At 39.9% G+C, this 72,089-nt stretch overlaps 2 protein-coding genes across 2 annotated transcripts in view; both read left to right on the top strand.

Moving 5' to 3' along the window:
* The window catches only part of IL23R (interleukin 23 receptor), a 44,793-nt gene extending 36,757 nt beyond the window's left edge, over window positions 1-8,036 (top strand). Inside the window, exons 12-15 of the mRNA XM_034780060.1 lie at window positions 2,229-2,303; window positions 3,565-3,661; window positions 6,547-6,637; window positions 7,364-8,036. Coding sequence (XP_034635951.1) covers window positions 2,229-2,303; window positions 3,565-3,661; window positions 6,547-6,637; window positions 7,364-8,005 — 905 coding nt within the window. The 3' untranslated portion in view covers window positions 8,006-8,036. The remainder of the gene's footprint in view (window positions 1-2,228; window positions 2,304-3,564; window positions 3,662-6,546; window positions 6,638-7,363) is intronic.
* A 25,939-nt stretch (window positions 8,037-33,975) lies between these two features.
* IL12RB2 (interleukin 12 receptor subunit beta 2) lies at window positions 33,976-61,452 on the top strand. Its single transcript, XM_034780429.1, has 15 exons — window positions 33,976-34,061; window positions 35,829-36,044; window positions 37,074-37,188; window positions 37,691-37,866; window positions 38,154-38,296; window positions 39,311-39,455; window positions 43,958-44,037; window positions 48,035-48,254; window positions 49,415-49,603; window positions 50,637-50,738; window positions 50,824-50,979; window positions 55,382-55,519; window positions 57,513-57,600; window positions 59,838-59,937; window positions 60,249-61,452. The coding sequence occupies exons 1-15, from the start codon at window positions 34,004-34,006 to the stop codon at window positions 60,792-60,794; spliced, it is 2,472 nt and encodes an 823-aa protein (XP_034636320.1). The 5' UTR covers window positions 33,976-34,003; the 3' UTR covers window positions 60,795-61,452.
* Window positions 61,453-72,089: the final 10,637 nt, after the last annotated feature.

Genomic DNA, 72,089 nt, shown 5'->3' with positions numbered 1-72,089 from the left:
AAAATTCATTCCAGACTGCATTATTTGCTATTCCTATAATTCATTCATTATTCCCAAGTTTAACAGTATTTAGTCATCCAATCAGGGAACAAAAACAATGCCATATGCCTTTGGTGACCAATCATACATACCATAAATCACAAGTAGACAAAGACATAGTTGAAAGAAATGCTTTGTGGAAATCAGTTTGCATAAGCTCTTTGATGAATGCTTGCAAAAACCAAATATATTCTTAGAAATCAGGACTGGGTCATGAACAGAACAAAGGGCCAAAGTGACCAGATAGCTAGTTGAATCTGTTATTGCAAATAGTTTAAGTAACATCCATGGTTATAATTTGCAATTACCACCTGAGCCACATGATGGCAGCATTCAATGTAGAATACAGTAATTATGTGTCAACCCACTAATATTGGCTAAATATATTTTAATATATAGATCAATACATTTCTCATTTCACACCCACAACTTCCTCCCTCCCCATAATTCTTCAGTGTTAACAAATGATATATTGTGAAAATCATACAACAGCAAGTCATCCTGACAAAATTTAACTTCATATAATGGGCGTTTCACATAGGCCAACAAATTACATCAGCTGAAGGTCATGTCCTTAACCCAAATAGAGCACAGATCTAAAGATAAAATAATTATGGTTAAGTCGTGCTCAATGACATGGCAAAAGTGATTTTGTGCTAGATACGGCCATTATTATTATTACTAACTGTATTGTAGTAGTGCCTAGAACAACAGGGGAACCAAAGAACCGAGTAAAATATACAGTGCATGGACTGAATTGTCCACAGTGATGACTCATTTGTATTCAATCAGTATTCAAAATGGTATTTCATATCCTGAGAATCAAACATATGTTCGGAATTCAATATATCTTGTAATTATGTTTATCATTAGCAGGATTAGCAGTTCTCGAAATCTAGTACATGTTCATGTGTAAACCTACAATATATTTTTCCTTTATAAAAAGTATTGCATTACTCTACAGCAATGGCTCAAAGCTCAGTGTCATTCAACTCTACTTCTTACAACAATGTTTTATTATAAGACTTAGTGTAATGATATTGTCCTGTTATAAGATATAGAGTTCTGAACCTTTACTGTATTTTTTTTAAAAAACGGATAAATTGCATCTGTAAACTCTTCTTTGTTAGCTTTAAAAAGTCCTTCAAAATAAAGTTGGACTTGCTTGCCTGAACTGCCAGGTCTAGGGGCACAGAGTTTGAATGTAACTTTAAAAACAAAGTGAGAAGCATAGATTGGAACTTCGAAAATTAAAGGAAGAGATTTTCCGTGGAATCAAAGACGCCTCCTATTGGCTGAGGGAAATGGAGATACCAAGGGAATTGCAACAATGAAACAAGAAACCAGGCTAGTGACTTTGTTCAGTATAAATGTGCTTCCCTTCATGGAAGCTACTCACAATCACTGGCCATCGCTCTGCATCCAGCCAGTCAAAATGAATGATATCAAAAGGAATTCAAAAGGAATTCAGGCAAGGCTGCAGCATTCTTCTCTGCAAACATTTAGGTTGCAGGGAGAAATGATTGAGTGGGTGGACAGTTCTCCATCTCCTGGGAGTCCAGATTATAGAGGCCTAAAATAGATATATAGATATGGGTCTCCATGGCTGTAAATAGGGTTATTTTTAAATAAAGACAAGTTGTATGTTACAGTTTGTCATACTGGTCTGTGGTCTTGGCCATCAAAATCCACACTCTTTGGGGAAAAGCTAATGAAATATCTCTGATGGTATCCACTCACAGCAGAGTGGCGTAGGGATTTCTCTTTTACCATTTAAAAATTATACAAAGAGGCTCATTAGACAAGGATGTTTGGTACTGGCAGTCAGCATTGGTAAGAGAAATCTCAAGCATCCACCCAGTTAGGAGCGGGAGAGCTGAAAAGGGTAAGTATGAGCATTCTGCACTTGTGTCTAAATTCCAGACAGGTCTACAAAAATCCATATTGAATTGCTTGGACACCAAGGCAAACAGGTGCCAACAGCTGCTTTGGGGCTTGAGTGAAACAGCTCTATTTTTTTCCCCTCAGTAAGGTCATGGGTAAAATGTTCAAAAAGCACCTAAGCGTCTTGGGTGCCTAAATGCCATTTGGAACAGATTTAGGCGCTTCGTACCCAATTTTTAAAGGAAACATATTCTGTAAGGTTGTCACCACAACACTGTTTTCTCTCCCTCATTAAATTATTTCAGTAAAAAGGCTCCCAAACACAAGCATTGATACTGATCCTGTAATCATCGCCACAGCTACAGGGGAGATTTCCTATGGTAAGAAGATAGTATTTCAGACTTGGTAAGCAAGAGTTTCTACTTGACCAGAAGTGGGTGGTTTCTGCTGTACTATGGGCTACCAATAGTATCTCAGAGACTGCGAGAGGGGAGGGCAGTTTAGTGATGTGATAACAGAGAAGTGAAAAGTTAATAACACTTGGTTTGTTATTAGAGACATGGCCCAGCCAAAAACACACCCTTTCACAAGTACAAGAATGCTGCAGCCCCATAAAGCAAACACCACATGTTAGTTAGTCTAGGGCATAGTACTAATAGGTTGTATAAACTGTGCTATTGCAACAATTATGCTTTAGGTCTTTTTGTTTTGTTAAGGCACCTAAAATTAAATGTATGGGACAACAGCTAGGATATGAGAAATTGAGACAAAAAATAAGATAGCATTTCCTGATCATACAGATAGGCTACGCTATTTTGACTCCACAATTTGAGCCAAAGGCTTGTTTATTTCTCATGTAACAGTAACCTCAGTTATTTTTCTGGTTTGTTGTAACCAGTAAAGGTACTTCTGTGTTGCTTGTTCAGAGTCAGGCAGCCAAAACCAAACAAAAGATCAATTTAAAAGCAGCGTACACATTTGTTCTTATGTGTAGCTAATGGTTAAACACACTGGCCATATTTCTCAGAAGTGCTTGCCTGGAAACTCCCTTCCACAGCTAGATTCTCACAGCCAGATCACAGTAGCAAATGTACATTAGTATGCAGTGTAAAGTGTGCTGCTCCTCTAGCCCCTGGTCCTGCACTCACTGAAGACAGTGAGAGCTTGGAGTGCACAGGGAATGCACAATTAAGACAACAGTGCACATTCATCTCCCTTGCTTTGTCATTTTTAAACAAACAGGCTGAATCAAGCACTAAATACTCTGTTTTGTGTATTTCATCCCAGATTTTCAACTGGTGTAAATCAGCATCGCTCCACTGACTTTAGTAGAGCTATGTTGATATATGTCAGCTGAGCAACGGGCCCCACAGCATTTCTTAAAGTAAGAAAGATTTCTTCAGCCTTTCTGAGCTTCATTTTTGGAAAAATGTTTGTCCTCTCGCTGGTTTACAAACTAATGCCCCAATCCTGCAAACCCTAATGCATATTAATAACTTTATGCGTGTTAATAATCCCATTGAACTCAATGGGACTACTCACACACGTGTATACATGTTTTCAGGTTTGGGGCCTTGAAAAAAATCTTCCCTAAGATATAAGCAATTTGATTAATTCTCTTTTTTTCCCCTCCCTTTTCAGATAACGATGGAGACGTTTTTTGGGGAATAGGCACTGGTGCGATCATACTATCAATTGTTTTCTTAACTTTGATATTTAAAAAATCACTTAGAAAAAGGTACCGCTTTCTTTTCATCCCTCCCCCCCCCTTAGTCTCCAGAATATGCCTCTCTCTCAGAAAACCCTAGAATTATAGAAATTGATCCAGTTTTGTACAGCCCCCTGTTACCCAGGGCAACTTTTCCCATTCATAATCCTATGTTGCCAAAAGATGTCCGAGATTTTTGTTTTTTGGTTTTTTTACCATAAGGTGGATAATCACAACACAAAATAATATGACCATTCCTCTGTAAAGCCCATATTTAGAGAACAAGGGGTATTTCATAATATAGACATACGAGAAAAAAGAATGGAAAAAAAACCCCAAATTAAGTTTAGTCTATGTTGGCATATATTTGATCTTTTAAAACTTTATTGCTAAGGTATAAATGGAAATAACATAAGAACAGCCATACTGGGTCAGACCAAAGGTCCATCAAGCCCAGTATCCTGTCCTCTGACAGTGGCCAATGCCAGGTGCCCCAAAGGGAATGAACAGACAGGTTATCATCAAGTGATCTATGCCCTGTCACCCAATCCCAGCTTCTGGAAAACAGAGGCTAGGGACACCATTCCTGCCCGTCCTGGCTAATAGCCATTGATGGACCTATCTTCCATGAATCTATCTAGCTCCCTTTTGAATCCCGTTATAGTATTGGCCTTCACAACACCCTCTGGCAAGGAGTTCCAGAGGTTGACAGTGCATTGCATGAAAAAATACTTTCTTATGTTTGTTTTAAACCTGCTACCTATTGATTTCTTTTGGTGGCTCCTTTTTCTTGTATTATGAGAAGGAGTAAATAACACTTCCTTATTTAGTTTCTCTATACCACTCATGATTTTATAGACCTCTATCATATCCCCCGTTAGTTGCCTCTTTTCCAAACTTAAAAGTCCCTGACTTATTAATCTCTCTTCATACAGAAGCTGTTCCATACCCCTAATTATTTTTGTTGCCCTTTTCTGAATCTTTTCCAATTCCAATATATCTTTTCTGAGATGGGGCGACTACGTCTGCACACAGTATTCAAGGTGTGGGCGTACCATGGATTTATATAGAGGCAATATGATATTTTCTGTCTTATCTATCCCTTTCTTGAAGATTCCCAACAGTCTGTTCTATTTAAATTACTGCTTAAATAGAACTTACCTATCAAAATCCCACATTAGGATATTTAGAAACAGGAAGAGATCATAGGAGAGGGGCAGCAGAAAGAAAAATCAGTCAGAACAATTAAAATATTTTACAAAGACTTCCTGACATCCATTTCACCAGTGATACAGTATCAAATGTATTGTATCCCCTGCTCCTTCCCTCTGAACCATGGACTTCACAGAACAATGGGCATGTTATTTGTGAATTACCTCAACATTTGAATCTTGTGCTTCACTAAGATATTGATACCTAGGAATTCATCCACTGCTGCATCAAACACACCTGTACAGGAAACTTGAATGAAATGCTGTGGTTCTTGGGCAAGCAGACTCCTGTGGCATAGACACCAAAATGGCTGATTGAAGATTTTCCTAATGTGGATTAACCTGCATATGGAGTTAACCTGCATGATCCAAAGGATGGCACTAACACAAAGTAGGCTTAAGAGAAATATGTGGACAGATGGTGTTAAGGGGTTCATAGAATCATAGAATATCAGGGTTGGAAGGGACCTCAGGAGGTCATCTAGTCCAATCCCCTGTTCAAAGCAGGACCAATCCCCAACTAAATCTGGTTCTCTGAACCAGACACAGAATCAGAATCAGGTTTCATCTATTCTGCTGTTGATGCACCTATTAAATAAAAGCATTTAATTGAAACCAGAGACTCCCTATTCCCACAGGAACACTGTACCACACAGTGAAATCAATGGAAGTTTGGCTCACTTAAAGTTTCTTATACGTAATTTTCTTTTGTGTAGGTTACAGAGCAGCTTTGATTGTAAGAAAGTCAAGTTTCAATACCACAGTTTTTCTGACCATGTGCCTGAGCCAATCTCAACAGATCAGGAAATATAGGCATCCTCTTCTTCTTTACATGTTGTTTTTTCCAGTTTGACAGCTGGCAACAGTGTAAATTTAAACCTATACATTTTGCACAAGAGCTTGGGCCAGACTAAAATGGCTTCCATAGCTTCTGATTCATGGGAGCACCATAGGCCTTGGAGGCTACACAGCTGCAAAGGTTGAATCTGAGAGGATACGGCCTCCTCAGTAGCAGCCACCTAGCATAAGACCAGAGTAAGCAATTTTCAGAGCCTGTCCCCTTCCCAGGGGTGAAGCCAGACTCAACCTACCCCATTCCCTCAGGCTCAGTCAGTCTGTTAGCATCGAACTGATTCACAGTATTAGTAAATGTGTGGAATTCAAACTATATACTCTGGGCTCAATCCCACAAGTAAACTTCAAATGGAGCTCTCCATGGTTTCCTTAGGAATTCTACATATGGAAGGCTTTCAGGATCAAGCCCTGACTCACTTGTGTGCATCTACCAAGCTACTTTCATGTTCCCAAAGAGCCCTGTTCAGCGTTTACCTTTTTCTGACTTCTATGGGAACTCTGTCTGAGAAAGGGATGCTCAATTGGGCACTTCAATTGAAATCAAGGGAAATTTGCCAGGAGGTTTCAACACTATTTTTACAATAAAAATGGGATTCAATTTTCAAAGAAATTCTGAGAATTCACAGCACGCCATTATTTATATCACATTACTGTAAGTAAATGGGCCTTTAATACTCCTAGGGTAAATGTCAACCTTGGGCAGAGGGCAAATGCAAGGCCTATATGCCACTGCAGTAAGACATAAGTTGTGCATAAGTCTCATATTACCACTCTGTCCAAGGGCAATTTTACCCTGCTAAGTCACTAATACAATATACTAACTTTTTACTTAATTTTATTTTATGTAAGAGTTAGCACAGCACTTGCATCATTGACACCAAAATGGCTGACTGAAGATTTTCCTAATGTGGAAAACAGCAGTGTGGTAAAGTCACTCCAGGTAACTACTCAAAACAACATCCCAGTTGTTTTCATTTTTCTATACAGATCAACTTTAACTCCACATGCAAAAAGTCATAACAAATAAATACAGCCCAAAGTGAGAGAAATCTTCTCTCTCGGCTAGATATGCTCTGGTTCAACCAGGAATTAATTCAGGGAAGTACTATGGTCTGCGTTAATAGGAGGTCAGATTAGCTTATAACAATGATCCCTTCTGGCTTTGGAATCCATGAATCTATCTGAAACAGGTTATGCTGTGGTTATGGGTCGTGGCTCACCGTGATTCCACAGCAAGCACTGTGACATTCTGGAGCGGCTCTGGAAATCAGATTGCAAGCTCTTGGGGGCAGGAACTGTCGTCATCTGTGTGTGCATGTACAGTGCCTAGCACCATCGGGCCCAACCTGGTTGAGATCTGGAGACTCTACTGCAACCTAAATATTAAATAATAGCACTACAATCAGGACTGGCCTTGAAGTGTGCTGAAAAATATTCAGGCACACTCACGTGTTCCCTTTCCTCTTCCCCTTTAGTTCCCTTTGCAGAGGTGGTTAAATGATGGTGTAACATGCTAACAAAGAGACTGAAAGGGAGAACAGTAAGGATAGGTGAAATGAGTAGGATTTTGAATCTGCGCTCCTGTCTCTTTCTTAGGAAACAGCAGTGACATTTCTACCATTTACAAAATATTGTCTATTTGTTAATTTTATTTTATTTTTTTCAGGAAAAAAGTGAGTTAATGAGTAGCAATTCCACCCAGTTGTTCTTGGATAATGATGATCCAGTCATTACGGAAGTACTAGAGACATCACTGCAGGAGGAGTGCAAGACCACAGACACCAAAAAGGGAAACAGAAAAGTGGCCACTGAGCATATGGCCATCTCCCAAAACTCACTGATTGTCAGCGCTCTAGTCCCTGAGCAGAACAATGGATATAAGCCCCAGGTTTCCAACAGAAGCCCACTGGGAAATGTATTTAGTAATACTTACGAAACACAGTCCCAAGCACTGGATCCAAACACGTATCTCTCAAGCCAAGATACACATGTTTTGTTAAAAGATTATACAAGTCCTATTACTTTCTTGTGGAATGCTGAAGGAACTGGGAGCAATACATTTTTACTTGAGAAGTTTAACCTCATTTTAAACAACAACAGAAGTGGACAGAGCAACATTTTCAGTACAACAGATGAGGAATCTAATACACTTTTGGAAAACCAGTGGAAAAGTCCACCGTCCACTGAAAATGTTCAAGAGCAGACGTTAGTTCCAGATGAGTTGGTCTCTTGCTTAGGAGCTGTGACTGAAGAATCCATAGGTATAAAGTCCTATTTTCCACAAACTGTTGGAAAACTATTTCAATAGAAATAATTGTAATAAAGAAATAATACTATTTTATGGCCATGATACATCTCTCTCTCTGAATTTCCAAGCATCAGAACTGAAAACCTAATTCAAAATCTGAAGTTCATTTTCTTAAATTGAATCAAAAGACTTTCGGATGAGATAAAACACTTTGGGTCCTTAAATCACTAATCATTTGTAGTCATTAAATTCCCGTGGCTTTTCAGAAGAGTAAGTATATAAATCAGGTGCCCTAGAGGAATTCAAATTTAGGGTATTTTATCCTGCCCGCTTCTATACTCCTTGCCGTTCTAACTGGATACAGAATTCTTCTCCTATCCTAAATCTTAAGTCATTCTCTAGTTAAATAGTTGCAATAGATATGTTTCACTCCAGAGCTGGTTGCATTTTAGTGAAGGATAAAATTATCCCTATATCTATTAGCTGAAGTTTGTAAAATATCTTGGGATCATTAGGGATGTAAAGGCACTACATTTAAGATTATTTTTATATATTGTACAATACAGGCCTGGAGGCTGAAATCACAAAATCTTTTCCATACAACTGAAAATCGATCTTTAATTGTCACTTCCATCCTGTAATAAGAACAGAAGAACTAGCCTTCAGCACACCTTGCCCTGCCCAGTTGACTTAAAACATCTTTCTAGACTTGCCACAAAACAACTTCTTCATACTAAATTAATGGGAACAATGTTACCAATTTACCACAATCACCTCCCCTCCACCAACTTCTCACTTCCTCATCAATTATTTTCTTTTAGTCCAGCGTCAGTGTTCTGAGTGACCTGCAACGTGGCAATGAGAACGTGCATTAGGTATGTTGCAGGGAATACAGATTTGTTGAAATCAAGATAATGAAAAGCCAGGCCTCTCTTTTCTGATATGTACCTATGAGGATGGCCTGGACTGCTATCATGGAAAATTCAGCCTGTGCTTTTAGAGATATCACATAGCATTCCCTAGGCATTCTAAAACTTACTTTAAATGAGACGGGGTTGTGTCATTGTGTTTAATATTTTTATTTCACATGGTGAGTCAAAACTTAAAAAAAACAAAAAACAAATTGGCATGTGTTTTAGAGACTTAAATATGACAGTAAAGGGAGTTTAAATAAATTCTTTAAAGGAGTAATTCCACAGAATTTCAAATAATTTTGTAATTAATAGAAAGTGTCAAATTTTTATATCAAACTTCCAGCAGCCCATTCAAAAACTGACTTGGAAACGTTTGTTTTCCTAATCGTTACTTTCACAGTCAGCTCTTTGGCACAGGGACCTTCATTTGGTTCTGTGTTTCTACAGCACCTCGCACAGTGGGGTTCTGCTCCATGACTAGGGCTCCTAGGTGCTACTGCACTACAAATAATAAAATAAGAATATTTTAATACCTGTAATTAAAATAAAAAAGTCTTTGTTAAGCGCGAGGTATGGACCTACAAACATCATCCAGTATTTAAATACACTGCTGGCTTATCATTGTTATATTAAGGTTTTTAGCCATCCAGCTACTCATATCCTAAACCATCCTGCTATAAACAGCATGTTACTTGTGAGATGTCTAGCTCCACCTATGGGGTTGTTTTAAAACACTATCCTGAGGCCTGGTCTACACTACAAAGTTAGGTTGATGACAGCAGCCTTGCATCAACCAATTCATGCATGTGTCTACACTCAAATTTGTCTCCCACTGATGTAAATGCCCCATTCTGGTGATGCAGTAACAGGACCTCCCTGGACAACCTCGAGTCCTGGTAGATGTACTGAGGTTGATGCAGCGTGAGTGTAGACCTTGCATGACCTACGTCAACCCTACTAATCCTCTAGCAGTGTTTTTCAACCTCTTTGCAGTGGTGCTGGAAAATAATTTTTAATAGTGGGGGTGCTGAAAGCCAGCCCCCTTGCCTCTGTCCACACCCCTCCCCCCAGAGCTGGGGCTGGGAGCAGGGCTGTGTCTCTGGGAAGGGGAGACCCAGACAAGGGTAAGGGGGTCAAGGCTGGGGCCACAGCTAGGGGTAGGCCAGGGTCGGCAGCCAGGACCCTGTGTAAAACCTGGGGGTGCTGCAGCACCCCCTGCACCTCTACTTCCCATGTCTATGCCTTTTTGATACTAGGAACCAGCTTGCTGCCTTCCTAAACTGTGTCAGGGAGATCTCAGGGATGGCACCAGTCCTCAGATCGGTCGTTGAGAAACACTGCTCTAGTGCATGCCTGACACTGACTGCTCTGGTCACAACTGTGGACTTCATTGCCCAGGGGTCTTGGAGACCAGAAACCACTCCCCACCTTTGGAAAACACTGCATATTTTTGAAATGCTTTTCCCTGATTGTCCAGCATGGTGAGTGCCCCAGCAACTTTCCCGTGCTAGGTACAACTGCCCACCCAACCATGCCGGTCACATCTTCTAGACATGCTCCTGCCTGTAGTAGACAGGAGGTATTGGATCTCCTGGGCCCCTGGGGAGAAGGGACTGTTCAGACATAACTAAGGAGTAGTCATAGAAATGTGGACATCTACAAAAAGTGAAGAAACTGTGGCAGGCATACGATGAGGTCAGGGAGACCAAGAGTTGATCTAGTGCTGAGCCACAGACCTGTTACTGTTACAATGAGTATGGCAGAGTCTCCACCACCACCCCTTAGACCACTACAGATACCTCCGAGGAGCCCAAGACATAGACCCTGGCCATGAATAGTGCCAAGGAGGAAAATATGGGCTATGCAGGGAGCCAGAACCTGTTTGAGACTCTACCACATTCTTGCCAGTCCCACCAGCCAATCACAGATGAGCCCGATGCAGGGAAAGGAAACTTGGGTAACAGTGTGTATGTATTTTCCCATTACAATGTTTAAATGGAAAGATGGTGCCTGGACCATCCCAGGTTCCCAAAGACACATGCATCAACTTTTCATCAATTTACTTGTGTGAGAAAAGGTTGCAGTGCAACAAACTGAGGTAGAGTTGTTTTCATTCCCCTGTAGGATTAGGTGGGGGTGAGTAGGGAGGGCATGCAGAGCAGTTTGTTGATATACATAAGGATGTCCCTGGTATCCTCCTAAGAGATCTCGATGAAACTTTCATGGAGATACTCTGAGGTTTCTAGGGATGGTTGCCTTATTTCTTCCTCTATAGGAGGACACTTTCCCATGCTACTCCACGATGAGTTCAGCTGACACCGCTGTCAGGCACTCTCAGAGGTCCGGGCCACTTCCAGTTTTTGAGGCCCCAAGCCATAATAAAAATAAAAAATGACGACACATGAAAACAAAATAAGGCACCAAAATAAAAAAAGAGACATAATTTGAATATTTTTTTAATTAGCAAATGCTTTTCTAGTCTTTCTGTGCAAATGCACTAATTATTGAGGAAAAATCTAGCTTTCATGCAATGTCACAGTTGATATTAAGCATGGCAAGCCCATTCAAACGCTCTTGTCCCATAGTTGAACGGTGATAGTTCTTTACCTTTTTCAACATGTTGAAGGTGCGTTCACCTGAAGCCACTGATGCAGGCAAACTGACAAAAATACACAATGCAATTGTGATATTAGGAAACAGTCCAGGGAGTCCAAGTTTGAGTATTTCTTGAAGCAATTCCTTTGGCTTGCAATCCAATTTAAAGTTTATGGAATATATTTGTTTGAGGAAGATGACCTCATCACAGAGATCTTTTGAGATTTCTTTGTTGCTGAAATTGTTCAGCTTCAGAAAGTAGATCTTCATTACTCAGTCTGTTGAACTGCCAAAGAAACCCCAAAAGGGTACAAAGTAGTCGCAGTGACTCAAATCGACATGTAAGACCTGATTGAATCAAATCAATGATAACAAGGAAGATATTGACCCTATAATGCTGCTTGGCATCGGATTCAGTAGGTAAGTTGTGATTGGTGGAGAACTCAGATGAAATGCCAATATTCTGTGCTACTAATCTGGACTCAGTCAGGATCGCATTCCATTGTTCATGAATCTATTGAATATCATCGATAAGACTTTCAATGTTTTCCCTCTCAACATCAAGTGTAACATTGCATGCTTCAATTACCAGATTAGTTTGGTGGATTGTTGTAAGTAGCTTCATCCACAAAGATGACATCAGAATGCATTCAAATTTGGACATGTGTTTCTGAATAGACTGAAGTTCAGTTCAAGCCTATGCAGTGAGCTTGAGAGATTCAAGCTCATTTAAAGCCTTTCTCACTGAATTCAAATGCTGTGCAACTGGTTGAACACCATCAATCCGTGCAGGTCATCTAGTTTTGGACATCCCATGCAGTGAAACAGGAAGATATTGCTTCAGAATTTCCCACCTTTGTGGACTGCTACCGAAGAGATTGTACATTTGCTGAATAGTTCCAAAGTAAGTAATTGCTTCCGTACATGATTCAGCACAGTCAACACCTACAAAGTTTAGTGTGTGGTTTCCACAGCTGGAGAAAATAGAGTTTGAATTATGCTCAAGCAGAACTGCTTGTACAGCTTTGTACTTCCCAGCCGAATTAGATCCGTTGTCATAGGCTTGACCAATGCAGTCTTGAAAAATTTAACTTAAAACCTTCTAGAATTGCTAGTACTCAAGCAGCAATTTCTTTTCCAGTTTTTCTTGTGAAATTATCAAAACAAAATAAACCTTTCTTCAATTGAAAATTTTGAGCAGTCTACAATCTTAACATATCGAATAACCATAGTAGTCTGTTCCTGGTGAGGACAATCTGGAGTGGCATCAGCAATGATTGAAAAATACTTGGCATTTCGAATCTCATCAAGAATTGTTGTTTGTACGGATGACCCACATAGCTCAATAAACTCATTTTGTATGGTGTGGAGAGATAATTGACTTGCATGCGCTTTTGACTCTCTTGCGATTCTCGAATGCATTTAACATGCTCTGATAAAAGTGGGTCATATTTGCTGAGGAGCTCAACTATACCTAGAAAGTTTCCATTTGCACAATCACCAATACATTGACTGGAACCAAAGAAAGCCAATCCCTGCTCAGAAAGAAAGGATGACATTCAGGATGCGCTCAAGAAGTTTTTTCCAGTTATTAGTTTCTGTAGAGCGTTCAGCCAAGAGTAAATTCTCAACTGAACGTTCAGCTGATGCTGCCCTACTGGCTGATTTCCATGCAACATCGTTTTCTTTGTGTGACATTGAACTCTCATGTGATGGTATTCGGTCTTTCAACTTCCTCCAACCTCTGTGGATGCTCCATCCTGATTGATTAGAGAGAACTGATGCATTTGCAGCACTTTTGTTCAAAATGAAGCAGGGTGCACAGTACAGAGATTGTTTTTCCGTACTCCAGCATAACCAGTCTCTTGTGCAGGTCTCACTATTTGGAAGAGTTTTTGTCAGCAGACGAGTAGGGAAAGCATGATTATCAGCATCTCGTGGAATGTTACTTGGAATTTCAAAACAACTAATTTGAAGAAAAGATTGCATTTGGGCAGCATTGCTCTTGTCAATAATTCCAGTCAAACCTGTAGTACTCATGAATTGCTCTTGCTGTGTAAGATCTACATCTTCCTGTTGCTGTTGAGTTTCTTGATCGTATACAGGATCTTCTGCTGCATCTGTTACTGTTGGCACATCTCCTTCTTGACTACTGTCCTCATGTTCAGGTATTGGCATTGAAATATCACCTGTTGCAGTTGCGGAGTTTTCATTATCTGTAGCATTGTTTGTTGGGTAAGGTGCGTTTTCCAGTGGTTTGAGAAATGAAGTTACTGGCTTTGAGCTCTTAGCTGCTGCTTCACTCAGTTGTTTTCTCCGTCTCTTGCTTGCACCACTTTCAAATCTCCTCTTCAAAGTGATCAATCTGGTCAGTATGTCGCCTATCCACACTTGAAATATTCTGCTGTAAATAAGTAGCTTATCTACACTTGAAATCTTCTACTGTATGTACACAAATGCTGAATGATACACAAATGCTGAAAAGACCTAAAATGAAGGAATACTAATTAAGAACACAAAAGGAAACAGTCAGACAGGTTATTATCCTTATCACTGAATCAAAACTCAAGCACGCAAGGTATAATATAACAGGCTGAGCTGAAGACAAAGGGATGACATATATATAGTAACACAGACACAGATACAGACAGAGGGATAATGTGCAAAAATTTCAAATGTGTGTCCTCACGAAACTCACTGTACAAGATTGTCCTCACAAATTTTCACCTTGAATCTGGACCTATAGACTACAAAAGCCTATGATAATGGCCTAGCTACCAAGCTTGGCCAACCAACCAATCACCACTGTTAGCTACAATATGGAGATAATAATGAGGAATTCTCACACAAATAATTTATTCATCAACTAGATGTAAAACTATAAAGACACTAAAATGTGACAATTCTCTACCTTTCAACACGCACTTGATCCAGCACCAGCCACTACTAGTAGTTTGTTTATATAATCAGCTGATCGGAGAGGACACGTTCATCACGGTCTAATCTTGTGCGATCAGAACCGATATCTTTTTATTAATATTTATGAACATTTTAAACTTTTTAATATGACAAAATCTATATCAGTTAACAAAAAAAAAAAAATAAGTCTTTTACCAAATCACATCTCTTATTTGCTTAAATTTGCTGCTCTAAGCTGAGAGTGTGTGTCACATTTTGGCCCAATAGGGATGCGCATAAAAACAAGTTGCAAAACTTATCAAATGCCAAAAAACTAACAAGTGCCTAAATTTGAGGCCACCTTTGAGCTTGAGGCCCAGGCCAAATGGCCCTCCTGTGCCCCCCTCTGATTGGCCCTGGCCCTAGGCACCTCGGGTAACAGCTCCACATTAAGCTTTTCTAATGGCCTTTTTGTTTGGCTTGTCAAACTCAGCAGAGAGCCACTCCCCCACCTCCTGGCACCAACTTTTCCTCCTTGGCCTCACAGATATTACATAGGACACAACAGGCAGCTATAGCCACTGGGATATTTTTCTCACGAGAACCAATCCATAAGTACATTCAACAGTCATTTTGCACCTGCTGAGCATGTAATTGAATCTTTTCTTCGTGCTGTTGAGGTGGCCGATGTACAGCTTCATGTGCCAGGGAAGCAACGGGTCGGCTGGGTCTCCCAGGATCACTATTGGCATTTCAACATCACTAATGGTAATTGGCCAGTCAGGAAAGAATGTCCCTGGTTGCAGCTTTCTGAACAGTCCTGTATTCTTAAAGGTGCAAGAATCATGTACCTTTCCAGACCAGTGTCACGGCTTACATAGAACAATAGCCCATGCTGCTGATGTATTCTGTTAAAAGGTTTGTCTGGTGCCAAAGTAAGGATGTGCATGCCATTTGTCACCTCACTGCAGTTTGGGAACCCCATTGTTGCAAATCCATCCACTGTAACTTGCACATTGCCAAGAGCCCTGGTTTTGCATGGCAGAACACAATTAATGACCCAAGAAACATGAAAACGGCCCCAGCCATGGATTTTCCAAATCCAAAATTATTTCAGACTGACCAATAGCAATCCAGAGTGTTGCAAGTTTCCAGAGTGTGATCACCACTTGCATCTCAACTGTCAACACAGCTATCATTCTGGTGTCCATGCGCTGGAGGACTGGCCAGTGCACACAGATCCAGGAATATGGCTTTGTGTATCTGAAAATTCTGCAGCTACTGCTCGTCATGATGCAATCCCACAAATCGGTGCTTTTTTCTCTCCCAGAAGCAGCGCTCCACCATCTGAAGCTTTTCTGTGAATGACACCAACATCCTTGAATTATATTTTGCTATGTCACTCAGAAATCTGTTCTTGAAGAAATCGTCAGGTCCCCTGTTGTTTCGCTTCTTCCTGTAGCTCTGATAATACTGGAGACTTGTATGTCCTGTATTTGCGACAGTCACGACAATAGTACAGAGCTGTGTGGGCTCCATGCTTCTGTCAGAGATGGCCGACACTGAATAGTGCCACATGGCTTTGTGGGATATTAAAAAAGGCATAAAAATTATAGGATATGAATGGTAGTATGGGATGGCGAAAGTTGCATGCTGGGAACTTGACCCCTAGCTCCCAGTCACCATTGTGCTGCTTTGTTTCCACTCTACTATGCATTGCCCGAATTTCAGTGCACAGGACAATGGTGACTTGCACAATGAAACATCTATCCATGCACCTCACTGTGAATTGACACAAGGACACCTCATGAGTGCCGCTGCAAGGACCTAAGTATGCACATGCATGAGCAATATACTAACTGTGTCTGCTTTATGCCAATGTAACCTGTGTCAGCCTACTTTTGTAGTGAAGACATGGCCTGAATTTAAGTTTTTTCCTCAAGATCCAGATTCTTGATATCCTTACTTGGGTTGAATAGTACCTACCCCATGAATAGTTGGATTGTCTTCAAATGTGCAGTTCAGCTTGAGTAATATTATCAGAATCTGAACCCAAGTGATTCTATGTAAACACAAATTTTGCATGTCCTTTCTAGTACAGCTACTGCAGTGGCTTTATAATTATTACCATAAAGCAATGAGACAAAGACTTACAGAGCTGGATTCTTCTCTTGTTTACACCAGTGCAACCTCAGTGGGGTTAATCCCAATTTACCCCAGTGGAAGTGAAAACATAATTAAGCCTAATGGAGAAGTCAGTGGAGTTATAAAGTGAGTGTGTTGAGAATCAGGCCCATTGCCTTCATTGCAAGCTTTACAATTAAGGTCTGAATAAGGGCTATAGGCTTTGGCTTGCTGCCATTACACAATCTCGGGGGGAGATCTTTAGGCTCTCTCAAATTCTAAGATATTTTCAGCTCTGATGATATTTTAGTATCTAGTTTACATTGTTTGCAAATACATGCTCAGTCCTGCTCCATTTGAAGAGCATGGCAAGACACCCATTGATTTCAATGGAGCTGGCTTGGGTTCTGAGGTACTTAGATTACTTCCATGTGATACCCAAAAGACACTGAGAGTCACATTAGCAGCTTGTCAGGAGCCCAGGGCCCAATCTTATTTGCATATGGACTTAATTTTTATTACAAATAAATGGTCAGAGCCAAAATCTTTGGTTGTACACCAATTTTTATGAGTACATTCATACCATTTGTTGGTTGCTTTAGTTGACTAGAAATAAAATTCTGCAGAAGACCAAGCATTGTCCTTAACCTGCATAGAAGGGAAAAGGTGGGGGTAACCATAAAATGCATTTGTTCCTTTTCGTTGTATTTTGGACATGCTTATTTTATTCATAGGAAGTACAAGCCTGTTAGGCTAGTTCTACTTAAATAGTAACCTTAGGCACATTCTTTTTACTATGTGACAAAGAAGCTTATACAAGTGTCTCTGACATGCTTGGAATCATAGAGGATACTGTATATAAATGGCTTAATTGGATACACAAATTGTAGGGCTATCCCTCTCTCGCTGTGTAATGATGAAGCTAATAATAATATTAAAAGGAAGTGTTACCTCTGAATGCTTGCAACCAAACTGAAATGTAAAATATTAAAAGGAAACAAATACTGATTTTGTATGAGTGTATTAATAATCTTAAAGCTCAGATAAATTATAATACCCATACCAAGCTATCTAGGAACATGGCACTTAAATATTAATTATTACTACTACTATTTATTTTTTATTGTGGTGACACCTAAGAGCCCCAGTCATGGACAACGAACCCAATTGTGCTAGTACTCTACAGGCTTTTCTTGAATGGAGAGGCTCTGTACGCTCTTCTCAAATAACTGATGACGGAATGACTGATCTTTCTAATTGCTTGTCCTTGGCTTTTGAGCTGAGATAGTCGTGGACTATTTGTGGCTGCTTCCTAGTAATATGAGGTGTGCTAGTCAGATCTATGAAATCTGTCACCTTTCTACTTAATTTACAGAGTACTCTATTACCAGGTAAGTTTTTTAACCCGGAGGTTGTGGTGGTATTTTAGAAGCTGCAAACTGTCTCTAAGTGCAAGTGTTTTCCTAGCATGCAAGTTGGTCTAAAAGTAGTGATCGTTACTTGTGCAGGAAGGAAATTGTCAGAGCAGCCACACCACCCAAAATGCGAGATGTGGAAGTTAATAAACCTTTTTCTTGTCCACATCCTGACATTTCAGTTCAAGACACTACATGAGCAAGAAATGCACAGAAGTCATCACAACCTGGAAATGTCTCTTTGACAAACCAGAAGGGTCTGATCCTGCATTCCTTTTGTACTCCAAATCCCTGGGATGAAATCCTGGCCCCACTGAAGTCAATGACAAAACTCCCACTGGCTTCAGTGGGTTCAGGATTTCACTCCCAGTCATGCAGAACAGGGTCCCTACAATTGAACCCAGATCTTCTTTCCTCGTAGTTGAATGGGTGCAACTCAAACATGGTGTTGGTTACAAACAGGCACTGGGTGCAGTTTTGTCCTGCGTTTGACTAAGAAATTGCTCCATCTCCAAGGCTGCAATGGATGGTCTGTGTTTTGACAGGTATATGAAGAAAGTAAATATTTCAAATACAACATGTCACAAACCTCATTCATTCATAGTGGAAATCACCAGCAACAGGATAACTTAAGCACAACTCCATACAACTTTGTTGTATGTAAAAAGATAAGATGGATGGGGAAATATCTTTATTAGAGCAACTTCTATTGGTGAAAGAGAGAAACTTTCCAGCTTACAGAGTTCTTCTTCAGATCTGGGAAATATATTCCGTATGCATGTCTTTTTCCTTATCTCTCTGTTTTGCCCTTTCTGAGCTCTTTGGCCCAGGAATCGTGCCTTCTTTTGATTATGCACAGCACCTAGCCATCTAATCCAGTATGCTGACTAACAGTAACCATACCAGATGCGTCAGAGCAGTAGTGTGGTCTAGGTTAAACATGTGTAAACTGAGTTTACTCACTTCTCGTTTGGGGAATATGGAATTTTGGTTATGTTAGCTTAGCTTATCCACTTCCACATCACTAATTCAGACAATTATGGAATAAGTGAGAAGTATCAATAGCCTGATACAATGTGGAATAACAAGCTGATGATGTTTCTTTTTAACCCCCACACCAGTTAGTGGATGGCTCATGCCCTGAAAGATGAGAGTTTATATCCCTTCTAAAAATATTTTATGCTATCTAGTGTGACAATGGATGTTCTCATTTCCCATCTGTCTGTCTAATCTTTTTGGAATTCTGCTATGCTCGGATATCTTGTGGTAACGTTACTTATGAGTGTGGCAAGAGTTCTACAGATTATTATGAATGGTCTAAAACTATTTCCATTTAGCAGTTCTAAACTGGTTGCTTTTCAATTTCATTGAGTGTTTCCTTATTCTTCTTATTGGGAGAAAGAATAAATAGGAAGGCTTGATTCATCTTCTGTATATCAGTCATTAGTTTACATTCCTCTGTCATGTCCCCTTTCACTAATCTTCTCTCTAAATTAAACCAACTTAATCTTTTCAGCCTTTCCTCATGTAGAAGTCTTCCCATGCTGCCTCTTTTCATCCTGTCTCAGTCCTTTCAAAGTCTGCTGGATCTTTTTGTGATGGAATGATCAGAATTACATTTCAAATGTGCATTATATTTTAGGTTTTAGAGGACCCTGAAAACCAGCTTGGATTCTGAGTCAGAGAAATGTCTAATCTTCTTAAATTATATATAAGCCATTTGTCTCAAATTTATCTTGCAGCAGCCTGTTCCATGGGTTACTTATAACTTGGATGTTGGTGAATTTCCTTTTATTTTTTCTAAACGCATTGCCTTTCAGTTTCATAGTGTCCTCTACTCATTTTTGTATCACAGTACAGGGCAAAATTAATTGCTTTCTATCCCTTCCATGCATTCATAGGATGTTGCAGGGATAGATATTGTGTTAGAATGACAGCAACTATATATACACGGGTGTATAGTTAGAATGAGACCAAATATACCACGGCGTGAGTTAAGTCTCTGAGTGTTCCCAATGTGACAGAGCTATTTCCATCAACTTGTGCACACTTTGCTTGAACTGAGAACTCATGTAGTTATAATTGAAGTGTCCTGCCAAACGTGATTCCTTACTAAATAGTACAGATACTGACTTCCCTAACAGAAACTACAACAAACACAAAAGCGCAGAAGTTAGTGATCTTGTAGATAGTTTGATCATTAAAAAAATTGTTTAAATCTTGAAGTTATTACTCATGAGAGATCCCAGATCAACAGCCCAGGGGACTAAAATTCTAGATTTAGTCAAAAAACAGGTAAAACACAGCTATTGTTACGGTCTTAATTCCCCAGCAATTAAACTCAACTCTGACATGAAGTGACCTGTAGGGGCAAGAGGATAGTTCAGTGTCCATACTCCTCCAGTCCCGGACTTCCCTGCTGAGACGCTCATTAAGTCTTCTGATCATTGCCCATTGTGAGGGTGATATTAATGTATGAAAATTTGTTAATGGATGAAGAACATTTGCTAACTTCGTGCAGGCCATCACATTGCTATTAGTTGAAAGTCATTACAATCTATAACCAACATATGTTAGAATTCATCCTGTGACTTTATGGGCATGACTATATTTGTAATCAAAAATAATATGAAGTGAGCACTGTTCACTTTGTATTGTGTTGTAATAGAAATTAATATATTTGAAAATGTAGAAAAACATCCAAAAATATTTAATACATTTCAATTGGTATTCTTTTGTTTAACAGTGCGATTAATCACAATTAATTTTTTAATCGCAGTTAATTTTTTTTTAGTTAATCGCGGGAGTTAACTGCGATTAATTGACAGCCCTAGTAGAAATGTCTCTGTGTTGCTGCATGCATCCTACCACTGAGCAAAATCTTTACCTGCTGTCTCATGACAGCCAGACATCCTCTTTCTGTGCATAGTGCAGAGGAACTGGCTGGTGTCAGAATATGGTGTGGGAGAGCTTCTCATGCTGATGTTGGCTTTTATGATGCACAAAAGCTGTGGCCTCACATCCTCCGCTGTTGGTGTCAGTGCAGACGCAAGCGAGGTAACAGGCCCACTCAAAATTCATACTTATCACCTTGTGGAGGAACTCCTGAACAACAGACCTACTGGTGCATGAAAATATCATGCCAGTACATGACATTGTTATGACTTTCAATCTAAATATAATATAATGGCTTAACTTAGCAACATATTCTACACAATAAAGAACTTAGATAGTCCCGTTATTATTGTTTCTCACAGCTCTAATGCAATCTCAAATGGGAGGGACCTATCAGTGGATAAAGAGAGGAAAATAATAATAAAAAAAAAAGAAAATACAAGAAACTGTACAGTAATCCATTAAGAGCCTGGATTTTGGATTTTACCCACAAGAACAAAAACATTCAAGCTCAAGGCTTTGATATCATCCTTAACTCAGCCCCGACAGACCTTTATATGACATATCAGAAATTCTCCTGAGACAAATACAAACTTTAGGCTCAGAGGGATCGATAGAACAGTAATGATTATGGAATCTGTTATTTTGCTTCAGTTGTTGTGTTGGTCTCTTATTTTAAGTGCATTTTAAAATTATATGTTATTCCATGAAATTAAACATGCATTGTTATTACACTGTAGATGCTATGTAGAGGAGGCAGTACAAGCGTGAACTAGTGTATAGGGCACTAGACCAGTGTCAGGAGATTTAAGTTCTGTTTCCAGATCTGCAACTAACCTGCACTGTGGCCTTCAGCCAATCACTGTGCCTCAATTTCACATCTATAAAATTAGGATAATGATAATTACCTTCCTTTGTAAAACACTTTAGGCTCTACAGATGACAAGTGCTATGTAGGAACCAAGTAGTAGTGTTATAAAACACTAAACAGAATAGAATAATTCTTCTAATAATCTGGTATTGCTTAGTTTTACCGTGCATGTATTTTTGACATACATCACACTAAAAAGGTGTCAAAATATTATTCTGTAACTCATTAGTCACAGAGAATAAAGCTTTCGGCAGGTAAGTATGTTGAAGTGACTAAAAATTGGATTAAAAGACTAAACTAAAGTTTTACAATGTTAAGTAGCTATGCTGAAGCACTAACCCATAGCATTTTTGGCTTTCAGAGTGCAAGGAAAAAAGGTTAAAGTTCAGGCAGACACATAAAAGCAAAACAGTAAATAAACTGCAGTTGGTATATCAAAATCACCCTGACAACAAAGCAACAGAAAACGTCAGAGTTTCAAGTGCTTACACAAGCAGAGCATGAATGTTTATTAGAATGATATGATTCAGTATGGTCTCTAGTATTTTTTGTTAGCACTATTAAGGATTAAGTACTTACAGGGCTAGGAGGACTGAATGCAACAGCAGAGAATGAAACTAAATATGTAGTTTCCAGAAGAGGATGTGAGAAGTCATGGCTGTGGTTTTATACATTTACCTGCTTCATTGAATGTTAGCTTTACAAATGTATTATTATGAAAACATCACTTGTAATGTCTAGTAAAAGAATGGAACAAATATTAGGACAAACAAACACTAAACATAAGGGATTAAAAGAACCATGAACAATTAGCATCATCTATCGTGGGGGTTTTCTGGACTGCTCCCTCCCCAACATAATCCACATATCTAAGAAGTAATAAAGAATCAATCTTACCACAAAGGGGGCGGGGGGAGAGGAGTAGCAGATTCAACAGCTGTTAGCTATTTGGATTTTAGTAGATTATTGTTACAATGTCTCACAAAATCATACTCTCAAAGTTAATTCAACTTGGCTTCAGTACTGAGGTGGATGGGAGAGCAGTTGAGGGGAAACTATATTTGATACAGATAAATAATTTTTTTCTACTGCTGGATAACTAACTTGCACTGAACAAAATTGTTGAGATAAACAATAGACACACCAGCAAAGAGCTAACAGTCAGAGTAGAGTTCATTTGTATGGCATTGTGAAGCAAACCAAGTGAGCAATACAGTAGCCCCAAATCATTCAACTCAGAGTTAAATAGAATGGTTGCAAAGAAGGGAGAAGAAGTGAGGAGATGTAGCTTGAGTCTTGGAAGCTGGTTGTGTGTGCAGGAAGCAGTAGGAAGAAAATTTAACCACCTCAAAACTGGACTACAAAGGACCTGGACAACTGAATCACTAGCATGGGGCTCTGGAGGCCTGTCTCCATGGATACCATGGTTAGTCAGGTTACTAGGGGAAAAAAAGGAAAGGGGAGTGAGAGTAGAAGCATGAGAGCTGGCAGCTGAGTGATACTAGCTCATATGGTCAAATGGGGACACGAATGGCCTGAGGATTCAAGATTCTTTGATTTCCACTTCATTTAAGCTGTAACATAAAGAGCCTTTCCAGCTACTCCATGAGGCCTGTGATAACTCTCAACAGCAATATGGAGGGGAGCAGTTTATTTGCCTTTATTCTATATTTTCAACATTAAATAAACTTTGTATTATGTAAGCTACTCAGTGTTACTGCTGCAAGCTGTTTTAATGACCTTCGCTCAACTTGTGTTCTTGATCAACCAATGGTCTTGGCCTTAAGGAGTTATTGTTATTCTGGCTACCATCAAACCAAAGCATGGGAAAGGCCCATAGAGTAAGAACAGGTGCAGAATTTGGAGGGATACGAAGAAGAACGACACATGGCGCAAAACTGACTGAATTACTGAAGGCAAAGGGTAATAGTAAATGGGAATGCATTGAACTGGGGAATGGGTGTCTATGGGGGTAGCACACTGTCAGTTCATGAGGATGTTAAATATGGCAGGAGCTATCTGAAAGAGGAAGACAGCAGCATGTTAGTGAAATTTGCATAGCTTCTAAATTGTAAGGGGTTGCAATCATCAGACAGAACAGAAAAATAACACAAAAGGGGCAAGAGAAGTTAAAGGTATGGACAAAGATAGCAAAATGAAAGCTTGGGGGGGGAAAGGTATGCTAATATGTTAGAATGAATCTCTGCAAGTTATGTGGAGAAAAATAATCTAAACTACATAGCCAATAGGAGGGAGAATACTGGAAAGTAGTGATGACAAGAGTATCCTTGGCATAATAGTGAATGCGAAATTAAACTTGAATTTGTAATGCAACATGATGGCACTTGGCAATATGGCCAATGCATTTTTGGGTTGCTTGAGTGGAGACACTATGTAATTGTGACAAAGTCAGGCTGGAGAGCTGCAAGAGGGTGGTCTTCTCAATATACAGAATTGCTTGTATGTTTTTGTGAAGGTTTCATGTTCCACAATGAAACACAGTCAGTCCAGTTATACATTTCATAAAATGAACTTCAGGTTCAAATAATCCATGGGAAGATCAGTCAGACACTCTACTTTGCTGGCAGCCCAAGTCTATAATTCCACAGGAGCCCTGATCCTTCACTTCCTTATTGCTTTATGTTCCACTTCTCATTCGATAATAGACTCCTGTATTTTTTACAGGATACTTCTGTTCTCTGCTTGGCATTGGAAGGCAGGTATATTAGCCCTAGAATGATCAAGATTATTTTCCGTATAAATTGTAAAGGGATTACCTCAGGTCAATTAGGGATCCCTACATCCATATAAAGGCCGCCTGAGACCTTTAAAAACTCCTCCTCCAGTGAGAGAGAGGGGGAGAGACAAGCTTCTGCAGCCAGGGCTAGTGGCAGCAGAAAGAAAAGGTGCTCCCGGGTGGATGGCTGCTCTCCTCTCTACAGAGGAAGCTACAAAACAGATTGCCTGTTTAGTTTAGAGGAAGGAGGGGCACCCCCAGGGCCAATAACAAGGCCACCCACTCTCAGGAGTGAGGGTAGGGAAAGGTATTCCCCTCAGTTTTGTGTTGAAATTGGTTTCTTTTTGGTTTTGTTTGGTGGAGGGGCACTCTTTGGGCTTGCCCTGAGGCCTGCCTGGAAAATATTGGGAAATAAACCCCCAAGTGGGAGAGTAAACACTGTCCAGAATGATTTACTCTAGGCCCCCACCACCAGAGGGGGAAGTGCTGAGCCAGTGGAGGAGGTGCGTTGCCACAGTAATGCAATAGTGAAGTATGTCTTTCTCTATATGGCCCAGCGTGTTATCACTCCTAGAATAGAACATTCAGTTCTGGTAATGAGGTACCAGAATAATATTGACTAATAGGGGAATATTCAGAGAAGAAAAATGATTGGAAGGAGTGACTTCAAAGAGAAGTATAAATAGCTTAGGTAAGTGATGGCAATATGGTAAGTCTAGAAATATTTGAATGTTTCATGGAGGGAGAGGAATTATTTATGGTGATACAAGAAAACATAGCTAGGGACAGTGTGGCAATATTATACAAAATTAAAAAAGAAAATGTAGGTTGACTGAGGTCAAACTTGCAAGCAGAGTGTGGGGAGTGGAGATGGAAGCATGGTCGCTTGGGACTTTTCTACATTGGATTGGACAATGTGGTAATACAAAGAACAATGGTTTGTATGGCAGGGGAATAGAGTTGATGATGTATTGTGTCTTTTCTCAGATTTGTGGGAGACATAGCAAGAAATGTTCATTCTTTCAGGGTTCAGTTCTGCAAGGTGCAGAACACTCTGGCCTCAGTCTAGAAAAGTGTTTAAGAATGTGCTTAATTTTGAACACAAGTAAGCCCAGATGATTATGATTAGCTGGATTGGGGGCCAGAAAACTCATCATATTGCAGGATTGAGCCCTTAACCCCATTGGAAGGAGTGGCTACTCAAGTTGTTCTCCAGCTTTGAACTGTCCTGTGAATAGTATCTCCCAGTTCTGCACCTGTTTTAAATTGCTAAATGATGTACTGATCTTTGTAAAACTGGCCTGCATAATCCTTTGTAGAGAAACAAAATGATGCTCAGAGACTACGGTGATGAACACAGCAGAAATGCTTATAAACAAACAACTATTTACTGATTTAATTCCCTGGGAAGAGTTTTGCTTTAATCTTTCATGACTGTCTAGTGCCTCCCCTTTTTGACAAGCTCAGTATATTGTCAGATTATATCCTATATATGCATATAGGATATAATAAAAATAATTTCAATTATAATAAAGCCTTGAAAAGAGCAGTGGGGTTTGTACAGTGACCAGCACAATGGGGTACTAGTCCACAGCACTACCACAATACACAAACAAAAATAAGAGATCTAATTACTCGACAAGTGTTTTTTTTTTTTAAAGGCTAAAGAGATTGCATCTTAATTTCTAGTTTGACTTTTTGTTTTGTTTCCTTTCTTGTCAGACTCCATAACACTAAGCTGGATTCTGATACCCTTGCTCACAATGAGGTGCTCCTTACTTCAATGGCACCACTTGTATAGTAATGTGCTACGCATTTGCTTAAATGATTATTCTGAGAAGTGAGCGCTGTTCTGATTTGGAAGCATTTTGCACCCACTTTCCACTGATACAAAGGACTACACACAGTGCCCTGTTGATGAACTGAGCCCCAACATGAGCAAGGGAGTCAGAATCGGGTCTTTTAGGAATAGTAGGAATCTTTGTTTTACAAAGGGTAGAAAGACTATGTTGGAACCAACTATAATGTAAAGAACTCTGCAAATAAGAGAGAAAAATTAAGTGTTCAGTATAAGAACATGTAGAAGGGTGTGGGGGGGAATTCACACCTAAAATGAAACTGGGGAAATTTGTGTTTTCATAATGTATGTGGTCCAAAACTGCACCGTTCACAGAAGCCAGCGCTGTGAATTGTCAGCAGTTTTTTTTTTTAAACCAACGCTACTTTGGGGTTTGGTAAACGGAGGTGCTGAGGAAGCTAAAGTTCACAGATTAATCTTTTGGAGTCTGCAGACTTTATATGCATCTTTCTCTGGGCATTCATTTGGATGGCTGTCCTGAGAATACCTGTGTTCTGAAATTCAAGCTAGTCAAGGGGATGTCATTATCAACAGTGCCCTCTTGTTGTCAGATCCTGAAAAGAGAAGCGGCAAGGACAAATATACAAGTAAATTTTTTTTTAAAGCTAAAATTAGGTAGAAATTGACTATATTTTCCTTAATGTTCTGTAGTCTGTCCTATCAGATATTACTGAGCATGTGATTATAGAAAATTAACTCTTAAAAAGCTCTTTGGAACACATAGTTTGAGGGAGGAGAAACTATAAGGCAAAGAGTTTCCAGCACATGGAAAGAAAAAGTCACATGGGATTAAGCACAGAACAAAAACTACTCTTCAAGTTTTCCTGTTATAGGAAAATATAATGACGATAGCTTTGTCTTTGTGTCACTGCTCAGAGAAAGGAAAATATTAGGTGGGAGTGAATGTTTGAGCAAAATCCTTTCAGCAATTCTTTTTCTTTCTCTCCAAATTTCTAGATTGTTACAATAGGCATCCATCCTATGCTCTGGTCACCTAGCCCATCAATATTAAAAAAAAAAAAAGAGGGGGCAAAAGACTGCCACCCTCAGCTCATCATCTCCTTGAGAGCGCTTTGTGTTTTTTAAACACAATTAATATTTGAAGAGTGGGCCTACACAGTACATTTTGTGTTAGGTTAGAAGTTGCATTACAGCTGTTTAAGTGGGTATGTCATGGTCAGCCTGAAGTTGGGGAATACACAGTTTTCAAAAGTTGGTTAAGAAGCAGAATTGTTGTTTCTTAACCTGTCCTTTTCCATCTTGCTGCCAATGCTCCAGCCTCTTTGCTGTCCCCAGAAGCATTCTGGGTTTTTTGGGAATATTTTTGAAGATTAAAAATAGAATGTGTCCTTCAAGTGATTTAAGCAGCTTCAGTTGATTTCAAGCTTTTAGACTGTAAGCTTTTTAGCGCAGTGACTGTATATGTACAGCACCTACCACAATAGGGTCCTTGTCCGTGGCTGGGGCTCCAAGGCACTACCACACTACAAATCATATAATCATTCCGAGGGGCATGATCCAACACCCACTGAAGTCAAGGGAAAGTCTCTCATTGGAGCAGAACCTGTAGATTCAATGAAGCTACTGCAGAGATTTTAAACAACAATCCCCCCACCCGCAATCATGGGGGGACGGACGGAAGGTATGAGTCAAAGGGCTAGCAGGACACTCCCGAGCCATATAGCTGGCCCTGCATGGGCAGATTGCCGGTAAGGGTGGTTAAAGATTGCATTAATAAATACAAGCACCCAGGGGTGCTGGAACAATTTGTATAGTGTGTGTGGGGGTGAGGTGGGGGGAGAGGGTGCTGAGAGCCACTGAACCAAACCCTAAACCATGAATATGAGGCAAATCGCTTCAAACCTGGGGGTGCAGCCGCACCCCTAGTTCCAGCACCTGCACCCCTGAGCTCGGCACAGTCGCTCCGTTAGTTAACAGGGGGCTCAGCCGGGTACCCAACGCCTCTTACCAGCTTCAGCCGCTCCGAGTAGTTTTAAGGCGGTCCCCTCCCCCGCCCTGCGGCCAGCCCTGCCCACAGCTGGTGCCTACAGGGGCAGACAGGCGCCAGGTCAGGTGCGGGTTTCCGCAGCACCGAGCTCCCCTGCGGCGCGCTTTGCCCAGGACCCGGGCAGGCAGCAGAGGAGCCCGGCACTTCCCCCAGCGCTCGAGGGATGCGCGCCCGCGGAGCCGCCGCCAGCAGCGTAGCTCGGCCCCTAGGGGCCAGGCCGGGCGCCGGAAAGGCCGGCGGGGCGGGGCGGGGCGGGGCGGGCGCCGGGGGAGGGCAAGGAGCGCTGTCCTAGGTCGGCTGGTGCTGCGCGGCGCACGCGTGTGCGCGGCTCCCTGCGCGCAGAGCTGGAGGAGCGCAGCGGGGCGGCGCAAGCAAGGAGCCCGGCCGGCGATGCTGCGGGGTGAGTGGCCCCCGGGCTGTGGGGGGAGAGCTGGGGAGGGGGCCGTGCGGTCTGCGAAGGGTGGGGGGAGTTTCCAGCCTCTTCCCTGGGCAAGGGTCCCCTCCTGGAGGGAGTGGTCCTGTGCCCCTCACCTGAACTCAGCTCGCTGCAACCGGGGCACAGGGGGGTCCTTGTCCTGGGCGCCTGGTGGGGGTGGGGGGGAGCAGCTCTGCACCAGGCCCCAGAGGCTGGGCTTTGAGGGATTCTCCTGCAGGGTCAGACTTTGCCCCCTCTCTCCTTTCCAAATTTCCTCTGAACAGGAAAGCTGCGCGGTGAAGGGACACCCTCGAAGGGACGTGTCATGTTGGGTCAATGGTGGAGATGGAGCTGGCCTTTCTTGGTACCTCAGGAGCTCTCCCCTGGTGACTGGAGTCACATCAGTGAAACCAGGCAAGTCGATTCTGTGATCAGAATAAAAGGACAGAGAGAGAGAGGAGTGTCTTGCCCACAGAAGTTAGAAATGGAAAAGGCCCTGCTGGATCAGCACCTTGTTTTCAATTTGGCTGAGACAAGGTTTCAGGAGGGAGGAACGACTGTCCTTAATGATAAACTGCAGAGCATGGGTTCAAATATATTTATCCCATAGAAAGTGCTCACAAACCTTTTTGAGACATTGTACTCCAGGCTGAGAATGTCTGATCTCCTTATGTCTTTTGGGAGACAGTGCAGGAGTATTAATAAGTACTGACACTACACCATTGCTAAACGCGATTATTAGCGATTCAATAGTTATTTCTGTTACTAAGGCAGGACACCCTGCCTTTTTATGTTACAATTATGTTTATTGTTATTATACCAGTGCATATTGGATGCTTCCGCAATTCAAATATGCATTTTTTTAAATAAATTTTTGCAAGCCATTTATGCATAGGAAATTAAGATATTTCTTATGCGTCTGACGAAGTGGGTATTCACCCACGAAAGCTTATGCTCCAATACATCTGTTAGTCTTAAAGGTGCCACTGGACTCTCTGTTGCTTTTAAAGATATTTCTATTATCTAATGGGTCCAATCCAGCTCCCATTGAAGCCAATAGGAGCTGTGCTGTTGACTTCAGTAGGATGATCAAGCCCAAAGTAACCATATTAATGGTTAAAAAACATTTTATACATTTATTATTTGTATTACCATTGCACCTAGGAACTGTAGGCATAGACCAAGACCCTAATGTGCTAGGTACTGTACGGAGAACAACGAGACCATCCCTGCCCCAAAGAGCTTTTGCATAACTATTGCTAAATATAAAAAATCCATATTACCATGGAATCGTTTCTCATTATTGGATTCACACTATACCCTGTAATGGGTTCTGTTGTCAATAATCCAAATGAAAACTATAAAATGTAATATTTTGAATGAAAGCTCCACCTTCAAAAAAAAGTTGGAGGTTGTTTTTTTCCCCAAGACCATATGATTGTATTAAGTAAGTTACAGGTATTTTAAAACAAATTATTTAAGATATGTTTACCCAACAGCAGAATGGTTAGGCTGCCATATAAACGCTCTAGTTCCAATCATTCTGACATCTGCATACGGCTATATTCACACCTTTCTTTGCTCAATATCAACGTCTGTCAACCCACAAAAGCGAGGATATTCCATAAGTGCTGCAACTCTATCCGTAACTCCTCGTGGTCTTGTCTAGAAAATATCTTCAGCAAAAGTGCAGCTGCAGTGTTGCTACCAGCAGTGTAAGCACTACCATAGACAAGGAGCAGGCAATTTTTTCAGACTATCTAGGAGGCTAGATGATACAATAGTAAACACTCCTATTCTTGGTGTCCATTAGATTTTATACTATCAGTACCAGTGTTAGTGGTGCTGAAAAAACAGATATTAGGTTTATTAGTATAGTATTCATGATCCCTAAATACACCTCTACCCCGATATAATGCTGTCCTCAGGAGCCAAAAAAATCTTACCGCGTTATAGGTGAAACTGCGTTATATCGAACTTGCTTTGATCCGCCGGAGTGTGCAGCCCTGCCCCCCCGGAGCACTGCTTCACCGCGTTATATCCGAATTTGTGTTATATCGGGTCGTGTTATATCGGGGTAGAGGTGTAGTATGTGATCTGTCATACTGCATATGCTGTAATGCATGTAATGTAATGCACTGTCAGAAATCATGCTATCATTAGAAAGACATCTCAATGTTCCTATCAATGGCAGTATGTCCTGCTTAGAATGAAGTTTCTGCCTGAACTCTGAATTTCTTTGCTCTTGGAATGAGAACATCAGACTTAAAGGTGAACTGCAAAGCCTTTGGGAAGGATAAACTTCACAAACTATTTAAGAAGTAAAAATTAGTTGATCACATCAGTTACTTTAAGACAATTGTAATACTTTCATGGACACACAGAATTCACTGTCATCAGCATTTCTACATATCATGTAGACTTCATAGTTGTAAACATGCATAAGTACGGGGGAGCTTTCACTTTTTCTTCATAGGTCTGCTACCTCACAAGCTTAAAGAGAACCTCAGTTATCTTTTATTCAGTCAGTGTACAGGTAGCAAAATTTTCCCTTCCTGATATAGAATCTTAAAGGTTTTTTTTGTTTGTTTTTAAAGAAAGTTTGACGTTTATCTCTGATCTCCTTTGATATTTGCTCTTACATTTTATGCTGTATGAATTTTGCGTATGTAACTTGGTCAGTTCATTTTTATAGTGCTGTCATTGTCTAGAACTTAAGCAATAAGCAACTATCCAAAAAAGGATATGAATAGATGTGTTGTTGGCACATTGACTCAGGCAGTACTATGGCTATGGTTTTGCTGTCATAAAGCAAGCAGTCTGAAGGATGTTTACAGTTACTGGGCAATTTCAGTTTATTGGAAAACACACCATTTACTTGAATCACATTAGTGCTGTGATTGCTCATCAGTATGGTAGCTGAGGATTTCAGTGACTGCTGTAAGTAAAGTTTATGCAGAGGCTGAGGAATTTTACAGTGAGACTTAAGATTTCAATTTGAAGGACTTATAATTACAGTCTTTATGAAAGATACAGTCTTTATGAAATATATAAGATTTTCAAAAATTACAAGCCACCACATATCAATTCCCCTGTCTTTCATCCTCAGATACCTCTCAAAAAAGGAAGAGTTCACATTTCCTTGCCTCCCCCCGCCTTCCTCCCCCCAAAAGCCTGGAAAGTAAACTTCATATTAATGTAAAAATAAATTAGCAAAGACTGGATTTTCCAGAACAATGTCTCCAGCTTGTCCCCCAAAATGTCATGCAAAGGGGTCAGGATTTACAGAGCTTCTAACAGCACAAATACTTTGTTGGAAATAAAGAATTAAATCATAAAAACATTGCAATAGAAGTATTTTCATTACAAAAGGTCAAACGATAAGAGTCATAATAGATTCACTCTGCTGTAACATACCTGATATGCCTTCACTCCTCCAATATATATGTGCAGCATTACAGGATAAAGATCAATGATCAATTACTAATGGCACTTTTAGATGTTAAAATAGGATGGAAAATAGTCCTACCTGAACTTGAAATATTTAAGGCCCCTTCTGGGAATTTTCTGGCCAAAGTTCAAACACTTCAACATCATCTATATTTTAAAGTTGTTTATTATGACCAGAACTAGTATAGGTTTGCAGTTGAAGAGACAGATATTTATAATTTTTAAAAATGTATCAATCCTTTGGAAGCTTGAAACTTAAATCTTTTAGTTTAAAAAAAAAAAGTGTTTGCCTCCATTACATCTGCCTGGGCATTTGTTTATTGTAGGGTAGACTTTAACTAACAGTTTGAAAGTCAGCAGTGTTTTTATCATCTGTGCTGCCTTTCATTTTGTGGAAGTGGATGGATCAAAGAATTGCGGTATTGCCAACTTCCACAATTTTATTACTAGTCTTGCATTATTTGGTGTTTTTCGTAAAATTCTAGATCCTTGTATCTCAGGATTTTGTGAGAGTCTCAGGTTTCATTAAAAAAAAATTGTTTATGGCCCTCATGTAGGGTTGCCAACCCTCCAGGATTGGCCTGTCTCCAGGAATTCAAGATTAATCTTTAATTAAAGATTATGTCATGTGACGAAATCTCCAGAAATACATCCAACCAATATTGGCAACCCTAAAGGCTCAAAAGCCAGAAGGCAAAGAAGAACCACCCCACTTTAGTGTTTAAAAAAAAAATCATGGATCAGGCCCTACACAATCATGATTTTCTTGGAGTCAGCGAGACTGATTCCTAGGAGAATATAGAGCCTTTGACTTATAACCTCTCTTTTGAATTTGGCATGGTTGAACTAATTTCCTCATGCTGGAATAGCACTTCCCATAGTGGCCTTCTCAGTAGCAAGGCTGGACTATGCCCTAATCCCTAGAGGAGTTTGGAGTTAATTAACAGGGAAGCTTTCACTGCCCCTGCTACCTGTTCTGTGTATAGAGGACAGCATTCTGGTCCTTTCCACAAGCATCACTCACTTTAGGGCAATATCTTGGGTCACCCAAGAAAAGTCTGAACACAGATTTTGAAGAGTGACGGCAGACACTATGTCCCTCCCAGTCCCTCCCACCCTCACCCATGGGCTTTCTAACCAGTGGATCATCCAGTTCGCAAGACCACTTACTGTTCTCTTCTCACCATTCACCTGTCCTGTCCATTAACTCCTTCTCCCCTGGGCTCCTACAGAGGAAAATTGCGGAGTTTAATTCTGTAGCACACAAGAGTTGCAGAGTGCCCCTACTTGGTAGGTCTTCTTCCTTGTAGCTGTGCAAGGACTAAAATATGGCAGAACTCCAGGGAGCTGGGGAATGTCACCCTTAAAAAGTACTGGATGACTAATCCTGCTCAGATATACAAAGTAGTGGAAGAAAGGGGAAGAGAGTAAGATGTGAACAGGGACCCTTACACCTACTTTGCACAGAGGCTAGTCACAGTCTGTCCTTGTGGTTCCTAACCATAAACACTACAATGGCTAGCACTTACTAGTGGTGCTAACCTCCACATAGCCTTTTCAGACTGTTGGGCTGGTAAAGGAGGACTAGTGGAAAAGCATATGCTATAACCTTTTGCTATGTGCTATGGAAGGAGAAACATTTAGTCCATATGTTCCCATGGATACAGTGCCTGCCAGAAGCAGTCAATAAGCTCTCTAGCCAATGCCTCCAGTAAGCCCCAATTTATCCCTGTGTGTGAAAGGATTATTTTTTTTATTAAATATTGCAACAAGCATCTTTGGATGTTCTAAGTTGCAGATGTTGTAACATCAGGAGTATTTTAATATATTGTTTTTTATTTTTAAAAACAGGGCATTCATTTCACTTTAGAGAGCAAAATGTTCTCCACATGGCTTGTGCACATGACAATTTGGTGTTGGGTACAAGCAGTAACAGGTTAGTGTTTGATTTCTAAACAGAAACTTTGCTTAGAAAATCTTGAACACTTTAATTTGTTTCTCCTTCAGTCTTTGAGTGCTTTGTTGGAAAATGCCTTCCTTTTTTTTTTTTTAAAGTTCCAGAGGGTCACGCTACTGTAACTTCGATGCCTACCTGGATTGTTTTCTTATTAAAAAAAAAAAATCATTTTCAGTTAATTGGGTAACGCTGTTAAGAATAGTGGATGTGATTCTCTGCTGCCTTGCGCCTTGTCATTTACACCTGGTCATAGCGGATGTATGACACTACTATTCTGATTTTGCAGCATTTTATACCCATGGTGCACAACTGTAAACAACCCTACAAAGTTCAAGGCATTGGAGAATCAGGCTGGTGTTCGTTGAATGCACTTTTCAGAACCAAATGGTGCACAAGATAAGAGCCAATACATGCAACCATTGGCAACTCACTTTCATTTGTTTATACTGCATATAACTAAAGTTTCACTTCTGTTTGATGTGTGAATTCAAGGCTACTACAGGAAATAACTGCTAGTAAGTTATTTATTTAAAGTTAGAGGTTTGCTGTTGGTTACCTGAGAGGCACATCTTGCATACAATCCATTTCCAAATAGACCGAGTTGACTAGGTTAACAAATAAATAGAAATGCTGCTCCATCGTTTTCCAGGGCCACTGAGCAACATCAAATGTATATGCACATCTCTGTTTGAGTTGGGTGTTACACCTGCCTATCCTTGCATCTACACAGGAACTATGAAAAGGAAAATAAGGGATATCTCCCATGGAATTCAGAGGGAGTTTTACCATTCACCTCAATAGGGGCATGATTGCTGCTATTTCACCAATATGCATAGTGTTTTTTGTTAAAAGAGAAGATAAAGTTCTGCTTTCAGGTGGCTCCTTGGATTGTACTTTTTCAGTAAGAAAGTAGGTTGGCTTTCATTCATGAGGTCCCTTAAATCAATGAAAATTTAGTGCCAGGCACAAATCATAATCCAGAGTTCTGAACTGGATTATGGTAGAGGATTATACTGGTGGAAGATTCTCCTTTGCTTTGTAAAATACCCTATACTTAAGGCCCTTGGTTTTCAGTTTATAATTGATTTTTTTCCCCAAAACTCCCAAGTTTTAGAAAAGCGATTACTTGTTTTTTTTGTTTTGTTTTTTTTTAAACAAACACTTTTACACAAATTTTGGACCACTCAACGTGAAAATACTGATTATGTTAAGAAAATCCAATCCATTACATTAGGTAAATGTGTTTGTGTTAATAATAAATTAATCTAAGTATAAATGTGATGCTGTCTGTTAAAGTAAGGCAATGTAGTGAAGGATGTGCACGCATACAAATGCACTCCAGTGCTCAAGTCCTTAAAAAGAAAAGTGACAGAATTCCCTGGACCCAGCTCCCCACTGCGGAAAGAGAGATGGCAACTCAGTAATCTATTGCTTTTTTTCTGTCCTCCTGTCCCCCAATATTAACCCTGATATTTACCCAAAAAAACTGAAGTTAATTTTTTGCACCTTTTTTCACCCCTTTTATAAATTTTTGCAATAAATACTAATACATTTCTAGGAAATTTCAAACAAAAGGCTTTACACATTCTAAGAAGGGATCATGTGAGTATAAATACCCAGGCGTCTGATGAAGTGGGTATTCACCCACGAAAGCTTATGCTCCAATACATTTGTTAGTCTATAAGGTGCCACAGGACTCTTTGTTGCTATATATACACACCGTTTGTTTTTCCCATTGTATTGTAGAAAATTGCAAAAGAGGAGACATGATTGCTAGCACAGATTCGGTAGTCCTTCCTGGATCAAACATTACCCTCTCGTGCCGGCTAAAACAGGGTGAACAATGCAAGGAGCTAATTTTCAATAATTCTGAAATGGTCCTTGCATATGGAAGACACACATTTAGTTGCAAATGTAAATCGAATGGAAAAATCATCTGTGGAATTGACATCTATGTTGGAAGTAAGGAGAAGCCATTTCCTATTTCTTATTCTAACACTTTCTTCCTAGGGTATCAGATGTGATGTACCTCTGAGAAGCACATCACAAAGTGGTAGTGGGATAACTACTTTAGTGAGTCCATTGCGTGATGGATAGGTTATTATAGTCAGAGTTAGTTAATTATTTACTCTGGGCCAGATTGTGCCTCAGTGGTCCTCCATACACTGATCTCCCCCCGTGCATGTGTGGGCATTCACCATTGTAGTATCATATGCTTTACTTTGGGAAGGGGTTGGACACATGCATCACCAGCCCACTGTAAACACATTGGCCCTTCCCCCTTTGTAAAATACTACATGAGGCTTTATTAATGTTTGTGCCTCTCCCACCCTCCTCAGTGGAATGCCGCTTTTAGTGTGAAGGGGACAGAAGATTCCAAGGCAATGGTAGATGGAAAAATCCCCAACAGATTGCTCCATTGGAGGGTGCAGGGTTCCCCAAAATGCAGACATAGGGTCTCGGCATAGATGGATCTAGCCTCCAGTGGATCCCCAAGATTTGTAATTCAGGGCACAAACTCTATGAATCCCCTATGAATCCTAGTGTGAATAAGAAACTGTGCAATGGGAATCCCACAGAGTTTCCAGTAGCCTATGGGAGCTAATACTCTCTTTTGTCTCATGGGGAAAGAAAGCTTTTTAAGAACAGTCATCAGTTGCTGTAGGCAGGCTTTTGAGCCCCAATCCTATCCAGGATGTGCACATTGAGACCCCTGTGTCTATGTGGAATCCTATTGTCTTCACTGGGGCTCCGCACAGTGGTCAGCCCATGAAAACAGCTTGCCGAAATTGAGGCTTTAATTTGTTCTTCTAAGTAAGTAAAAAGCCAGTCTCCCATAAAAGAGCTAGGTTAAAAGACAGCCTGAACCCTGAACTCTTTGTTTTTAAAAACAAAGGCAACAAAACAAAACTCAAGACTGTTTAGAAGAGGGTTTCTTAATACCTCTGTTACCAGTGTTTATCTCAAATATTGACAAGAGTGTCTGTTCAGATCCTCCAGACCAGCCAGGAAATGTATCCTGTATTCAGTATGGAAGAGATGGGAACCTTACTTGCACTTGGGATAAAGGAAGACTTACTCACATAGACACTACCTATGTGGTACAGTAAGTAGCTGATGGACAAGGTTCTTTTTAGCCTACAGTTGAATAATAGCTTGAAAACTTACTATTTCTGGTAGGCCTATTTCTTTTTATTAAGGCCCCAAAAAAGTCAGTTGGCTTATGTTTATTTGGGGAAAAGCACAATGGAGACAGTATATGACTCAAGTTCATGAAAGTGAGTCTAGTTGCATAAGTAGACTATTCAGCTCACATTTTTCCCCACAGATACTGCACCACATTACCTCAGCACCTTCTGCGCTAGGCAGTGTGCAGGGACTACACCCCATTTCTAGACATGCTTCCCTCTTGAATCTGGATGTTTAATACTGGAACTGGTATTAAACAGCTGCTTAAGCTTGCCCCTTCCTAGGGAACATTCTCAAACTGTCCAGCGTCCTAATATAGGTCCAGGGCAGGTTTTTCTCTGCTCAGTTACACCATCTGAGGATTTGGCCCACAGAGTGCATGTTGAAGATTTTAATCACAGGTTTCTCTTTTGTTCTAGGCTAACAAATGAGACAGAATGCTTACGTTTTGCAGAAGAAAGCATGAATCCTAAATACGGCTCACTGAATCTGACCAAGCTGAATTTTGAATCCAATTATACAGCTGTAGTTGCTGCCTCAAATAGACTAGGAAATGCTTCTTCCCTACCCTTTACATTCATGTTGATAGACATCGGTAAGTGTTACTTGTCTCTGAAATGAGCAGATCTAGGGAGCTGGTTAGAAGAGGTCGAGGATACCAATATATGCCTTAGTGAATAAATTTCAAAAGGTTGCCAAAGACACCTAGAGCTTTGGATGGGGGTTCTTATTGTTAAGTAACGGCAATATAAATAAAGAAGCAACCCAGTGTAAATTTACCTGAAATTTATATTCCATCATATCTTACACAACAATTTCTAATCACATTGCATATCTAACTGTTTTTTTTTTTTTTTTTTTTTTTTTTTTTTTGGTCTTTAGTGAAACCTCATTCTCCAACAGATATTTTAGTGAAATTCGACAATGTTTCTGCAACAAATTGCACTGTCTTGTGGCAGGATCAACAACAGACGCAAAGCTTTAGACTAAGATACCGACCGGTTAACAGTCACTCCTGGAATATGGTAATAATTCTTTCAAGAAAAAAAGGAAGTTGCTGGTCACTGATGTTTGATTTTGTTTAATTATTTTTACCAGGTTTTATTTCTTCAAATTTGCATCTCTTCTTGTTGGCACCAAATTTAGGATAATGCAATAATTCATATCGGAAATTAACTTTAAATTAAACATCCATCATAAACACCATCTTTGGTCTGAAGTTTTCTGCATGTGAGGCCCTAATCCTGCAAGAACGTATTCGTGTACTTAATATTATGAATATGAATAATCTCAGTGAAGTCAAATATTCATTTGAGTCTTTTCAGGATCACAGCCCTCATGTCTGACATAGCCCTGTGTTCAGACATGTATTAAGTAACTTGCTGCATCTCTGCAAAAGCCAGAAAATTATTACACTTTCTGAGTTACAAGATATAAACATATAAACTACCACGCTTGTTAAGCTGAAGAAGGGCCTCATCCAACTCCTATTGAAGTCAATAGAAGTTTTTTCTTTTATTTTAACAGGATCCAAGTCGGACCTCAAATAAACATATTAGGGTTTTTAAAAAGTAGAAATCATATAAAGTATTGAGGACAGAATTTGTGAACAATGGAAGAGTTTGTTATCTCCAGGTTATTAACTATAGAATTTTGTTGGAAAACTGCAAACCAAAATATTCATTACACTTTTCTTTTTGAAAAGGTTATTCAGGGTTGCACTAAATTAGTTTGCCATTGGTTTTAAGCATTGTATTAATTTTTTTTTGCTACATGAGGATAGCTGGTACTGTAACTCCCAAATTGATATTTCTGTTTTTACCAATTATTTATCAAACAGAGGAGCTGTCCCCATTGATTTATTCCTGACACCACATAAAAAAAGGCCATTAAGTTACCACTGCTTTGGGTTCTGAAAACCCTGGGTAGCAGTACAGGCTTCAGGCAGAATATAAATTATCCATAATTCAGAGTATTACTTCATTCAGTCTTTATTTCCTCTTAAGTTTAACATTACATATGCTTTAATGCCATTAAAGGTTGAAATTTTAAATTCTACAAGATATAATCTACATGATCTGAAGCCACATACAGAGTATGAATTTCAGGTTTGCTGCAAATTTCACCCCAACAGAGGAATGTGGAGTGACTGGAGCACATTTCGAATACAGACTCCAGAAGCAGGTAATAAAATATGCAGTTTGCCATGTTAATCCGTTGTCTAATGTATTTAGAAATTGTTTGAGAAGAGTTTAATATTAATAAATGCAAAGTGTGGGGCAGATTCTACCATCAGTTACAGCTGTGTAAATCCAAAAGTAGAGGTAGTCGGAAACTGGAATTCCTGTTCATTGGGAAATTCCAAATTGTCAGAAAAAATAATTCATTTGGAAATGGAACAAAAATTAAATTTCTGAAGTTTCTTCCAAAACAGGAATTCCAAAAATGTTGTTTATTAAAAGCTGAAATATTATTTCATTTTGATCTTTTTGAAATGTTTCCAAGGCTCTTGGAGCCCACAGGCAGGGAGCCCAGGAGCCAGGGCTCCTAAGAATGCTGGAAGCCCTGGTTCTGGGGCCATCTGCCTGACATACTGCCCTGGAGCTGGGGACCTTGGAAACCCGGGCTGCCAATGAGCCACAAGCCTGGGATCTGCACCCCTGAAAGCCAGGACTTTCAGGATCTCCACTACCTTCAGCCTACCAGGTGGGCTGCTGGGAGGCTAAGCATGGTGGCAGGAAATCCAGGCAGGCTTCCATTAGAAACCTGCCTGGTTTCTGTTGTCAGTTTCAACTAACTTGACATGTTTCTGTGGAACATTTTGATTGAAACAAATTGGCATTTTCTGATGAGAAATTTTCCAACAGAACGTTTTTCCAACAGCTCTATCCAGAAGTCAGTGGAGTCACTTCTGACTTACACCGTTGTAACAGAGCAGAATCTGGCCATGTGTTCTGACAATCAAACACACAATAAAGTATGAGGTGAACAGGAGATGTTGCCACTATTCCATATTGTAGGAATAGGTGACAGTTTCCAGGAACACATAGTAAGACCATAAAGAGAATTGGTATTAATCAGTTTATGCCAGCTCTAATATACGGTGTGTGATGCTCACTATCGGGTCATGTGTTTGCTTGCTTGACTTCAAACTACCCCCATGAAATCACATAGTACAGGCTTTTCAGTTCTTCTTAAAGAAGAAAAGTTCTCAGAAGTTTGTCTCTCAAAGTTGTGTTAGTTTGGCACCAACTCCTTTGATCTTACACATATCTTTGATATATTTGTAAGTTATTATAAAACCTACAGGATTTTACTATGACTCATGCAATTTACCACCATTGACAGCATCAGTTTCTGTATGAAACATTGACTGATGCAAGAGAGAAGTGTGAACTTTTCTCCCCCCTAACAATTTCCTTCTTGTAACCCTTTGTACGCACATTGGGTTTCTATAGTATTTCAGTTAAATGTTAGGATTTCAGTTAGGGTAGGGAGGAGCATTTAGTCTTTTTCCCAGCTAAACGTGAAATAAGAATCTCAAACTAATCAACAAGTATGCTCTAGCCTCATTCCAACTGATCTCACTGGGAGTCGTGTGAGTGAGAAGTCATAGGTACAAAATGGCTCCATTATTACCTAAAATAACTAATGTGCAGAATTCAAAGCTCTGTTTTTAATATTAGAATGAATTTTTTAAAAAGCTACTTATTTTCAATTCTCTATAGGGTCTGGTCCTGCCATGGGATATGTTACATTCAAGCACCTTGTATAGGATATATGTGAAAATAGCCTTGAAGGAGGAATATTTGAGTTTGATAAATTCATTTTTGATTCTTTGAACCCCCCCCCCCCCCTCCATCTCACTGTCTAATAGTGCTTAGTATTGGGAGAACTAAATCCTACTTTTTTCCCCTCCTTTAGCTAAGATTAATAAAGTTGTGGGAGATTTACAGGTGATATGGGGCAAGAGTTCTTAGCATTGCTTATATTAAGGATTTATCTCCTCCTTGCATGCAATCCCAATCACATTCCAGTCAGATTTGTCCATGAGCTCCTTGCTTTTGTTTTATGGTTATTAGTAACAATTTGTGCTTATTTGAGTTGTGGTGTTTTTCTTTCAGCATACACTAGTGAAATCAGTTTTGAAGAACCAGTCTGTAGTATCTTTTGTTTTACTAGTTTTCTTCTTATCTTGCTACTTCTTTCTGATTTTGAAGTACTTGAGCACATTGCCCACCAACTTTTGGCCTTTCTTCACACTCAATTTGCTTGATTTTTGCTACTGTGGGTTTATTAAAAACTTTAGGCAAAGCTTATCAGATATCTTATTTCTGCTAAATCTTAAAAGGTCTTTGTCATAACTATAAAGGGAAGGGTAATAGCTGCCCTGTGTACAGTACTATAAAAATCCCTCCTGGCCAGAGACTCCAAAATCCTTTTCCATGTAAAGGGTTAAGAAGCTCAGGTAACCTGGCTGGCATCTGACCTAAAGGACCAATAAGGGGACAAGATACTTTCAAATCTTGGGGGGGGGGAAGGCTGTTGTTTGTGTTCGGGACTGAGAGGGACCAGACATCAATCCAGGTTCTCCACATCTTTCTAAACAAGTCTCTCCTATTTCAAACTTGTAAGTAAATAGCCAGGCAAGGCGTGTTAGTTTTCCTTTGTTTTTCTCAACTTGTAAATGTACCTTTTACTAGAGTGTTTATCTTTGTTTGCTGTACTTTGAACCTGAGACTAGAGGGGAGTCCTCTGAGCTCTTTAAGTTTGATTACCCTGTAAGGTTAATTTCCATACTGATTTTACAGAGATGATTTTTACCTTTTCCTTTCATTAAAAACCTTCTTTTTAAGAACCTGATTGATTTTTCCTTGTTTTAGATCCAAAGGGGTTTTGGATCTTGATTCACCAGGAGTTGGTGGGAGGAAGGAGGGGAATGGTTAATTTCCCCTTGTTTTAAATCCAAGGGGTTTGGATTTGTTTTCACCAGGGAATGGGTGAAGGTTTTTCAAGGCTTCCCAGGGAGGGAATCCATTGAAATGGTGGCAGCCGAACCAGAGCTAAGCTGGTAGTTAAGCTTAGAAGTTTTCATGCAGGCCCCTACATTTGTACCCTAAAGTTCAAAGTGGGGATCCAGCCCTGACAGTCTTTCATGAACATTTTTCTTCTTTGGGCTAACTACAACTTTTGACACCACTAATGATAGAATCATAGAATATCAGGGTTGGAAGGGACCTCAGGAGATCATCTAGTCCAGCCCCCTGCTCAAAGCAGGACCAATCCCCAACTACATTATCCCAGCCAGGGCTTTGTCAAGCCTGACCTTAAAAACCTCTAAGGAAGGCGATTCCACCACCTCCCTAGGTAACCCATTCCAGTGCTTCACCACCCTCCTAGTGAAAAAGTTTTTCCTAATATCCAACCTAAACCTCCCCCACTGCAACTTAAGACCATTACTCCTTGTTCTGTCATCTGCTACCACTGCGAACAGTCTAGATCCATCCTCTTTGGAACCCCCTTTCAGGTAGTTGAAAGCAACTATCAAATCCCCTCTCATTCTTCTCTTCTGCAGACTAAACAATCCCAGTTCCCTCAGCATCTCCTCATAAATCATGTGCTCCAGCCCCCTAAGCATTTTTGTTGCCCTCTGCTGGACTCTTTCCAATTTTTCCACATCCTTCTTGTAGTGTGTGGCCCAAAACTGGACACAGTACTCCAGATGAGACCTCACCCATCACATCCCTCAATCTGCTGGCAACAGGGGCACACTCTTGACTCATATCCACCTTCTCGTCCACTGTAACCCCTAGGTCCTTTTCTGTAGAACTGCTGCCTAGCCATTCGGTCCCTAGTCTGTAGCAGTGCATGGGATTCTTCCATCCTAAATGCAGGACTCTGCACTTGTCCTTGTTGAACTTCATTAGATTTATTTTGGCCCAATCCTCTAATTTGTCTAGGTCCCTCTATCCTATCCCTACTTATTCATTATGAACATTTATTATTTTCAGTAACATAATAAGAAACAGTATATTCCCATTGAGCTTAGATCTAGTGCTCTTTCTACCAAGAAAGTAAGTCACAAATAGATATAAATCATACAAGAAAAACCCTACCAGAATGTTATCTATGGAGCTGTTGCTGTGTCTTGAGTAGCCACAGAAAAGTTTGCAGATGTTGAGCCGGTAAGAATAAAAAACTGTCCAGTGCTTGAGTGCTGTGGCATAACCACAAGGTTAATTGTTTTAGTGCTGAAATGGTTTAACTCTCTCCAAGTTTTATGCAACTATTAGCAGCTGATTTTGTTAGCATGATGTTATAAATTGAATGATGGCAGGATGTAGCCTTAAGAATGTATCTGAGTTTTATGGTTTGGATGGATGCCCTAGAATCTTGTTTTCTTTGTACTTAATCACACCACTAACATAACCTACCTGTCTTAGTACTTATATTGTCGTTCATCTATAAACATTTATAAAGTGCCTCTCACTGTAACCACTAAGTACTATACATGAATGAAAAATTCAGAAGGGTCCCTTCAAGGATTCCTGGCTGCATGGTTTTGTGCCATTTAAAAAACATTTCTATTTCAATTTAGTTTTGTTTTCCCTCATACCTTTCAACATTTTGCAGATTTGTATCAAAGTGCAGTCATAAACTCTACACATTTTTTCTCCCCCAACCAGTGCCAAGTGGGTTGTTAGATGTCTGGTACATAATGCAGGATATGGACTCCCAAACACAGAATATCACTCTTTTTTGGAAGGTAAGATTTTACTAATCTAAGTGAATTTAAAAGTATATAGTCAAGTTTGAAGCAGGGACTGTGTTTTACTATGTGTTTAAAGAGAAAGGGCTTAGAGCAAGGAAAAACACAGCTCCGCTTCCCCTGCTAACAGCAGAAAGAGAGCTACCTCCTTGCCTCCCTTTCTTAAGAGAGCAGACCAAGGAGTAGAGGAAATTCAGCTACCTGTGAGTTTTCTTCTCTTTGATCAGTGCAGCAAAGACTCACCAGGCAGGGGAATGTGAAGAGGGAGCCAGTTCCTGGCTGAAGAGTTTTTGGGGTCCCAACATTTCCTGCCAGTGGATGGAGTAGGAGTAGCAGTACTTGATAGAGGGGAGTAAAAGTGTTCCAGCTATGGTTTCCCACCCCTTTCCTTTAAAAAAGGATGCTCTCCATCACTACTTCCCCCTTTCTTCCAGGGAGATAGGAGAGACAATACCCAACATTTCAACTCTCAACCCTGCTGTGGGGAAGACATTTTGAAATACCTTTTGTGGTGTTATTTATAATATCTTAGTCTGAGGATCTTCTAAAATGCGGAAAGTTTCATGGAGCATTTCAAAATTTAAGAACATCAGAATGGCCACATTGTGTCAGATTAATGGTCCAGTCTAGTCCAGTATGCTGTCTTCCGACAGTGGCTAATGCCAGGTGCTTCAGAGGGAATGAACAGAACAGGCAATCGTCAAATGATCCATTCTGTCATCCACTCCCAGCTTCTGGCAATCAGAGACTAGGAACACTCAGAGCGTGAGGTTGCAGCCCTGACCATCTTGGCTAATAGCCATTGTTGGACCTGTCCTCCATGAGTGTATCTAGTTTTTTTTAATCCTGGTATAGTTTTGGCCTTCACAGCTTACCCTAGCAACGAGTATCCATAGGTTAACTGTGCGTTGTGTGAAGACATACTTCCTTCTGTTTGTTTTAAACCTGCTGCCTATTAATTTCATTGGGTGACTCCCAGGTTCTTGTGTTATATGAAGAAGTAACACTTTCTTTGTATCTGGTAAATAATTGACACAGCAGCTGCTACTTCTAATCACAACAAATATGCTTCTGCAAATTAAAAGCAATGTATTCAGACCTTCTCCAACATGAAGTGCCACTGCTGACTTGCTAATTTCTGGTAAGGAGTTACAGTTAACCAGTCTAAATAAGCTTTCAAATAATGCCTAGGGTGTGACTGTACTTCCTCCAGTTTCTAGAACAGAGGTAGGAAGGAAGTGAAAATGGGTTACTAAAGGACAGTTGTTGATATGAGTATCATTTTCTAGCAAAGAGGACTATTACTATAAATAGCTGTCTGATTCAGAAAAATGTTACCTCATCTTGAAATGGGTATTGGAAGGAACAGTGGCTGAGTTAGTTATTATAGGTATTCTGAGGGTCTGAAGCAAGATGTGGAAGATGCGAAAAGCACTGAACAAACAGATAGTTTGTCATTCAGATTAGTGACAGACCACAGTCATGATGATTGGTAGCCACAGCAGTTGTTCTTGAAGTCGTTCCGATTTCCTGAGTTTCTTTTCCAATTCTTTATTCTCATAAGGAATATACGCACATGAGAGAAGTGTTAGATCAGACTATACCCCTTCCTGGAAAGGAGGAAAGATGTGCTGGTATATTTTTTCCAGGAAATGACAGCTCTCCCAGCTGTCGTCAGAGGAGATTCTGAATTAGGACCTGATTCAAAGCTCATCGGCTTGTATGGAAAGACTACATGGAGGACAATGGGCTTGAAATCGAGCCTTTAATGGACAAGCTATAGCCCATGTGTAGTGTGTTCATATTATAAAAACTTACAACAGGGAGATTGTATACGAGGGGACACAAGAATCTATTTTCTTTCATTGTATTAGGCAGACAGAAGTAGTAATTGCTGAGATCTGTCTATTGTTCTAATCAGTGCTTCCAGAACCGTCACAGGTCCCAAGATGGTATTCCTTAGTAATTTTCCACAGCAGAGGGAGCACAGGTAGAATATCTTTTTGCAGGTCTTACATGAGCAATGATTTTTCTTCTTTATATTTCCACCTCCCTCTCCCCTTGCCCCTGGATAGCAGCATCTAATGAATCATTTTCTCACAAAAAAAAAATCCTTTCAGCACTGAAGTGTAGCTAAGGTAGTAGCGAATGGCACAACTTTGCAATGGGGATTCTCAAAGGAGGAGTTAGGTGACCAATTCCCAGTGAACTGATTTGATTGAATGGGATTTAGGTGCCTAACGACCTTAAACTCCTTTGAAAACCCTAGCCATAAGCATTACTTTAATTACGTGTAGCTACTTGGTAGAAGAGGCATTTGAGCAGAAGCAAAAACACAGTGGGTTTTTTTAAATGCACACAAAGCTATCTAGCAAATCAGTGCATTGTTTTTCATGGTTTTTGAATGGAGTCAACCAACATTACTGATCTCAGGTTTGTTAGTTTACAGAGACAGCTCTGGGAAACAGAATGCGTTAGCCTCCACGGAACCACCCCACAGGACATAAGCCATTGTTTTACCACAGGTCCCACAAATACCAGCTTTCCATCCCTCTCCTCTACAGAGAGGGAAAGCTGAATTAAAATTTTATATATTTATTTCCCTTAAGGAAAAGTTATTTATTATTTAAAAGAATGATAACCTTTCTGTATCATTTGAAACCAACCTATAACAGTCTGTACAGCCTTATTGAGTTCCCTAGGACTTTTCCTTAAAGGTATAATTGCAGCTCAAATAGTTCATTTATGAGCTAAAAGTTTTGCAATTAATTAAGGTTCTCTGCCATAGAATTAGTATGTATCTTGGCATAGCTTTTAAGGCCAGAAGGAACCATTAGATGATCATTTAGCCTGGCCTCCTGTAGAACACAGGCCATAGAACTTCAGCCAACATCTCTTTGCTATATATTTTGTTATATAAATTGCAATGGACTTATGAACAATAATAATAATAATGAGTGAACTAGAGAATGTTGTCAGATTGTAAATTTAAGGTAGGTCGTATTTGGTATCTAAGCTACAGAGTAGTGTCCCTTTGATCGCTATAGTGTCTGCATATGAATTAAAAAAAACAAACCAAGATATGCCTATGCCATCTAAATAGATTCTTTAAAAAACAGAAGATAGCAGGTTCATAACAAAAGTACTATTGAAGTCTCAGTTTTTGTTACAGTTTTTTTTTTGCCTTTGCAAGCCTGATGCTACTTTGGGAGTATTCTAGGTCAGTGTAGCTGCAGCACTCTCCATCAGTAGATGGGGCTTGCACCAGCACACTTCCTTTCAACAGTAGGGGTTGTGGCCTCTCATTCGGTTTGTCTCTGCTGGAAGAGCCCATTGCTGTTTTTGATACTGAGTGGAAATGGCAGGATCCTCAAACTTTCTCCAGTCTTCATAATATATTTTCTAACATCCAATGGTGATTCTTTAGTAGCTGCTGCATTTGTTTCATAATTACAGAATTAACAGAAACAAAATGTTACTGTGTAGAAGGCTCTGGTACATCTTGAATATGAAAAGCCTTTATGTATATAAAAACAAATAACTCCCCCATTATATTCTAAATATTTGATCTGAATTCATGGCTTTTTCTAGACAGGATTTCTCATCAGTTATTACAGCCTCTTCTCCTGGCATATACTTTTATGCTAATTTTTTTAGGTATCGTACCTTTTCTGTTGAGTTTAATTATTACTCTATTGAACCTTTATACTGTACATGCATTATGCACAGGCTATTGTAAAGGCACCAGACGCTCCTGTGAACGACTAGCCCTAGCTTTTGGTAAGATGTATAGTTCTCAGACAGTTAACATCTTTATCGAAGAGCAGACGTGAAAACTTTCCAAAGTCTCTTGAAGCACTTCAGTTAATTAATTTCAATTGAACGGCGCTAGTGCAAGGTGCTCTTAACCGTTTTGGCAAATTCCTTTTTTTGAATATTTGTGATCTTGCCAGGAAAATAATGGGGAAAAGTAATAAGGTATATTTCTTTGTAGGTTATGAGCAAGTCAGAAGCAAGAGGAAAGATCCTGCATTACACACTGACTTTTCAAGCACTAAACCAGAAGAGTCCTAGAACGACAGATGTGAACATTACCACACAAACCCACTTCACTAGAGTCCTCCCCAAGGCGGATTATAACATAATGATCTATGCTCATAATTCAAAAGGAAACTCATCTCCAACGTCCATCATTACTGATCTGAGTATTTTAGGTAAACACCTTTACTGCTTGAGTTACGAGAAATATTGGCTCTTGCTTTTGAACAGAGCAGAACTCTGTGTTCTGACGTATTCAGCTTTTAAGTTAGAAGGTCATTCAAAGCCCTGTTACCTCTTTATACAGTTGCGATTAGTGCTTATGAAGCTTGCTGTCTCTGCTAATAATTTGTCAGAGGTTGTAATTAATGAGCAATATGATTGGCTCTAAGCACATTGTGTCCACGTATCATGGTTAATATTCAGCAGCTGGACTCAACTAGCCAGGTTTCATCCTTCTTTGCAGCCTAGGCTGGCACATAGTTGCCTTCTTGTAGCCCAGGAGTAATGCTTATTTTTAAACTATCGATGGGATCCACTACTGGGCCCTGCCCTAACTTTGTAGTAGAATATTCACAGGGTGCATTGCTCCACGTGTTGCTTATTCTGCTCTGCATTACTATTTCTAGACACTCTCTCCCCAACTGAGACAGTATGGCATATCAGCTGCTGAGAATGGGTTGATATAGGCCCTCTTTACTTAGGCTGCCTAAGATGGATAGAGACAGTTGATACATGGCTGTATTGTGAAAAACGCTGCTGAGTGGACACAACTCAACCATGTTTGTTATACCAAGGTCAGATATGTGGCATGGTCATACTTCAGTAGTAGATAGCAACTTACTAACCCACCTTTGTCACCAACTTCCCTCCCACAGCTTTTTCCTGAAGAAGAGATTAATGTGGCCCTGTGTCTGAAAGCAAAATTTTACATTTATGTGGATCAGACATGTTCCAGACTCTTGGTGGAAGCATGGGTGTAATTAGAATGGTTGGTAGGTAGAAACCATGGGAAGACCATGGACATTAAGGAGTAAAGGTAGCAGTGCTCCTGTTGCTGTACCATGATGCCAGATGGCAATAAAAAAACCCAGCCAAACAACAAACAAACCCCACCGTTTTAGCAGCTTAGTTGTAATCAGACTAGCACAGAGAGCTTTTCTCTCTGCTGAAGGATTCTGTACACTGTGTAGCGCTAAGATGAAGAAAGGCAGCAACTGCACATATCCAATCTACCAAGTCAAAATACAACAGACCATGAGTAACAGATTCAAATAAGTGATATTGTTTAAGGGAGTGTTACAGGCAACTTGTGTGTTTTTTTCTCCTTTTTAAGATTTACCTCCTCCGCAGAGCATCTCTGTTACACCAATGGGGAATACCAGCATCTTTGTCATTTGGGCACCTCCCATTGAATCTGCAGCCTTCAATGGATATATAGTGGAATGGGCAAAGACATGTAGCCCTGAACCCCATCTGAACTGGATAAAATTTCCAGCATCCAATTTGTCCACAATAATATCAGGTAATTGTACAGTTTAGAAGTGGATTCTCCTTCCAATTAGAACGCTTTGTGTTGGGAACCATCTGATTCAATGTTAATTTCTACTAAACCAAGCTGAACAGTTACAGTATTGAAAGCATTTAAAAATAGTTAGTGGCTGCTATGTAATAATCTTAGTTGCGCTAGGTTAGACTGTCAGTGACTCCTTGTATGTTTGTAACTGGTAAATGGACTGTTCTGTGTCAGTTCTCTCACATTCCATAAGTAGTAGTCCCTTCCAGATGATTTAAGAACAGTGCTACATGAAGTTTGAACACTGAAACAGATTAACAAGGGAACTTAGAATCAGTACAAAGTATGCTGAAGGACTATCTAGGCAGTAGTACTTTGCTCATTACTATTATAAATAGTCTTTCCAATATACTGTACTGGTACTGTACCTTGTTGGTTTATTAGGCCTTTCAGGAGTAAGGACCCTTCTGTCTCTGGAGTAGACCAGAAAACAACCAGCAAGCTTATGCTACTATCTTGTACTCTCCAGAAGGAGAGTGAGTTACTAGCAGCATCTCACAACCCCCAGAGACCCTTCTAGTGGGGAGGTGCTCATATTCCATGGTTCTGAATGTGGGATAGGAGGCCATCACTGGCACTGCTTCCAATCTGGCTTTGTTATAGCAGCCATCAATCATATATATTAAAACTGTGAACTGGGTAACAGCTTGTTTCCTCCTTTGCTTTCCCATTACTCAAAAATGGCTGAAGAGATTTGCTCAGACTTTTGATTTTTCTTCCACTGTGGTGACTCATGCTATACCCATTCCATGGCTACATAAAGGACTTCAGTCTTCAGGACTGTTAGCTTTCACAAACATTAAAGCTATTTACACAAACAGAGAGATGATGCAAAGTTGCCAGAGAGGAGACCATATAGAGCCTCTTGCTCAATTTGAAGAATATATGTAATAAAATTGAAGCCTAGTCTCCACTTTAGATGGTTAGGTAATTGTGTTAATAATATTTCAATTGACCACATATCTGATCTCTCTCGTTTCAGAGAACATAAAGCATGATGTATGCTATGACATCAACATATTTGCACTTTATAGGAACAGAGCTGGACAAGTGGCTTCAGCTAGAGGATACTCGAAACAGGAAGGCAAGCTCTGGCTATTCAGTACGAGACATTTTGTTTAAACTAGCCTAAACGTTTGTCCTTAAAAATAAAATCTTGTGTTTTGCAGCACCATCAGCTGGCCCCCAGGTTTATGCAGCAGTAAAAGGAGATGGTGTTTGGGTTTCATGGGAAGAAATCCCAGGCCACCAGCAAATGGGCTGTATCACTAGCTACAATATATACTTGCAGAAGAAAAACTCAGAGGAAGGCCCTAAAGTTTATGGTAGGTATCTGGCAAAAAATAAGCAGAATTTAAACCCTGTTCTTGTACAGGACATTGAAAATATGAACCCCACTGTTCTAGGTAAGAGGAAAAAATGCATTTAGAAAGATACACATGAGCCCAAAAGCCACAAGGCTTGGCTCCAGAGCTGAACTTCCCCAGAGTTTGGAGCCAACCAATTCCAGGTTTTGGTTTGGGCCTCTCTCTACTAAAAATATCTGCAGAAGGGACTGGAGAGTCAGTTTTTAAAAGTGTGTCACTTGTACTAGCAAGACAAAAATAGGATATCTGTGCACACTGCTACCCTTGAATTATCTACTTAAAGCTACTTAACAGTAATTGATGTAGTCCCTTTTAGTTATAGATGGATAAGGTAACAGATTTACTCAGAAGTCACTCAGGATATACACATACCAATGAAGTTTTTAATCAGTACATACATATACACACACACACACACCACTTTCTTATTGTGCAAGTCATCTATTATCCCATGAACACTGTAATTCCTATATCCACCATGCCCTCCAGAAGAAACAAACCCATATACATTCCTTTCTCAATTGTATCCAGGCACTGCAATAACAGAGTTCTTAAAACACAAATATGCCTTTCAAAATGTCACCTCACAAACATCTTTTGAGGTGAGAGTGATCTTTCACCACTAACCAGTGATATCCCAAGGATAAAAAAATCCAATATTCAGGCAATATCTAGTAATCATTGTACTGCAGAATAATATAAGTCTTACTACACCCACAATAGTGTTAATTCTTCTGTATTCTTTCTAGGTTCTCAAGACTAATAAAAAAAACAAAAAACTTACCTCTGTTACAGCCATACATGCTCTGTTCTCCTTACTCCCACTTGCATCACTTCAACTGAACGGTCCTTTACTGTTTTATAACACTATATCTCTCAAGTGCCTCCTGCCCAATTAAACATCTTTGTCTTTACATAGAATCAGTAATAAAAAGCAGCTATTTTCTGCTACAGCCCATATATAGACTCACCTTTTACACTGTAACCAAACAAAACAAACCCTAAATTCCACTTTTTTTTCTCTGCTCTCAAGTTCCTTATTGACAGCACCTGTGGGTATGATCAGGTCAAGTAATCACTGTGGGAAGGCTACAAATCTCAGGCTGTAGTATCTCTATGATGCTGGGGTGGGTCTTCTGCTCATTAAGTATGTATGAAGATAACCTACAAGGCATGGGTTTTTTTTACTTCCTTTAAATGAAATTCAGGTCTTATCTACCCAGGTATTTTGTGTGATCAGAGAAGTAGTAAGTTTATTGCATCAGAGATATCACAGAACCCAAACCTAATTGAGACCTTGATGTTGCTTATGCATGTGTTTAACTTTATTATTGTGAGTAGTTCCACTGAAATCAATAGGACAGCACATAGTAATAAAGTTAAGAATGTAAGTGGTTGTAGAATTGGAGCCTGAGAGAGGAAGCAGTTTATAGTCACTGCTTAAAACTGTTTTTTTTTTTTTTTAAACACCACCCCTTTTAACTAAAGAATTGGAGAAAATTTCTTGGATAAGGATTTGGCCTGCTGGCTCCTCCATTATGGAATGAGAACCCTCCCAGTCCACATTTCTGAGGCATCCAAGAATTCTGCCAACAGACAGAGGGAAGAGTTATTGTTTCTAAGAAAGAGGGGGAAAAAAAACCACTTCCACGCTTAAAAACAAACAAAGGCCAACCCCCTCCCCCTCACTCCCAACAGCCTCCTGACAAAATGCATTCAGAACTTTAAAAAAAAATATTGGAAAGAAGCAAAAAAAAGAAAGCACACTCTCATTCACCTTTAAAGTAATTTTATAGGAGCAAGTTTAGTTTTTAATTTTGTCCTCGGTGCTTTATCAAGTTGTTTTTCTTCCTTATGTAAATACAGTTTATTTCTACACAAATAGCTAACCCAGAGAAGGAGGACAGTGGTAAGGGCACTAGCTTAGGACTTGAGACATGTAGATTCAGTTACCTGCTCTGACAGAATTCCTGTATGACCTTGAGCAAGTCATTTAGCCTCTCTGTGCCTCAACACCCTGTCAGCTTAAAAAAAAAAAAAAGCCAGTAGTACTCTCCTCCCTCACCAGGTGTTGTAAGAATAAATACATTAAAAGATTGTGAGATGTTCATGTACTACGGTAACGGGGCAGTACAAGATAACTATTGTCTAGAAGAAAACATGCCAACGTCTGCACGGATTTACATCCAAGTTCACAGTCTGAGGAATAGTTTTGCTACCATAAGGGATTTTAATGAGGTTTAATAAAATAATAAAAGCTTAAAAATGACACTCACTAGGGATCTGTTCAATGAGCATCTATTAGCTAGCTCCTAATTCTGTGAACAGACCAGTTTGTGATCTGGGAGCTTCTGATCCATTTGGAGCTACTGGCAGGGATTTTTTACATTCAGAAAAACCAGTAATGAATCATAGGTAAGGCTAAGATTTTGTCACAGTATTTTTATTAAGTGTTGATGGCCAAAAATACTATCAAACTACAGAAAATGCTGCGAGAACGCAACACAAAAAGCAGCCAAGTCAGACTGAAAATTAACTGCTTCAAAACGAAATTTATGTGGTCTGATACCATGCCAAAAGCCCAAATAACAGATCAAGGGAGAACAAATAGAAGTTGAGCAATATGTCTATTTGGGCCAAGAAATTAATATGCGCCATGATCAGGAAAGTGAACTCTTGCGAAGAAAGAAAGCAGGTTGGTGCGCATTCAATTCTATCAAGGATGTCCTCCAAAGAAAAATCAACAAGGGAACATATGCCAGCCTCTTCAACTCAACAGTACTGCCAGCAATATTGTACGGCAGCGAAACATGGGTGCTGATGAAGTCAGAGGAGCAGCAACTGTCTGTCACGGAGAGGGCAATGGAAAGAAGAATTCTGGGAATTTCAGTCTGCAACTGAATCCCCAAAGAAGTGATCAGACAACAGAGTGGAGTGCACGACGTTGTTGAGAGCAGGCATAGTAAAATGCGAAGGGCATATAGCGAGGCTCGCTGACAATTGATGGACTGCAGCTGTTGCCGAGTGGTACCCATGGGAACTGAAACAACCGCTCGGCCAACCTCCAAAGAGATGGGAAAACTTTATTGTGAAAAGATATGGCCGTACATGGAGAAGGGAGGCCAGGATATGAGAAGAATGGAAGATGTGTTGTGATCGGTGCAATCTATACGAGGGCTGAAGGACCGATCGATCAAGGTGATTTTTAGTTAAAGTCACAGACAGGACACAGGCAATAAACAAAAATTCATGGAAGCCCACAACCTGTCCTTGCCTTTTACTAAAAATACGCTTGCGGGAGGAGGGACAAACAGAGTGCCGCCAGGACTTGCAGCTGCTCTAGCCCACTGCTATTTCTGCGGCAGGGGCTGACTGCTGCTGCTCCAGACCCATGGTTGCTGACCCAACCCCAGCCACTGCTCCAGCAGGCTGGGGGACTGCTGCTCCGGTGGCCCTGGGGCTGAGCCCCTGGTCAGTTGGTCCAGTGGCCCTGGGGCTGGCCGCCAGTCAGCTGTTCTGGCAGCCCTGGGGCTGAGAGCTGCTCCAGCCCTGCCCTAGAAGAAGTCACGGAAAGTCACGGAATGCGTGACAGCTGTGGCAGAATCGTAACCTTAATCATTGGGGTAGAAAATGAAATCAGGTGTATATAATTTGTAAACCTGTCTCCCCTTCCTCCCCTCCCCCGTCCTATTACAAATGCTGCATAGGCAGACTTCTCTGACCACATGGAGCTGCACTGACTTGAAGTAGGGCTCTGCATGGGAGTTTGAGTCCATCCTTCTTGGAGCTCATTGCAGGAGCAGCCCATAGAAAGTAAAAGTAGCTGCTCAAATATGAACACTACTCATCTGTGCTTAGTGTTCCTTTACAATTTAGGAATCACACCAGTTAGAATAGGGCAGAAAATGGTACTGTAAATTCTTTATGTACAGGACATGGTTATTTACAAAGTCCTTTACGCATACATAATGCTTAGCAAACATGGCAATCATAGTACCTACCCTGAGCAGCATATGATCTAATTCAGACAAATAGGATAACAAGATAATGACTCAGATTCAAAAGGGCAAAGGGGACAGATTGCTGGGTTGGAAAAGCTTAATGAAAGAAGCTGCACAGAGATTTAGAGGAGAAAGCAGGGCACTTGGTGAAGGAGGATCCTGTTCAAAGCATAGGTTATGAAGAAAAATAAATATGGGTAGCTAAGAGTAGGAGAAAGCAGTGAAGACAAGACTCAGAGAACAAGGAAAGGGAGGGAGAAAAAGTGAGATGGAGAATTGAGGGTTCAGTTCTTTAGAATTAAACAAGAGAAATAAAAACACTGGATTCTTTGTTGATTTCTCTTTTTTTCTCTTTTCAGTCATCCATAAAGAGACTTCCAGAAATTCATTTTTAATCAAAAACCTGCAGCATGGTGTGAACTACGTTTTGTGGATGACAGCTTCAACCATGGCTGGAGAAAGCCCTATAGGGAACGAGGAACTGGTTTACCTAGAAAGTAACAAATAGCTTCATCTTAAGACCTTTGTGTGATGAGCCAGCAGAAAGACACCTTAGCTATCCCTGGCCCCAGCCCTTTCACACAGATTTGGATTGTACCTACTCCTGTTAATCCTTACAGAGAAAATAATTGGATATTTTCAGCTGGTTATAAAATTGTGCATGTTTTTTTCCCTTCCAATTGCCCACCTTCCCACAAGACATCTGTAGAGACAACTAGGATATGCAAGTAGTAATTTGAGTCCAGTGGGACTGGTCACATAAGTAAGGCAAGCAGTGTTAGACCTCACTGAAGGTAATAGGAGTTTTGGCACAGACTTCAATATGAACAGTCCCAGTGGCCTCAAATTACTACTTACATATTTAAGCTAGGGATAAAGTAGGGCCTGATTATGCTCACATTGACGTGAATGGCAAAATTCCCACTGACTCTAGTAAAGAAATAAAATAGTATTTCTGAATTCCTGTAATTCTCAGCTATTTCAGAAGACTGAGAGGGGACACGACAGCAGTTTTCAGGTATCTAAAAGGGTGTCATAAGGAGATGGGAGAAAACTTGTTCATCTTAGCCTCTAAGGATAGAACAAGAAGCAATGGGCTTAAATTGCAGCAAGGGAGGTTTAGGTTGGACATTAGAAAAAAGTTCCTAACTGTCAGGGTGGTTAAACACTGGAATAAATTGCCTAGGGAGGTTGTGGAATCTTCATCTCCGGAGATATTTAAGAGAAGGTTAGATAAATGTCTATCAGGGATGGTCTAGACAGTATTTGGTCCTGCCATGAGGGCAGGGGACTGGACTCGATGATCTCTCGAGGTCCCTTCCAGTCCTAGAGTCTATGAATCTATGAATGGCAAAATTCCCACTGACTCTAGTAAATAAATAAAATAGTATTATTTCTAAATTCCTGTAATTCTCAGCTATTTCAGAGGTTTCCTATATTCAGAAGTTTCCTCCTTTGTGTGTATTCCACACCATTATGCCTGTAATACCAGTTACAAAGTCAGACCTCTGTCTAAATGTTTTGACTAGAGCTGGTAGAATCAGACTTTCAAACCCATGGGAAATTCCCTTAGTTTGCAATTTGTTTTCATCCCAAATTGGGACAGAAAGTCAAAGAACAAAATTTTACACATATACTAGAAAGTTCAGAAAAATTTTGATTAGTAAATATCAAAAAGTTTCATTTTGGTTTGTCAGCTCTCCTACCATGTACAGTGGTTATGTGACTCCCATCATGCACCACAGCAGTTCAGAGGAGAGGCCATGGTGCATCATGGGAGATGTCCAGGTAGGGAACCTGGCCTGTAGAGAATGGGACATGAAGCACTCCAAGTACAGTTCCCATGAGGCTCTGTGGCAGCTGCGGCAGACATAGATTCATGTTGAACTGACCCCAGATGAAATATTTTGATTCAGTTCAACAAACTGAAGTATTCAGATTTGGGTAGATCTAAATCAAAATATTATGTTTCAGTTTCCCTAACAAAAAATTTAAAAACTTCAGCAAAATCAACATGTTCCCCCAATGAATTTTGATTTTGCAGAAATTTAATTTTTTGTCAAAAAAATTCCTGACCAGCTCTAATTTTGATTGTTTCACGGACACAACATAGTACATTTACTGTTTAAAAGCTTTTCTGCCTAGCCTAGCGTACACTAGCATAGTCCATCTTACTGACTCTAGGTTTATTTGCTGCATATGTCAATGTTAAGTGCAGTGGCCCAGGACAAAGGTTAAAGGGCTGCATATGTTAGACAATCAGTCTTGGGTGAAATTGCCCAATGGAGAGCCCCATGTTACAAAGTTCTCTTTTTTCTTAGCATTTCAGCAATGCCAAATTCCAGTTCTTAAATGTACTCAGTTCTTTTTCGTTTATGAAAAAGAGAGCATACCCCAGGACTCTCATAGGTCAACCATCCATACAGTTGAGTTAGCATATTTAAAACCTGATTTTTGCTGTTTATCAACATGGGTTTGCTGGATTTACAGGTGCTTCTGAATGGATTATTGTTTCGGCTGCTTGCATCTTCTTCGGTATTTCAGCCTGCATTTGCTTTGTGCAATCTGTTCAAAAAGCGTAAGTGAATTATTTTTATCAGATCTGAATTGCAAAAATAAAGTAGTTTCCTCTTTAGAATGTATAATAATGTCTTTTTACAACTTGTTCTAAACTCCTTTGAAATTTTACCTGAAATTTACAAGATGCCAAACAAATTGCATAAATGATATTAAATAAAAACCCAGCACAAAGTTAGGTATTTGCACATGTAAATAGATGCAAGTTCAGAAATGCACCAATTGAGAATGTGCACCCCTCCCCTCCAATATATACTCCCCCCCCCCCCCAAGTTTAACCCTTAGGACCTAATCCTTCTCCCATTGAAATGAGACACATGGTAACTTCACTGAGAACAGAATCCAGCCCTTAGACTGAATACTCTTAAGAGCAGGGATTTGTCTTCATAAAGCAACATACACCAAGGAAGTAATAGATGTCTAGAGACCAGAACAAGATATAGTTCATAGAACAGAAGAGCTCTCTAATTATCTGCTGCTACAGAACAGTTTTGATGCCACAGGGATTTCCCCTATATCAGCTACCTTCCACATTTAATTCATTTAAAAACTTGAAGGGGACACTTTTTTTTTTTAAGATATACTTAAAGGTAAAAAGCAAAGTCGATTATATACTAGCTTGTTGACTCAGTGACCACCACAAAATGCTAACAGCAGAGACAACAAAGTTTCGGAGCTATATCAGAAGTGTCACTATCTGGGCCTCCACCTTAGCAAATTTCAGGCTATATGATTAACAAAAATATCCAGTGTTACGTTAGTAAGGATTTCTTAAGAAAACCAGACCTATGGAAGGAATGTAACCCTCATGCATCTGAGCATAAGCCAACCTGTAACTATCAGAGTTAGGATGAAACTTCCTGAAGACAGACCATTCCATTACTGCTTACTGCAGGAGTTTCTGTGAAGCATCTGTTGCTGGCTGTTGAGACTAGACAGACCACTGGTCTGATGTAGTATGGCAATTCCTAGACTTCTAAGGGAGTAGCATCACAGAGGTGATGCATTACAGGTGGGAGCTACTTGCAGTGTTTTGTCCACTTAGTGGTAAATTATGATGCAGAATCAGTGTCTCAGAAACAGTCCCTTGCCCTCTTGGCCACAAGAGCGAGAGTAGTGTTTGCAGCTGTGAAAAATTAGGATAGGATATAAAAACCAGCAGCCTAGAATGTAGAGTTGAACTACAATCCCTACTAAAACTGGCCAGAAATTTAGATTCTAAGCTTTTGGGGGCAGGAATGGCCTATTTGTTGGGTGGGCGCACGCACACACACACCCCCAATCCCTGACTGGAGCCTCTAGAAGCTATTGGTACACTATAAGGTGAAAGTTTGGCCTTCTCAGGTGTTCAGCACAGAGTCACTGGGGCTAAGAAAAACATGCTCGAGGACCCTTTTTTACATCCCAGCACTAGGAGCAGGGATGGGAAGAGAGTTTATTGGCTTTTAGAGGTGTACATCACGCATGTTAGTGTACACTTTACATGGTTTAGATTGAAAGTCCATCAAATGGAAAGCCTAGACAGAGATGCATCTTCCATTAGGGTTAAATGTGGTCATACATGGGTTTAGAAAGTCACTGGCAATTGGGGCAGAGTACAGGTATAAGAGTGCTCCTGTTTATCTTCCCTCCTGACAAGTCAAGCAGCTGCATTCCAGCCTAGCTTCTTCAAGGTGAACTCAAGGCAGAGGTTTCTGCAATAGTCAAGTTTTGAGGTAAACAGATGTGCAGCCCACCTCAGAAAGGAAAAAGTGCATGTCTCGGCCAGTTGAAATCGGAATAAGAGATTTCTTGTCACTTGCCATCTGGGGATTCCAGGAGCAGCAATAAATATAGCAAGACCCTAAGTCTGCAAACCATCTGAGTGCAGGTTGGCAGGTGCACTCAGCTGAGAGAGCAGCCATAGATGTTAACAAAGGGAAGAGTTTGAGAACCTACCAGTCAACATCACAACAGTTTTATCCAGATTGAGCTTAAACTAAATTGCTTTAATACAAGTTCCAACAAAGTAAATTGCAAATTACCAAATACTGGCAGGCTGGAATTTCTACTGGCCCAGACTAAAGCAGTCTACACTGAGCAAAACACTGATTATTTGGTATCTTGGCATTGTGTGGTGTCCCAATTTAATATGTCAAATTTAAAATGTGAGGATGTATAGATTATAGTTTGAAGCCATTACATTTGCAGAAATTAGCAATCGCGATTTTAATGCCAACATGTTCCATTTGTTTGTAGATTATGCTCACTCCTTTCTGTCCTTGTACCTCAATGGTCCAGAAAAGCCATTCCAGACCCAGCTAATTCAACATGGGCTAAAAAGTTCTCCTCTGTAGAGGTAAGTCACCTTTCAAAATTATTTTTATACTAAGCTTGTCATGCTCACTTTAAAAATGATTTTGGCCATACATGTCCGTAATCTCTTGATACAAAAAAAGTGTGAATTTATGGTCAGTGGGATGATTGCAGGAAACGACTGTGAATCTTATGGCCTGTTAAGATTATCACATATCAGCCTGATACAAGGACAATGCAGAAACTTACTTTTAGGATTAGCAGTATTAGAAAGGATGTTGTGTGAAAGCTATTTGCATTTTGACAGGGTAGAAGATACTGTCTGAATAATGAATATTTTTCCTCACCCATCAGAATGAGCTGAACTTAGATTCCAATCAGTTCCTAAGCTACTTCAGCAGTTTTGAAGAGCCTGAAACTATAGAAGTAGAGGAAGTCTTCATAAAAAGGGAACCAGTGGCTTTCAAGGACATACCCATCTTCAACAACATTAAAAACAGTGAAGGTCATGATTGGCAAACAATAGAAAACAGCTTTGAGAAACGGGAATCCACTGAAAAGAACTCTGAGTACAAACCTTTGGCCCCCAGCACACCAGGTGATGGAGACAATTATAAGTGTCACCTGCCTTATTTGTACAAAAAAGTAGTACTGGAGGGAACAGAGCAAATTCAAACTGTTTCTGAGTACCTTACTAATCCACTTACAGACATGACTGTGAACTATTTGCCTTCAAACATATTGTCTCCCATTATGGACACAAATGAAGAAAGCAATGAATTTGAATGCAAATCCTTCTCCATTTTCCCAACAACTCCTCTTCTGATGCCAATGTTTTCTTGTGGAGGGAAACTTACTTTGGATGCAGTAAAAATTGACTGCAATTCTTTCACAGACTAAGCAGTCCAGCTTGTATGTCTGTTTTTTTTTATTTGTTTGTTTTTTGTATTCTGGCCAGGTTCTGTGCACTTTAGTCAAATGAACAAATCACAAAATTGTTTTTAGTTTGATAGTACCAACTCATCCACTTCATGTAATTTAAAGGAAAGGTGTAAAATCTAAACATACACATGGTTAGAGTTGTGTTTTGTGTCTTACTTTGTAAGATAGTACATGTTTTGCACCTCTTTCTTGTGTGGATCTTATGAGAACCTGCTCTTGAGGTAGGTGACATGTTCATACAGATAAGAAGTTGAGAGTTCTTACAGCAGAGCATATTTATATATTAACTGCCAAAAGTTAAATTTTAAGGTAGAGCAGAGGTTCTTTAACTGGGTGAGGGAGGAAATGGCACTGAATGTATTCTGGGTGTGTATGAGTAGTTTTTTTTTGGGGGGGTGGAAGGGGAACCCTTACTGTGCACATTGTACCCACAGCTATGAATAACTCGAGGTTTGAGGGAGACAGGGCATCCATCTTACACCTTGGCAGCTGTTCAATATGCCATTCTTTCGCACTGCTGCTGGTGGCGCCACTGCCTTCAGAGCTGAAGGTGGAAGTCCCTTATATTTAAATGGCTCTGTTTGAATCAGTGCCTTACTGTTTTTAATATTTAGTGGGGCGGGGGGGGTTAATTGGTATATGTACTTGTGTGGGGGACTACTACAGACACAAAGCAGGGTGGGAGAGGAGGGGTGTGATCACCATTTATGTGGGGTAAAGGCTGCCCATCCCTGCCTTGTACCTGTTCAGAATGTGGCTAAACTGAAACCTTTGAAAACGAAGAAATACAGAGGGCAAATCCACACAATCCCCTCTCATCAACTTTAGACGGTGCCCCCCCCATCTTTGAGGGCTCAAATTATTTTAGGGGCGGGAGACTGATCAAAAGCATCCCTGTATTCACACCCTACACATCACTGTAATGATCTTTGTACAAACTATGCCTTGTGAGGTATCATTTGAAAATTAGTAACTCGCTGGTCAAATTATCATGGGGAAATGTATGTAGCAACATTATATGTAAAGTTGTGAATTCCCCATCTGATATTAGCACATGTTCCAAAACGAACCAGCTCTGCCTAGGCAAAAGTTGTTAAACAAGCCTGTTCTAAGTAAAGAAGTGTGAGTTTACCTCAGTTTACATATAAGATGTAAACAGGGTCTTCAAGACAGTAGGGGAAGATGATGGCAGGAAACAGAACAATTTGGATTTCAGCAAACAAGTAGGGGAAGAAAGCATCGCGCCTCCTTCATCACCAGACTCCATGTCTCCTCCTTTACTGATGGAATGAACTTTACTTTGAAGAGTGACCCTCAGAAGAATCCACTTCAAAGGTAAAAGAATGGGGTAGAGACACCCAAGCTAAATCTTTCACCTAAGACAACAAAGGCACAAGCACCTTTGCAAGATCCTAACCAAGAAAAGGATCAGTCTACTATTGCTGGCAGACTGGGGGTGAGAAAGGCCACCTTAAAACAAAGCCTTCAACCAAAGTTTGCTAGCTTAAGTTTTAGACACGTGGTTTCATTTTTATTTGCTTGTAACAATTTCTCATTTTATTTCATACTTGAATTCACTTACAATCTTATCTTTTGCTAATAAAATAGTTTTATTTTTAATCCAAACCAATCCAGTGCTGTTTGGTAACTTCAGTTAAATTAACAAATTGTTGAATATTGACTCTTTACAAGAGCAATAAACCATAATGTCTGCTGTCCAGGAGAGGGCTGGACATTGCAGAACACATTTTTGGGGAAATCCAGGACTGGGAGTGCATTGGGGTCACCTGCAGGTTGTAACCAAGTCTGGTGGAAGCCAGAGTGTGACTGGAGTGTTGCTGACAGGTTGCTGGGGTCAGAGCTATTGGACCAGCTACAGCCATGCCCAGATACTCAAGGTGTGACCTACATGCTGGTAGTGGCCCAGGTTGGGTGTGGCAGCGGCAAGACATTTTGAGGCAACCAGGCCTACAGGGAGGTGGTGACAACCCCTCACTGGCCTGGATTGCACCCCAGAATGTGACAGAGGGAGTGTCAGGGGAAGGGGCTCTAGCTTCTGACTCATCCCTGCTCCTACAGCTCCAGAAGTGTCCCTGGTGGGACAGCTCCCTCCCTGCCCCTTATCACTCTTCTCCATTTTGAGGACTGTCACTTATTTGCATAAGGGATCACCACCAAAGGGGCTACTTCTCTGATGGAGCAGAACCATAAGGAGAGAAGGAGGAACCATCCTGACCAGGGTGATGTTTAAAAAAAAATTGATTTTTTTTTAAATTGGATTATTTAAATTTTAGATTAAAAAATAAACCTATTTAAAATGAAATCTGAATTGAATGCTAATTATGGTAAAGCCTAAACTTATGATAATCTCTTAAAACATTTTAAATAACTATGCTGAATCCATGGTGGACCCTCTACCTAAAACTTTGAGTTAAAGGCTGTTTTGCTAGATCAAGGAGGATATTTCCCCCCAATTCTAACTTTTTTGAGATCAAGCTTCATAAATATGGCACAAATAGGTCATGTACGGTATTAAGGGCTTGATCCTATGGAGGACCCCAGGCGATGTACTACTGGGTGCAAGACCCAGGCAAAGTCATCACAGGCGTTGGGACCTGGCCTCTGACTCCAGGAGACACCATTTTGTATCATCTCATCAGGATCATACAGGGAGCCCACTGGGTGGTCTCAATCTCCTATTTTATAGCTTCTCTCCCTGAGTGCTGATTGGCTCAGTTCTCCAATTATGACTCCATCTACCATGGAAACTCACTCTCCAGCCCATGGGAAAACACTGATCTGCTCAGAAACTACCAGCCCTGGCTTCTAGATGGCTCTGGGCACTTGTCTACTTGCACCTGTACATGGACAGAGATACAAAGAAATCCATTTCTCAACTGCCCCCCCCCCCCCGTCTCTAAGCCAGTGGTTCTCTACCCACAGCCCAATCAGCACACAGCTGTGGCCAATGTGACATCCTCAGGGCCACAGGTGAATCGGAATCACCATTTTGAGTCCCAAGTATAAGCAAAAAAACCACTGTAAAATTAAGTCATATGGTCTTTATATTTTTAAGGGACACTAAAACGCCACGCTCAAACTCCAGTTTTACACCACACTCTGAGCCTTGCTGAAGCACAGTTCACTTCAAGGCAATCGAATTAGGTACGATTTTAGCACTTCGCTGACTTTTTCTTTTGCCCCGGTTAAGCAGTATGCTAGTCTCAACTTTAACTACAGTGGTGCTTTGCCCACAGTGTTACAGATGTGTACATGGGTAACTGGAGAAAGGGCTTCCTACTCCATTTTTGCAGCAGATTATATGAATCACTAAGCAAAAGTCAGATTGCCTTTTTGGGTGAACCAATGGCAGGTAGGAGGAATAGTTTCCAGGAATGAAGAAACAGGCAACAAGAGTCTGCCAACAGCAAAATGTTTGACTGTTTATTAAAATAGTCTAGATACAGATTTTAAAATATTTTATATACATTCTATGATTTTATTCACTTAAAAATCTTGGAAGTTTGAAAACTACGTTGCTTTGTTCACATCATCTTCTTTTCCATTCGATACTGACTTGTTAGCTACCGTATGACTGATCACACGTTCTGGGCTACAGCCAAAGATTGAGTTTTTAATATGAGGTTTTTTGTTTTCGTTTTTTTTAAAAATGTAGACATTTCAAACAGATCTGAAGTAGTTCAGATCTTTGACTTACCTTTAATGCATTCCTTTGACCTTCTTTACTCACCATTTATAACAGCAGTTCCCCTTTCAAGGCAGGTAAAGCAAATGCTTCAACAAATAAATTAAGATTTTAGCTTGTTGCATTGCAACTATTTCAATACTATCCCAAACTGTCTCTGTTGAAATGCTATTTTCTAATTTACTGATGAAACAATCCTCAGTGAATTTGAAGAGATCTATCTATACTCCCAAAGCAATGATGAAGGAGAATTCTCCCCTCCCCCTAGGTAGTAGAAATGCACCATTATTGCAAAAGACTGCTGCATTTGGACCATAGCTTTTTCCACTGAGACCAACATAGCGTTCGTACTCAGAAGTGAAGGACCTAAACTCAAGTAACTCTTGCAGGTCAGGGAGGAAGCCCTTTATTTGTCTGCAGATTTTCAAAAGACTTTTTATTCCAACTATTGCCTCTGTCAACATAGAAACTTGTCATTATGGACCCTATCACATCTGTTTTCAACATCAAAAGATCTGTCATGACATTCCTGTGGATTTTGCATGAAACACAATCACACACATTTCCCTATAGTCATTACACTTGGTCTGTAGTCAAGCATCAAAACAAAACAACAAAATACTATCTTATGGTCTTATACATCAGTCTAATATTTTTATATTGCTTGTTCATAGGAATTCATTTTATGAAATTAGTGGCTGTGCATGTGAAATAGCTAATTTTCAATATGTAAGTTATTTAGCTTTTTTTTTAAATTTGAAAAGAGAGAAGTGAAGTTCAAACTAAGGTCCATGGTACTGAGCCTGCAGCCACTTCTTAGGTGGAGCACCCTTCTGGTTGCTGTACAGATTAGCAGCAGAATTAGGCTCCAATGCCTGCAAGATTTCTTTTAAGTCATTTATTGTATTCAAACAGGACATTGTCTGTCTATACCTATATACTTATTATATTGTGAGGTGTGTGTGCATCCATACATGATTTATTTATATTATATATAGGGCCTAGTTTCAGACACTATTTTGTTTTCCATGTCCAAATTATCAAAAAGGCTGAGCTCAGTTTTGTACAAATATTTATTCTAAAACATTTTAAAGCAAATTTTAATCTTAGAATTAAAATAGCCAAATGATGATCACCTCTGAAATGGTTCCCGCAGGGTTTCAAATAAATTTTGCTTTAAACTACAATCCCTTCTGAAAAATTGTCATCTTGTTCCTCTTTATTCCTGGGCTGAGAAGAAGACTCAGTTGAGAGTCTTGCATCAAATTCCTTCTCTGTCATACGATTAGAAATGTGCATATGTTACCTTCATACAACCAATCATGGCATCTTAATGAACAGGAATATGACTTTGGCTCATGAAAATAGGTTACATACAAATAAAATAAATCTAGCCAGTTGTCATAGATACAACTCTACATTCTTGAATAAAGTCTATTTCCATCATATTTATTAGTCTTTTTTTAGAACACCTAGTTCTAAATTTGGATAGCAAAACTGATATATTTAAAAAAGTGCTTTGGTATAAATCAACAAGTCTATAACAAGTAAGCCTGAGGGAGAAATAAAACTGACAAAAATGTACACAAACTGCTATAGTACATATTGTTCCAGATGAATGGCATAATAATAATAGAAGCTACAGCGTTAGGCCTAAGGTCTGTACTCTAACTGAAGTAAGAGTGTCTACACAAGGGAGTTGCCCCAATTTAACTAAATCAGTAATTCCCTTGTGTAGACAAGACTTCATGTGACCAACCTGACTACCTCAACAATTGCTCCTCCTTGGCCTTTTGGTTAACATCAGGCATAGTATCCATTTAATATTTTGTCCTATCTATAACCTACCTTTGCAGTGGGTGGCCTGAAAAATTCCAGCTGTTTTCTCATCTCTAAATTGTACAAGTAACCAGTCTTTTCTCAAACATTACTATTTCAGTGCTACACATTTCCGCTACTCTGCAGTAAGTCACTGAACTTCAAAATTAGAATTGGTAATTTATTCTTCCCCCAATGATGAAAGGTCCTTTATAAGGTAGAAAAGTTTACAACCACTTTTAAAGACATTTGACCTAAGGTTTTAATATCTGATCAATGAATGACAACTCAATCCAATAAACCACAAAGCTTGTCTAGCAGCTCTAAAGTCTATTTTTGAACATCTGCCAATTGCCACTGAAGCAAAAATAAGTAACTTTGTCCTCATTGTCTCCTTTCTGCACCTAATTCGGGCTTGAACTAACGTTCGGGAGATCTGGAGTCTGCTGGCCTTTAAGAGGTAGGGTTCTATGTCATTTGGAGAGGCAATTTTTCAGAGCTGGAAGGAAATCTGGGAACAGGAAAATGGATTACACACAATTAGAAGCTCCAGAAATGTTTCAGCAAAATAACTGTACCACAAAAAGGCACATTGGAATAGTGCGGAGTACACACACAAAAAGGAGCCTCATTTTATATCACTTAACAGATAATGGCCATCAGCAAAAAGTTCAAAGCCACTCAAATCATACAAGGGTTAAACGTCTTTCCTATGCATAGTTTAGACTGCTCTGCAATGAAAAAAATGGACACAGGGCAGATCGAAACAAATCATCTGCTTTTTAATTTGGAAATTAAAGTGATGTGCTTTATTGCTGGGGAAATCTTCACAAAGCTTTGTAAGGGCTCCATCACCGCCACTCCAATACAAAAGGATCAGGCAATCACAAGCCTTAGCAGAGGAACTACACAACTTGACATTCTCTGTGTCAAGGGCTTCACGAAGTTTCTATCTGTTATGATTGTAACTTAATATAAAGCCCAGTACCAGGAGTTAGGAGACAAGTTCTAACCCCAACTCACTGTGTCACTCTGGCTAAGCCCCTTAGCATTTCTGCATGGTACAATTGGAATGTTATTTCTACTCTTTTAAGGCTTTTTATTATACTGTAAAGTGTATTGTGCTCCCTTGATGACAGATGCTACTTACCCTTATTGTCAAAACACTTCAAATTGTCATAAAACATGGGGCAGAAATTATCCACAATATTCAGATGAAGGAAAGGCAGAAAGCAAGCTTCCCCACCCCACCTATGCCAATGTATCTACATAGTTACTACTAGCCCACCACTTGTGTTTGGGGGTGTATACTCCCACTGACATGCAAGGTATTTATGCCCAAAACCCATTAGCACTGATCAGAGTATTCCCTCTAATCCCCACAGATATCAGTGGGAGGAACCTGGATCTCCCCCCTCTCTCGCACCCCCCTCCCCATTTGATCCTGGGAGTCATGATAAGCAAGTGTTTTAAGATCACTAGGATCACTTTCAATATTCATTTTATTGTTGCAGTTAGGATGGCCAAACCATAGCTAAAGATGGAGACAGTCATAGCAATTGAAAACGAATGCAGCAATAAATTGGTCATTTCATTCCCAAAGAACTTGCTTGCTCAGTGAAGTTTCACAAAAATTTGCAACGAGGGAGAAGATCACCATCACATTTGTGCTGCTACTGATGAAGCATATTTTCTCTTGAGTACAACATAAAGCTATTTGAACTCTGGAACAGATTTGTATCATCACCTAGGAAACCAGGTCATAGACCAAGACCCCATTCTAATATACAAACACAGAAAAAAAGATGGCGACTTGTGGTGATATTAGGAGGAAGGGCCTTGAAGGGGAAATTAAAAAAAAAAAAGAAACTGCATGTTTATCTTATATCACCACCAGCAATGGACAATTCAGCCTCTTTTCTCCTTAACGGTCTTAAATATCTATGGGTAGAAAGTTAATCTTCTATGTTGCAATGCAAGTTTTTCATTGCCATTTTATCTTGTAAATCCAAAATGAAATACTGGAATTAATCAATTTGACTTTAAAAACCGGGCAACTGTTGCCTTGTGATCAGAGCGAGAACAGACAAGTCTTTATTTTTATTCAGTGTTCTGTATAAAGAGTAAATTACAACAGGCAATGTGAACTCTCTGAAGTGCACATCTTAAAGGCTGCTTAATATACTGATCACATGTTAACTTAACTCAACTGCAACAGACTATGACCAATCCCATGTCACTTGTATTCTCTCTCCACCATTAAACACTGGGAAAATTCAGTGTTTATGAAAGTGAGAGTGCTAACATTGGCAAGAGTAAAGCCACCCACACTTGGCACTATTAAACAGCATGGTGGCCCTGTCTAACACTAACGGCCAAACTTATTTCAAATGTTTACACAATTTGGTGCACATACAAATTCTCAGAAACAGAAGTAGTTTTATGTCATTATATCCAATAAAGAATGGCCTTATTTCATTTTAAACTGTTCACACATGCGTAACAGGTATATGTCCAGCACTGTTTTGCAGCAGAGCTGAAAAAAAAATGAAAAACCTTTAGTATTTATAGTCACTGCTAAATACATTTAAAAGACAAGTACATATGAGGCCACATAGCACATTAAAATAGTTTCTTTTCAGCTCAAAAGCACAGCGGCCAGCAAACAATACTTTGATCTTTGAATAGAAGCGGTCATATAATGACCTTGCTGCCTGAAACCCTAGTAGACTATAAGCCTCAAATTTAGCCAGAATTCTCATTCTTCGGTGTCTAAAATGCATGTCATAGATGCTGAACACCTGCAGGTTCCACTGAATTTCCAGCCAGCAGCAAGTGGAAGTGTTGATAGAGAGCACTGACTTCTCATGTGGAAGTGTGGCCTATGAGGCTACAGCAAGTCAAAGTGCGATCGCCGCTTTCTTGTGTCTTTAGGCTAAACCAAGTAGTGCAGGTGTGTGGTATTCTGCAAGCCTCTTCTGAGGGCCAATGCATCTTACCCTGGAAGCGCTCTAATAGTCCCCAGGACTCTGAGCAGATGGCCAGTTGTTTTTAAGAGCAGTGCGCACTGCAACTACTTCACTAGTGACAAGAACAGAAATCACTGCTTTTATTCTTATTCTATATAAAATGTAAACCTTGCTGAAGGCAAAATGAAAATAGCTTTAAGCCATGACAAAGATTTGTTCTGAAGGAACAGCAATCTTTACAATGGAACTGAAAGTTCACCTGTGAACAAAGTAGATTTAAATCATCATGCCATATGGGCTTCAGGCAGCCTTGCAGACAGCCAATACAACATTTGAATTTTGTCCTAGCTTTATACAGGGCCACTTTCTTATTAGTCATTCTAATGAAAGTGGTCTGCAAAACAGGAACAACGTTTTTTCTCCCTAAGGAAATACTACCGGCTTTTTACCCTATCTGCTTCATTTTCAGGTCGAGCAACAAGCTTCTGGGACAACTACTATCAGCAACACAGCCTGGAGTACATGCAAAGGTCTTCAGTCCTGTGGGTCCAATGGTTTATCATTAGATTTAACAGTCAGGGAAAACAACGTATTTGGCTATGACATCCAAGATCTCTCCCTTTTCAAAAGCTGCATATTTCATCTGTTAATAACTTTGGTAGAAGATTCTGGTAGGGCATGTCAGAGAAAAAGTAGTACCCACCGGTAAGTACCTTATGGCATCTTCCCACAACCAAATTAGATGCCTGTATTATAAATCATTTGAGAATGGGAGTCTAAAAACAGCTATTTGATTTGACGTTCTCCCAGCACTCATCCACATAATGCTGCACACCACTTCATGTACAGCTAGCTGATTCTAGAAGTGCAGCATCAATAACTGTAATTAAGCAGTTAATATAGTCTTTGCTATTATAGAATTTAAGCTCTATGAAGTCTGTTGACCCAGTAATCAGTTTCAATGTGAAACTTGCTTAAAAGCCTCGTTTCAAGCTTGAAAAATTGATTGGCATCAATCATAAAATCCACATTCAGACCCAGAGGTAAAGTACTTAAACTCCATAGTCTGTATAAATGCTCGTGAGAATAAAACATTTCTTTCCCCAACTTTTCTTTATTTCACTAGCAAGACTGTTACTTTGCTGTTTTTATTGCAGAAGCCAACATAGCTGCCTTGGCGTACGGATCAGTGTACCGGGATCATAAGACATCAGCAGGAATCTGTGCATTCATTAGTGCTCTTGTAGAGCATTATGCAGACTACATTGTGTGTGATCACATCACACAAAAGTGATAGCTTTTAACTTTACAACTAGCCATTTTTCAAGCATAAATAAATGTAGATGTGGGAGAGATACTGAGGCTGAAGCTATCCCTATAATCAATCATAAAATAGGTTAGAAAATGCTTGGAAGGGTCAGTCCTAAGCATATGTACTGCATTTATTAAGGGACATGGATATACAAATCAATGTCACTGGGCAAAAGGTATTGGGTCAAATGACAGTAATCTCTTCTCTTTGAAAGTAACAGGTGCAGACACCATATCCACAAAAAAAGGCTTATCATCCTTGTTTAATTTTCCTTAAAATAGTTTATGCCCTTTTCCATGAGGCCAACACTTGTATTTATCTATCAATCTTAATAGTTTCTACCAGGATCAATGGTATTCAGGTTATAAGATGAACTTTCATGCTCAATCCTTTGAATTAGTACAATCATAAGCCAATTTGTATTGTGATTCTGTCCATTTCCCTCCATAAACATTGAGTGAACTTTTCTGTTCTGACCCAGCTTTTTTAAATATGAACAAGCTCTGGTCATAGCATGGCAGCATGATGAGCAAGCAAGAGGACAAGACAAGTTACTGAAGAGAAGCTCATCAATAGCAAATATTGGAACTACTCAATGGAGGGAGACATTTACCCAAAGCGAACGGATATGCCAGGGCACTTCCACCATAAGATTTAGAACACTTGGGACAGAAACTAGAAGAGACACCTGAACCTAAATGGATTCTTATGTCTGTTTTCAGGACATGTTTAAAAAGAGCATGAAAATAAACCTTTATGTCAGTTAACACCCACTAATATTAGAGAGAGATAACTTCACAGTTTTAGTTCTTGACATAAATGGACTAAAAGAGGCAAATTTACATCTATCAGAACAGCAGATGGACCAACTTTATGTACAGGCTGTCTTTAAAAGGTGTATTATATCGGACATGTTATTCAAGGTATTGCTCTATACTCTGATATGCAAAGAGGCAGACAACTTCTGTGACAATGTCGGGGTAGCAAGGCTCAAAATGCTCGACTGGCACAGGAGTAGTCTGGATAAAGAGTTAAGATTCATGGTGGAGAGCACAAATACATAGTTTGGGTGGAAGGGATTCTGGAAATCAAGCTATTTGCACAGTTGTATTATCAGTTGTATTCCTAACTGACAGATGCCATTATAACCTTCAACACATTCCATGGTGTGGAATGTGCAATTGCAAAGGGAACACAAGTAATAATGAAGATTTACCTCTTGGTGCCAGGAACTGGAATATCCCAATGCTAAGCACCTGTGTAAAACATGTTTAGTGTCTGATCCAGGAACAAAAAATGTTACTATCCACTGTTTGGAAAAATGTACTCCTTCACAGAGCCAACTATTTTAAACTGATAAGTGAGTGCACTACAAGAGTCTAATCCAATGGTATTAACATTTGTTTAAATCAGCACAAGTGTGTATTTGGGTTTTTTGGGTAGAAAAT

The sequence above is a fragment of the Trachemys scripta genome, chromosome 8 (assembly GCF_013100865.1).
Source record: "Trachemys scripta elegans isolate TJP31775 chromosome 8, CAS_Tse_1.0, whole genome shotgun sequence".
NCBI classification, from domain to species: Eukaryota; Metazoa; Chordata; order Testudines; family Emydidae; genus Trachemys; species Trachemys scripta.
The sequence above is the reverse complement of the archived record's forward strand: the minus strand, read 5'-3'. Positions and strand labels throughout refer to the sequence as shown.

What these genes read in the sequence shown, in the direction of transcription:
- IL12RB2 (XM_034780429.1), top strand. Translation starts at nt 34,004, where the DNA reads ATGTTCTCCACATGGCTTGTGCACATGACAATTTGGTGTTGGGTACAA. An exon ending in ACAGTCACTCCTGGAATATG is followed by an intron (nt 38,297 to 39,310) that starts GTAATAATTCTT and finishes ATGCCATTAAAG; the next exon opens with GTTGAAATTTTAAATTCTAC. An exon ending in GGAAGGCCCTAAAGTTTATG is followed by an intron (nt 50,980 to 55,381) that starts GTAGGTATCTGG and finishes TTCTCTTTTCAG; the next exon opens with TCATCCATAAAGAGACTTCC.